Here is a 54,806-nt window from a genome sequence, read left to right as displayed (position 1 = left end):
ACAAAGTACCGATGAAGTAGCTCTCAGTTTCGAAAAGGTTGGGGATCTATGGATTAGATCAAAACAGGTCCCAGTGAAAGTCCAAGCCTACCGGGAAATCCCATTAAATACTTGAACATTGCTGTTCACAGACGCCGGTTGGACAGTTTGGCAAAGAGGAATGAATGTAGACGCCAGTCTCTAGATGTGCAAAACTGGCAGAGATATACCGCAAAAGACGTACTGCTGAAACTGCAGCAACCGATGGTTATACGTAGGATGAATTCTAGGGGGCTGATTAAAATGGCAAACAAGAAATGCATCATTTTCTGCTATACTTTGTGTTGGTGTGTCACAATATACTGATGTTTGTGGTTGGAAAGTTGGAAAGAAATATCAGAACTGAACCACCGAGCAATAGCAGAAGGTGGCTTGGGCTGACAAGGTATTGTATTTTCACAAACTCATTTTCCGCAAACCAAAATATTAGCTGCACTACCGTTAAACCAACGATAAAATTGAACCTTTTATGGAAGCTAACGATAGCAGCTAACTAACGGCTGTCAGTCACCTGTCTTCAGACAAAAGATGCTGCTCACAGAACCGCATGCTTGAGAGGATAGCTGTTTTAGTTTAGGATAAATTTAATATTTTAACTTTTATATGTCAGTGGAAGCATTTAAGAGGAATATTCTATCCCACTGTGCCCAGGTCTTCAAAAAACAAACAAACGTGTGAACAGCCAGTGTTGCCAGTTCTTGCAATAGAAACAAGCAACCAGCTCTGTGAAAACAAACGAGCCCAAAGTCGCTTATAATAAGCGGATGTAGGAACAATACCGGACTCCTGGAACACAGTGCAGAACTGAACGTTCTGGAGGTCCCTTTTTTTAAACAAACATGCAATAAATCATGACTTTTTGGGTAACTTGTTGTTGCAACATCAATAATATTGTTATAATCGCACTTACAGGTATCCAATAAAGTGGACGCTAGCCAGTCCGCAAACAATTTCTAACCTTGGCGTGAACGATAATGCGATTAACGAAAAGTTAGCACCGCAATTATCTTTTAGTGCTTTTGTGCTCACCAATGGGTGTGTGGCAGCAAGGAGAGATCTAAAAGATGCAGGGCTGGGGTAGTTCAGTACCAGGATTGGGAGCCATTATTCAGTCTGCCCTGTATTCATCCATCACTGTGCGGTTTGGCCACTGAGCTATATTATACACTGGAGTGCTAATCGCCGGCTGTTAGAACGAGTCACTGTGAAGCCACCGGCCGGCATATTGGTACTCCCTATTTTCCCCCCAGTTAGCTAGGCAATAGGTGCGCTACAAGCATCGGGGGGGGAATAACGACCGAGTTTCTCATGTTCTGGGGGGGCTTAAGAACGTTTAAATAATGGTCAAAATGACCATATACGTTTATGTGCTAATTCTAAAATCTATCAAAGTACTGAGAAAGTCATGTGCGGAAAAATATGTTAGCATGTTATCTATTTAAATATATATATAATATATTTATAGATATATATAATATATATTATATATATATATATATATATATTTAAATAGATAAAAATGCAAATATTTGTTTTATATATATATATATATATATTATATATAATATTAAAAACAATATAATATCTATTATATATATATATTTTATATATATATATATCTAATATATATACCTAAAATATATAATATTATTACTCTATATCTATAATAAACAAACATATATATATATATATTATATATAAAACATTTATAATATATAAAAATACAAGCTACAAAACATATATTTAAATATATGTATACATATATCTACATATATACATATACACATACTTATATATATTTAATATGAATAACATGTAAAATATTTTAGCACCTAATCTCCTAGTAGTTGATAGTGTTAGTACATCCACTGACTATAAAATTACCTATGAAACGTTTTCACACAGCCAGAAAACTGCTTGTTGTTGCAACCAAATCCTATGGGATTCTGTGAGAGTAGGGAGTAGCAAGATGGCGGCCAGTGACTTCAGTTTTTCATCATTCCACATGGATGGAAGGTTAGCCCAAGGCTAGCCTCCCTAATTGTTAATTGAAGTCTAGATCTGTCCTGTTTTGTGGATGGGCCAAACCCACTGAGCTATATAATACACTGGAGTGCTGATTTTGCCTAAAAACTGAAGTCACTGGCCGCCATCTTGCTACTCCCTACTCTCACAGAATCCCATAGGATTTGCTTGCAATAACAAGCAGTTTTCTGGCTGAGTAAAAACGTTTCACAGGTAATTCTACAGTCAGTGGATGTACTAACACTATCAACTACTAGGAAATTAGGTGGTGAAATATTTTACATGTTATTCATATTAAATATATATATATATATATATATATATATATATATATATATATGTATATATAAGTATGTGTATATGTATATATGTATATATATGTATACACATATGTAAATATATGTTTTTGTATATTGTTATTTATATATTTATAAATTATATATAATATAATAATAATTATATTATATATAATAATTATATTATATAATTTTAATTATATATAATTTATAATTAAACATATATATTTAAATTAATAAAATGCAAAATATTTCAGCACATGACTTTCTCATTACGTGATAGTTTTAGAACATCACATAAAAGTATATGGCATTTGATATTTTAAAAGTCTTAAGCCCCCCCTGAACATGAGAAAATCCTCGTTATTCGATGCTGTAGCGCACATATTCCCTACTGGGGGAAAATAGGGAGTACCAATATGGTGGCTGCCGGCTGGTGGCTTCACAGCGACTCGTTCAAACAGACGGTGATTAGCACTCCAGTGTATAATATACCTCAGTGGGTCCAGAGGGTATGACGTCATACGAAACATCTTCCTCAAGCCTGCACTCGACCAATACGTTTACACTACACTCAACATCGCAATATCCAGTCATCCAATCGGATTGCGCGGCAGAGCTACGTCAGGATCAGCCATGATGTGGTTTTGAATGAGGAAGAAGCGGGAGATGTTGTACTTCAACGAGTTTATTCACGTTTTATAGGCAAAGCAGCCATCTGCAAAGGAGCTAGTCTGCAACTAAATATGAAAGCAAACTTTCCGAACGCGCGAGCAGCGACCTATGACGTCTCCGTGGGAATTTAGACACGACTCAATAAATTAGCCGTTGAGCTAACGGCGCTAGCTAGACACGGCTAACTCCTAGCTAGCAGGCTAACGCTTAGTTGTTTCCTTGGGGAAAGTAAAAATGGTGTTTACGGGGAGTGTTGCCCTTTAAAACCGCCTTAGCTAAGCTACCTCAGTTGAATGAGGCTTAACGCGCCTCGTTCGGCTCGACTGTAATCCAGACTGATAGCAGCCGTAGCGTTTTTGTTTTTCCTCTTTAAACCGTCGCTGTCATTTATGACACTTTCTAGCCATGCTGAATAAAATCTACGAATGGATAGAAACGAACGTCGCCAATCTTCGCAACGGAGAGCCGGCTGTGGAGCACTCACCTGGACACCCGGCGCCGAGAGACGCTCTGATCAGAAGAAAAAGACCCATTGTTTGGTAAAAAAAACAAAACGTGATTCATTTTTAACCTTTTTTTTTTTTTTTTAAAGGAGCATATTGTTAAACTTTGTGGAAGTTTTGTTAACGTATCAGGTATTGAACGCGCTCATAACACTGCCTTTTTTTCTCTCCTCTCAAAGTTTGGAGGACGGCCACAGCATTGATCAAGAACATTTATTAATTAAGAGAACACGAATGGGTAATAGCGTTATTCACTCATAAACATCGTTGTCTAAGTATCCAACAATGACAATATTGTCGTGTCACCCTGGTTACTAATGCATTTGCACTTTTCTGATGTCTCTGCAGGAGATTTATTGGATTCAGTCAGGAGCGCCGCTGAAGGGGTTAAAAGTCACAGTAGCAATGTAGCTACATGGATGAAGAGAAATGTGAGCCCCAGCCTGAAGAATATTCTGCCTCCCTCTTCTGATTCCCCTCCTGGAGAGCCACAGCCCTCAACGTCAGCGGCAATCTGGACAAGTAGACCGGTAAGCCTGGGGCCAGACTTTACCTTCAAAGAGTCTTTCACCAGGCTTGTCAAAATTAGCTATGGATCATTTTCAGTATCTCCTAAGGTCTGTGAAAAAAAGTTCCAAATTTTAAAGAAGGTGTAGTTTAAACTGCCGGAGAAAGTCCCAGAGTCATTGAAGTTTTGACCAAACTAGTTTAGTGCTACCCATCCACCCACTTGTTGCTGCACACTGCCAGCCAGCTGACTGAAAGATGGCCTTTTCCCTTCTTACCAAAGAAAGGGCTCAAACTGGTGAATATTTTTAAAATGGAACCATGGTGTGGAAAATAAAGGGATGTTACACGTGGTATAACATGATTATACCATGGTATGATCATTCTAAATACATATTTTTCTGGGTTTCAAAGACTCAGGCAAATCTTGAGAAAAGAAACACCTGCTAAAATTATTGCTGCTTTTCAAGTAAGCATGATTACTGGGCAGAATATTGTACTTTTTTTTTTATTTGTTTGTTTTTAGTAACACGTTATGTTTGACAAGCCGTTGGCTAAATAATCGGTCAAGCTTTCTGCTGAGGCAGCCAACGTGTTGTCAGCTGCTTGACAGACATGCCAGTCGTTGGGTCAACCTGAAGTTTGTGAACAGTGTTGCCTTATTGATGGTGAGAGACAGCTTTTTAGTTTACACACTGTGGCTATCTTCACAACTAGAAATGTATCCGCAGGGCCATTTTTCTTTCTTGTGTGCAAGAGAAGTGTTCTTTCAGCCAGCTGACCGGCAGTGGGCAGCATTATGTGGGGAAATCACTCCTTGGGCTTCCACGAAACTTTTCACTACATCATTCCCGAAAGGGGAAAATGTTTTGGTAACAGCATTAAATGTTAAACATATTAGAAAATATGTTGTCAACATATTTAGGAAACGAAAGGGAGAAAAAAACAACAATGATTAATTGGATTTGGTAGACTAAAAATTAACATTTTGTTTTCATGTCATATTCCCCCAGCCCTAGGAAAGTGTGTGACGGTGAAGTTTAGGAGTTTTGAAGCTGTAATATTTGAAAACTGCCACTAAAATCTGTAGCTAAATCTGTGTCAGAGTAGTTTATGCTCGGGGTTATGCCGTGAGAACATTCTACCAGCCCATGCCTACAAGCAATACATGCATCATTTACGATTGGAATTTATTTTAAATAAACAAAGCTATTTTTAAAAAAAAATCCCTGCTCTTTGATCGGCTGGATTACACGGTGTGAAACGGCCTGTTCAGCAACCTACATGTGCATCTGTTGACACTTGCTGTGTTTTGTTAAAGCTCACTTTGATTCTTTGCCCAAAGTTTGAACAAAGCCCAAAACAAAGCTCAGGAAATTTTGGGGGACACAACTGAGAAAAATGGCAGCAGTCTCTCTCTGAAGGAAAGATTGCCAATAAATTGGATTGGACGAAAACAATAACAAGAAATGTCTGCTTTTTACCTTTTGTGACATTTACATCTGTGTTTTGTCAAAGTCTGTTCACAGGAACTCTTATGATGACACATTTGCAGCTCCCTCAACAACATTGCAGTGGAAAACACCCAAATCAGGTAAGCCTGTCTCTTAAAGCAAGAGTGTTTTATATATTTTGCAATAAACTTTGAAGCTCTTTTATATTTCTCTGCCTTAGTATCATGTCGTAATTCTTTTACAACCTTGCTTCAGCACAATATAGAAAAAAATCATGTTTTGCCTTTCCCACTATCTTAGACTGGCTGCGTAATGACAGAGCCGTTATGGGATCGAAGGAGTGCAGGCGAAAAGTTTGTATGAGTCCCGCTCACCGCGAGGTGCCAAAAACAAATGGGCATTCGGTCAGTGTGCCCCCCTCCATCAACACAAAACTGCAGCCCTCCCCGAGGCTAGGCAGGCCTTTAAGCCTCCGGCTGCACGGAGCTTCAAGGTATTTCTTGCTTCTCAGCTGTTACCTTTTGGAAATGTGAAGTTGGTTCATGATTTTTAATCATCAAAACTGTTTCTGCAGTTCGTCTGGTGGAGTGGGCACAACGAGCAACTCCTGCAACAACATGTATGAGAAGACGTTTCCCATCAAGGTGGTGCAGAGCCCAACCCACAGCACGTCGTCGAACCGCCCAACCAAAGCTGGCTCCCACTGCACGGCTCAGGAGGTGAGGCACGAGGGCAGCGAGGCGTTGGCTGAGCGGCTCTGCTTCGTTGCATCCTTTTAGTTTTCACGCCCCTCTTCTCCTGTTCTAGTCCATTCGGGAGGAGGAGAAGGAGATCTACAGGCAGCTTCTGACGATGGTTTCTGGCGGTCAGTCATCCTTTCTTCACAACGGCAGCACACACACCTCTGTGAGGTCGCATAGAGATTTGTGAGTATGCAAACCGATGGTGTATGCAGAAAGAAAATCATGCGTTTAGATCTGAAGGAAACAAGCTGGGGGTAACTTAGAATTGAAGTCAGGGCTTTGCTGTTTTAGAAGATAGCTCTTGTTGAGTTTCAACAATGTGGCTTGATTTTTATTTTTTAACCAACTTAGCCATAAATCTGATCGCTTTTCTAGCCAAATGATGCAGTATTGCATTAATAAAGGTCCAGTTATCATAGTTGTAATATATTTTTTTGACTATTAACTTTAAAACATATTCAACAATGTTCTCCTCACCTAACTGTGTCAACAAACTCGTCGGCCATGGCACAAGACCAGAGGTGACAATTAAATACCCAAAGGAGCTCAAATTAAAAACTTGGTTCAAATTGGAACCAAAGTTTGTTGGAGGAAAAAAAGAAGAAGAAGAATAGCCCATGTTTGGTGAACTAGAACTGACCTATGACCCTTGGATAGTTTCTCTCTCCATGCTCTTTAGCTGATCAGGTTCAACCAAAACTGATTCAGTTCTCCTTTTAATGCAGATATAAAATGAGTTTACTGAATTTCCTAGACAGAAATTCAGATTTCTAGTTGGATTCACAGTTTGGGCTACAAATGTGAAGCAGCCTTAAGCCTTAAGATGGAGACTGACTTTTTTTTTTTTTTAGAGATCAAAGAATCAAAATAGTGATCGTCTTGCTGGTGCACGGCTTCATTGAGTTTTGAAAACGTTTTGCAAATTGAAGTGTGATCCCGATCACGGCTTCATTTACAACCTGAACCAGATGTCAAGTATACGGCTGGTCTTAAATCTGAGCTGCAGGGTGTTTGCTTGAGCTTACACACAACTAGATGTCCATTTTTGTCTTCTTTTTTTTCTTGTTATATCACATTTTAATATTGGGCGGTGGCTTTTCTCTGTGTGCAGCTGCAGGCTCTGGTTTAGGGAATGGAAATTATTTATTTGACCAGATCCTCCACTTTCTCTGTCATAATGAGAGTTTATATTAATGGAGGTTTGCCATTTAAGCAGGGACTTTCCTCCTTTTATACCATGTGTTACTAAAACATGAAGCTGACTATACAGCTCAACAGGCAACGTCAAAAGTCCATGATGTGTGTTTTTATAACGCATAAGTTCATCTCTTTTTTTTTTTTTTTTTTTTTAAAGACTATTTAAAATGTAATTGATGTAAGGCAGGAGTGTCAAACTCATTTCTATATTGAATCACTTAGGCATCATGGGGTAATTAAAAGGGCCGGTTGTGCCTGTATAGATGATGCTTTTGATGTCATAATTTCAGTTCACATAGAAATCTAAAACATGCACAGTAACATAAAAGTAGCACCCAGATAGTTTATCTGCAAAATAATTTATATTGGGGTAAGTTATACTTTAAACTCTCATCATTCTGCATCACTTTTTCTCTTTTTGGACATTTCTTGGTTGTTTTAATGTGTTGTGGGAAAACTGGCATCTAGTGGCAGGATGCTGTTACTACACTGTTAAAAAACATTCGCTACAGAAGGCACAGTTTTATCCACTTTATACAATTTAAAACAATAAATACCTGTACTTTATGACATGATATACCTTTTTTTGGCTGTTGAGGGCCGGATAAACTGCTTTGACTGGCCAAATTCGGCTCCCGGGCTTGAATTTGACTCGTGATGTAAGGCCTTAAACTTAAATCCGTGTGGTCTGGAAACGATCCTTCGTACTCAGAGTTGCAGAACCCATCACCTTTTTGCAGTCTAATGCCATTTAGATCTACTGTGGTGTGTTTTTACTGTTTGGCCACAGGACACAGACGCCTATGGCACTGTCTGTGTGCCATCAGCCTTGAGTCTGACATCTGATACGGACTTTTGATGGTTGCCGTCCTCTCGTTATCTCCTCAGCACCAGCTTCCTCAGCAGCCACAGGCGGCTGCAAATGTCTTCTCCGGCTGGATCAGCGACCGGCGGGACGTCAGAAGGAACCAGTAGCCCCCCCAGTCCCAGAGGGATGTCAAGTCAGAGCTCCAGCAACCTCCCCAGTCCTGTGGGGGCCTCCAGTAAATCAGGGACCCAGATTTGGTCACAAGACACAGACCTCAGCTCCAGTCCGACCACCGCTCTCTTCTCAGCTCCTTCACCATCAGCTCTGCAAGATAACACCTCTCAGGGGACAGAGTCTTCAGGTTGAATTAAAAAAACAAACATATATTGACAAAATATTTGGTTTTATCTTCTAGTATTCTAATGCAACTTCTTTTACTTGCAGCTCATGATTCTGTAATTATTGTAAAGGAGCAGAAAGGCAAAAAGCGAGACAGCTCAAGGTTAGTGTTGAGTTTCTAAATAGCTTTTTAAAATCTAAACATTTTGCACCATGTGACTTAGTATCAAGTAGTTTCTCTTTAATATAGTAGTTCTAAGTACAATATTGAAACAGCTCAGATATTCCATCCCTCTAAAAAAGCAAACTTCCCTATTTTTACAGCATGCCATTATTCCAAGCTGAGCTATGGATCAAGGAATTGTAAGTTTTAAAAACATTTAGTAATGCAAAACCTACGTATCCTAATGAAATGGCCACTAATAAAAGTTTTTTCTATCCATTTTACCTCTACGTTTTCATCTAGGACTAGCATGTATGACTCCAGGGCGAGAGAAAGACGGAGACAAATAGAGGAACAGGAGGCCTTGGCCTCCCAGCTTCTGCGACAGGTTGGTCCTCGCCTCTCAGGCCTCGTCCAAGTCCCCCTGCATCCCGCTGAAAGTCGCTCCCGTTGTTGGATTAATGTCCTAAAATCTATGGTCCACAGCGCTTGTCTGAGGAGGGAAAACGAAGCCCAGATGTTGAGGTCCATGTCCGTGTCCCTTTGGAGAAGGAGGTTCCTCTGACTCCTGTCGTAGAGGAGCCGAAGTCTGAGGAGGACAAACCTGAATTTCCAGAACTTACAGAGGTTTGTTGAGATGAACGCAAACACCAAGAAGGAGAAAAATTCCCTTAGTGTTAAAAAACAAAGATTAAACCTGGCTTTTGTCTTGATTTATCAGCATTCTTGAATTTGAAGTAATCAATGTTTTTGTGTTTTTTTTTTTTTTCCAATTTAATGCTTCTGGACTGTTAAGGAAATGGAGGCTGAGGTGTTCAGAGCGCTGACGAAAGGAGGAAATCCTCATGAAGTACTAAGTGAAGGTTTCGGTCTCAGCCTCACACGGAAAGACCTGCAAACCCTCAGCAACCTCAACTGGCTCAATGATGAGGTGGGAACATCTAATGCTCAAACTTAGACCTAAACACAGGTTCAAAGCCTGATATCAGAAATATTCAACCTCGCCATTTTAGAAATGTCCAAACCTGGCACTTCAGTACAACCGTAAAAAACCCTAATTTCTCCACCTTCACCCGCCTCCAGACTCATTCTGGACAGAAAGGCCTCACTTCTAGGGCAATATATCGAGATTCCTTAAAAGAGTTATAAGATGAGACTTTATCGTACATATCGAGGTGGTCTATGTTGCGCTATAATTATACTTTTATGTATTCTAGTAGGTTATTTTTCTGCTGTTTCTCATATTAATCTACAGCTGTTTGATAAAAAATGTGCCTGAGAGACATGTGGGCTAAAGCTTTGATTCAGAGACGCCTTTTCATAATTTATGAAAAGAAAAACATGTTCAGATAAATATCGTAAATCGGCATTCAGCCTAAAAATGTCGAGATATTAATTTTGGTCCGTATCCCCCCACCCTACTCACTTCTAAAGGTTTTTTTTTTCTGTATATAAACCGTTAGGGAGATGACCGTCATTAGAAACCTTAGAGGGTTGGAGATGAGATCCCTGACACCATGTGGAAGGAGAGCCTTTCTTGAGTTAATAGCAACACACACTGTGTGTAAATAGAGGTTGTTTAAATTATTTTACCATTCTCACTTTTGTAAAAGTAGATTTACACGTGATAAGTTTTTTTTTTACACCTGTCAGTCAATGCCAGTTCTTCGAATGCAGCAGCCTGTTGCTCAGTGAGGGTTAATGCTTCCAGGCTTTAACTACCATCCTTACATGGCTCGTATCTATGCTTTAAATCTTTCGAAATCCTTTAATTTTAGGATAAATTGTTCATTTTCTGGAGCTGGTTGCATTTTGTTGTTTTTTTTTTGTACTTCAATAGGAGCAAATTCAGTTGCCCCAGATTGTCGTGTTCAGCTGATTTACTACAGAGCAAAACCCTTTATGGTTTTTCTTTTTACATGTTTAAAACAGGCGTTGGAGATAATTTGGCCTGTTTATACATTATTACAACATATTTTGGCCTAACTCGTCCTTTTATTGAGTTTTATAGTTGTGTATATTTAAAGCAGACCTGTTATCGCTCCCATCCTGGAAGCACCTCCTAGATTTGTACCGTACAGCAAAAAGATTTGAGTAGTTCTGAGACTATAGTGAAGGATGAAAGTCAACAGATTTTGTTCTACGTTTAAGATGCAATCGTACATATAAATGATGAATCAATAAACTGATATTTAATGTTCACTAAAACGTATCGAAACAAAACATTTTCTTGTTTTGGACGGGTCTAGTCGTGGAGATGGTAATTACAAGAAATATTTCTATTTTTCATGCTACATATTTAGGGTTTCCCCCACCGTATTATGAGCGCCGTTTGTTAACTTGAAATGCTCGATGTTCTTGATGTTTGACAACAACATAAACGTTCAGCAAAGTTCCCGTTTGGAAGAAAACCTCCATAAGCGAGCGCACTAGCTGTTATCGACAGCAACCCCTCCTTCTAGCTGCATCACGCCATGCTCCTCGCGCTTACACTACCAATCAGGGATGAGTATCGTTAAGGATTTATCCATATCCATACTCTTAACGATACTCCTTATCAATCCGGTACTTTATCCGTACCGTTTTTAAGCTTTTTGTTTATCAAACAAAAGGCTGAAAAAGCAGCTGTTGACAGACAAGGCTTTAAAATTTAACTTAAATAAAAAGTATGTTGTATAATTGTACATATTATTAAAGAATCTGCCCTGTCCAAAATGGAAGACGTTACCCTTTTTGGCTGTCTAGAAGCCCCATATTAAATGTGCAAATAATTTATAGCCTACACATACAATTCTTGTTTGTTTTAAAGGTCATGATTTAAACATACACATATTAATTGCAGACAGACAAAGCTTCATGAGTTTTCTTTGCGTGTGTAAATGCATACCTGCTGCATCTGATTCAGAGGCGGAGCTTGTTGTTGCACTCGGGCGTTTCCAACACTCTGCATCTTTCTGTGTATGCGGTGCTTTTTCACGAGGTGTTTTGTCAGATTACTCGTGTTCTCGCCTTTGCAAGCAAGACAAATACTAAATCCTAACTCTGACTCACGTGTTAACAGACCTGCAGACGTGTGCTTGTTTTCAACACATTGATGCTTTTCTTTGCTCCTCACGCAGAGATGCGTTCCTGCATCTCCAGACTTGGGTCGGCTGCTGCTCTTTCTCCTATATGGATGCTGATAGGAGAATCAGACGATAAAGCAAGTTCTGGATGATTACTGTCATACCTTATAGTGAACATAAGACTGTAACACGACGCCTACAAAATTCAGTTTCAGCACTGGCAGTTCTACTGGCATAAAGAGTCCCTCACAGAATAAAACTAGACGAGAAATGAAAGGCAAAGCTGTTTATTTTGTATAAATTTAGTTTTAGACACTACTTATATTTCTAACATTTCTCTTTCAGTGTTTCCCGTAGGTTGAGAATTCACTAGTGGTGGTGGGCAGTACGGAGGGTCTTTGCACAGTAAAGTGTAGCCTGGTGCTTCATGAGCAGGTTCAGAAGAAACTAGTCCAAGGATTACAAACTCAAATCAACCTCAATATCAACATAACTTAGAAATAATGTAGGTATTTAAACTAATTATTGAGCATAAACGGGATATATATATGTATTTACACAAAAATAAATAAAATAACTAAGGCCAACATGTATGGAAAGGCTTGAAGGGACAGCTCTATTGATGCAATTCTCAAGCATGCAGCTTGTTGTTCTCCTGAAGTTACGCCACATTTCTGCCCACTCATCATCTACCTACTTGAAGTTTTCTGGGAGTTCTTTGTGCCGGGTACATGATCAACATAGCTAGTTCCTGCCAAGAGAAACAGACCCTCGCCATCAGTGACCCACCGCCCTGCTTGGAAGCGAGGATGAGATTCTGCTGGACCATAAGTCCAAACAACTCCAGGTTGATTCCCTCAGAACGGACTCTGTAAACTCTGCCTTATCAGACCTTCTGATGTTCCCTACGATCCAGGTGTATAAAGTCTTCTTTGTGTGCATCTTCTAGCTGTTTTAAACTCAGCGAGATCAATTCCCTTCAAATGTTTTTGGAAATTTTGGGTGTGAGGAAATAATCTCTTATCTCAGGTGGAAGCTCCTTTGTCTTTCCAGTGGTTGCAACTCAAATAAAATAAAAGATCAATAGTTTCCCAAAGGCTGACTTGTAACTCAACTCCACTTCAGGCTTTTCTAAACACACAAAGACTACATTATGTCCTTTCTGTGTTGACTTTGTGTTTCACTCACGTCTTACTGAAGTCACCCAAAGCAGCATGCTGCTCTTGGAAAACGAAATTAGTGATGGTCTTCAAATCTCTGCAGGGTTGAATATTTCTGATAGCGAAGCTTGAACAACCGTACCGGGCTCCTGAAACACGCTTCAAGTCGATCTGCTCGTTTCTATTTCCCAGGTTATCAACTTCTACATGAACCTGTTGGTTGAGCGCAGCAAGCAGCCGACGCTCCCGTCAGCCAACACGTTCAACACGTTCTTCTACCCGAAGCTGCGCAGCAGCGGCTACTCCGCTGTCCGCCGATGGACCAAAAAGATGGACATCTTCGCCAAGGACATCCTGCTGGTTCCTGTCCACCTGGGAATGCACTGGTGCCTCTCGGTACGGCGAAGTGAAGGCCGCATCAAAAGTGGACTTGATTATCAGGAACGTCGTCGTTCACTTTAACATCGTGTCGATCTTTTTTATTTATTTATTTTCAGGTGGTTGATTTCCGCAAAAAGTCTGTCACGTACTTTGATTCTATGGGAGGAAGCAATGACGAAGCTTGCCGGATACTGTTGTACGTTTGGGTTTAATAACGGCGTTTGTGTTTTTAAGTTCAGTGTGACCTTTTAGGTTGTTTATTCTGAATTGTTGTGTGTTCACAGTGACTACCTCCAACAGGAAAGCAGAGACAAAAAAGGCAAAGAACTTGATACCTCAGGCTGGACTCAGCGCAGCAAGAAGCCCGGCGTAAGTTTAACTCCTGCAGGCCATAAAAGCATCACATTACCTGATAGAAATTTTGTTCTAATTTCTATCTACATTTTATTCCTACTTGCTTTTATTCTGTTTTAATTTGCTATATTTTAATCATATAAAGCACTTTGCATTGTCCCTGTACTGAATTGTGCTATATAAATAAATTTGCCTTGCCTTGCCTTGCCTAGACGCTGACGCTACAGCAGCATAAACGATGAAAAAAAAACAAAATTTAGTGAGATAGAAACTGCTGGCTCGACGGCACTGAAAGGATGTGAACACGTTTAAGGGTTCAGCTCCTTGTCCTCTCAGCTTTAGGGATGTCCAGATATTTGATCCAGATCTGATGACTTTACATACTGTGGATTGTTGTTTTAGGCTTGATTTATGCTGCAAGTGATGGAAACAGAAATCTAAATCCTTGTTTATACCCATGAACTTAGTTAATAAACCAAGTTAGAGCAGTTCTTCAGATAGTGAGGACTCATTTTCACTCCTCATCTCAACCAAATAACAGATGAGCATTTTTGAAACGTCCCTCTTGCTGTGCTACGACTTGCCTGTTTGTGTGTTTGTTTTTTTTATAACACGATTTTCGACGTGCGTTTTGTGTCCGGCTTACAGGAGATCCCACAGCAGATGAACGGCAGCGACTGCGGGATGTTCACCTGCAAATATGCAGATTACATTACCAAAGACAAGCCCATCACATTCACTCAGGTAACGCCGGCCGCCGTCGACAGAAGTCTGTACCTCCTGGCGGGCCGTGGCCTATAAACGTGCGTCGCTTGTTCTCTGTTCAACAGAATCACATGCCCTACTTCAGGAGGAGGATGGTTTGGGAGATTTTGAACCACAAGTTGTTGTGATGTCACGACTGCCGTTGAGACGTTTTTAAGGTGGATTCACGACGAAGGTTGAGCTCCATTCCTCAGGAGGTTCAACTGAGACTTGCACACCAGCTCCTCAGACCAGAACCCACTCCCACCCGCAGCGCCGAGCTTCTGTTGGCTGACAGGACGATGCCGGAGCACAAATCACTGCCTCCTATTCTCCTCTTTTGACTTTAGATGCAGCGGCGGAGCATCAGAATAGCAGCTAAAACTTTTTGGATCTGGTTGTATTGCCCAGTACGATATCCTTTTTTTTTTTTTTTTTCATCATTCATACTCTGTAGTGAATCATATTCAGTGGTTTCTCTGAATGTTACATAATCTGACTTCACCATAGAAACACGTACTCCCATTATTAGTTAAAAAGGGTAAAAGGGCTGCCAACTTCCATCTGATTGGTTATTCAGAATGAGCAAGGACACTTTTTTTTTTCCCTTTATAGTCATCTGACTGACAGCTGCGGGGTTGTGTGGTACGTACTTTACCGAAAATGGATGATAGAACGAAATGCACAAAGGTCAGGGCGATGCCGCCTCAGAGTATGATTTCTACTGAAAATGAAATGTCTTACTTTCAGCGATCCAGGTGTAACAGAGCATTTACAGCCTAAACAGCAGGGTAATAAATCTTTGCCATTTCCTTATTCTTGATAAGATTGTAAAGTAAAATCTATTTTGTGTATTTGAGTCATTTTTGTTAGGCGGTGACTTTTGAGTCATTCGATGTATTTTGAATTTTTGTACATAAACCATATACAGCCTACAATGTAACAATAAACATTTTTTTATGTATTTGTTATTCTGTCTCAAAGGAATCTGTTCTCAGAAATAAATTATCCAAGACGTTTTGTAAATTTTCTGACCATTCGTTGCTGTTGATTGTGATGATGTCGGAAAGCTAACGGGAAACCAACATTTACGGGTTTGGAAATTAAATTCCTATAAATGCATGAGCACATGGCAGCCGACCGACAGGATGTGCGTGTGATGTGGAGCATATCTGGCGAGGCTTCTTTCTGCATGAATCACTACATCAGTGCAGCAATCCTTAGGCTTTGCTGAGGGGTTTGCTTTGGCCCTCAGCTTACCTGCATTGTGTCTGGTGGTGTCTCATCTTCCTCTTGACAAGCCTCCATTGTTTTATCTGCGGGATTCAGGTCACAGCAGTTTACCAACCAATCTACCACAGTGGTATCGTGGTCACTGAACCAGCTTTTGGTACCTTTTGAATTAACTTTGGGTAGCTTCCAAGTCCCTTTGACAGATAAAATCAACCTCACCATGGTAGACTGCTGCTCTGACTTTGGTATTGAGACAACAGTGAACCAACCCTAGTAAAAGATGTCGTGCCCCAAATCATCACTGACTAGAAACGTCACCGAACCATAACCATGATGGATTCTCTACCTCCAAGCTCTTGGGCCTTGATTTCTGAATAAAATGTAGCAGGTATTTTAATCTGAAACGAGGTTTTTGGACCACTGGGCAATGGTCCAGTCCTTTGTCTCCCTGGCCCAGGTAAGACATCCGGTGCATGGGCTACAGCGGTAGCATTCCTTACTTTACGTCTCTCTAAAAGCAGAGATGCATGCGTGGTGGTGGCTGCAATTATCCCTGCACCTTTTTTCTGTCACACCTTTTCCTTCCACTTAACTTTCCATTAATATCCTTGCATACAGCACCCAGAGCCTTCAGCTCCTTTAGCAATTGCCTGTTGTGACGTACTGAAATAAATCTGAGTTTCACTGTTTGATCGTGATTCCCTTTTCAGAATCAGAGTCAAGTTTAATCGCCAAGTAGGTTTGCACATACAAGGAATTTGACTTGGTGATGATGGTGCAGACATAAATAAGAGTACAATAAAATAAAGTAAAATTGAATAAAATCAATATATATATATATACAGAAGTAATATACATTCAGTAGACTGTGCGTTAATGTAACGCAGAAGCTTGTAAGTCCAAATGAATATTTTAAATGATATTCTAATTTACTGAGATGCACCTGTTGGGAAAAAAAAAAATAAAACACAAACTACGGTGAAAAACAATTTATTTAAAATGTCAAACCAAAAGACAACTTCAAAGTGGGGACGCTTTCCCCTTCATCTGAGCAGAACAAAGACAAACAAAAAAAACAAAAACTGCATAAAAGAGGAGAAACCGATGCAGCAAACAAGAGTTCGTGGACAATAAACAAGGGCTACAAGTTGACCTCGTGTGAAATAATGAATGACCTTTAGCTAAAAGACAGAAATCCCAAATTAGGAGCAGCATGAATTCAGCTTCTATCCAACACTTTTTTTTTCTTTCACGTTTAAGTCTGAAACAGTAAAGCCACAACTAGGGAGGAAACAAAGGAGTTCAAACATGTCGGACTGCTTCACCAGAATAATGGTGACATCTGCACTGCATGGAAACAAATCCCGAGATCAAACCCTGCAAAACAGAGTAGCAGTTTCCCCGAATCCCTTCCAGTAAGATCTAAGGCATTTCTAAATGAGTCGTTCTGGCTTTATTTTAAAGGGAAGGACGGTTCAAAATCACTGTACAGCAAATTGGAATAAATATGTGAACAAAACCCCTGAAACAGGATGGAATGGACTCACAGCTACAGCAAATCAGCCATTCAGCTCAGAGCTTGTCAATTGTAATTGTAGCGGCCCGAATCGGTCTTTCCTGTAGGCGTGTGGGAATCGTAGCGGCCTCCTTTCAGCCAGCTGGCCAGCAGTGTACAGCGACAGGCAGGGGAGCGTCACTTCATGCTTTCTAGAGAAAACTCCCGTCGGTCGGGCCTTGCCTCTGCCAACTGAGGGGACTTTAAAGTGTAAAACAATAGCCCACGCCAAACGAACGTGCATGCTTTAGAAAAGGGAAAACATCTTTATTGAGAAAGATAAAAGCCATGAGTGTAAAGCCATGTTGTGAGGTTAACTATTGGCGTAATCTGAGGTGTCTTTTGTTTTCGGTGTTGCATTTATTCGGATAATAAATTAATTGCATAGACCATCAGACCTTGGGCGAAGCTTCAGAGGTCTGGACGGACGGGTCGAAGGACGAGGACACAGTACCAGCTGTGAGCAGCCTGTAGGGAAGTGGGTCACTGCAATTTAAACTCTAAACGCAGAAATGAGCCTCCATCGCTCCTGCAGAATGAGGTAAGTTGAGGTTTTGAGCATTCCCCCCCCCACCACCACTGATTCCAACTGCACTGGTTTCTACTCTGTAACAATCTGAAGCCGACATTATTAATGGCCTGGAGTCAGCTTTTTGTAAAGTGCCACCATGAGTGACACGGACAGAACGAAAAGGGTCTCTGAACATATTAAAGCAGTGAAACCAGAACAAGGACGGAAACCATCTGATGGGGAAAAGAGAAAAGAAAATGCGCTTTAATCTACCCCCTCGACACCCTATCAAAAATAAAAATCAAAGCCTCTTTGAAAAACAGGACAAACTTTTGAAAGTATATTAAAAAAAAGAAGTAAAACCTTTAAATAACAAATGTTACAAACAAAACAGGCAAACTTACAGCAATGGCCGGTACAGATTAAAGCTACTCTGTACTGGCCAAAATAATCACCTTAATAGTGTTTTCTTTTTTTTTCTTTTTTTTAGATATAACAGGGCAGAGCCTCAGTCTTCATGACCTAATTACAGCAATTCAATCCTGTTGATCAAAAATCCTTTTCATGGGGTTCTGGAGAAATTCAGCCTCACCTTTTCTTACATGGAGATGACAAAAGTCCAGACCAGTCGGACCGACGTGAAACAAACAACCAAAGCGTTCTTTAAATTAAGGAGGTCCAAATGACCCCCTAATGCGTCTATTATTTACAAGCGACTGTGTGTTTTGATCCCCGTTTCCCAGCTTTGGATTGCACTGTGTGGAACAGCTCAGAGTGAATATTTGTTGTAATTGGTAATACAGCGGCATGCAAAAGTTGACGTTGAAGTTTTAACCACTGCTTGCAGGCAGAGGACCAACAGCCAAAGGGCATAAAGTTAAAGACGTATAGAGGCGTGTTTATTTGTCCCTGATATGGTGGAGTAAGCAGAAGCAATGCATTATAGAACAATCGAACTTCCCTACTTGTTGTATCAAGTTTTATATAGTACTGATATATAATACTGATATAATTAAATAGCAATAATCAAAAAAAATATTTGTGTGAATTATTATTTTTAAAGATGCTGATTGTTTTTCTACTGAAAGTGAAATGAATTGGTTCAATTTTACATGGAAAATAGTGTCAGATTCTTCCAAATAATGTACCGCCTGCTTGGTCGGACTATAGGTCATCTTTAATGGGAGAAAGTTGAAGCTTGAAAGGGGACATTGCATCCAAAATTCACTTTTTTTAGCCCTAAAATACATTTTGTTGTGTATCTGGAGTCTCTAAGATTGCAGGAAATATGAATGTAGTCTGTCCAGGTGCTGCGTAGATATCTTTAGATATCTTTTTTTTTTTAGGTCATATTTTTTAAGATGTCCAATTTTCTCTATTTTCTATTGTATTCTTTGTACAATTATGTCTCCGTTTTTGCAGCGGAGCTGCTAAGCAAGGTTAATGATGTCCAATTTCACCAATCTGGCCATTATTATTTTATTTTTTTTTTCTGCAATTTTGTAGTTCGAGCTCAAGGATGCTGTAGCTACAGGTGGATAAGTGAAATTGTTCGATTGTTCATTACACGACCCCCAGAATTTAACAATACCACCGATTGGAGTGGAACGCTCTGCGACATGGAGACGGGCGGGGTTGTGAAGTGCCTCTTTTATATTTAAAGAGACAGCAACAAAACGAGTTGCTCTCAGACACACCTCAGAATAGGGGCAACCTAACCCACAAAACTTGTTGTTTTGTAGGTTAGGTTGCCTGTACTGGCACATACGCTACTTAATATTATTGGGTTGTCACACTGCTTGGCCCTACACAACGTATTATTTTAACCTAACTGAACATAACCTGATTTCCCTGCACAGTCGTCTAGATTCCAGTGATAATGAAAAAAAGACCCTTTCAGTTAAAAAAATCAATTAATTGGTGACAAATGTGTCAATGTTTCATCTATAATTGCAAACGTTCATGGGAGAGTCACAGTAAGAAACACTGCATCTTAATAACAAGGACAACAAAATCTGACTTGTGTGCTTTTAACTCAAACACCCAAACAATCCAGACATGTTTTACACCCCGGATGGAATCCCAGAACTGTGTGTGCAAAAGCTCAAATAGAATAACCATCCTCAGCAATATGCCTTAAATAAATCACAGATCCGTCATATCCCAGCCGGTATTCAAATATGAGGGCCTGTATTGGTAGGAAATGGGAGAAAAAAGGGCCCTCAGATGGGGTTGTCTGCAAGTTACATAATAGTTTGGCATACAGGTTTGCTGTCGGACAACTGCGGGTACTGGATGTGCTGTGCTGTTTGAACTGACTTTCAGCTCTGACTTGGATTTAATGCGTAACTAGTTTTGCAGATGTGAATCGTATGTAGTGTGTCTCACCACAGGCCATTTTAGTGCCAAGCCAGTCTGACTACTATCCACAATGCAAGAAAATCCAAAACATCTCACAGAAGCAAATAAAAAGACAAACAGCACTCGTTTGCATACTTCGGCTGTTGATAGAAACTACTACATAAATAACCTGCACATGCTGTCTTGAACTTTATGACTTTTGCAAATCGGGTCCTCTTGCCTACGTAGCTTCTTGCAGCAAGAAACTGAAATGAATCTTTTGCATGCCTCTGTATCTGGAATGCTTGAGACAGACGTCATTCTTTACAGGAAGTCGCCAGTGATAAATCTGTCATCCATCGCCCTCACCTCAAAGTTTTCCCTAACTTGTAATCTTCTTTTTGTGTGATTGTCTGAAGCTTTGTTGAGACTATAAATTATCGGAGTCACGCCCGCTTAAATACGGCTTCACGACTGATCAACTTGTCCCCTATCCAAGAGAATAAAAGACCTGTCAGTTTGAAGTACTTCCGTCACATACTTGCACCAATCAGAACCCTAAAAATAAACAAAAACCAAAACAGGAAGAAAAAAAAATTTTTTTTTACAAAAAGGCAGTTCGACGGCTGAAAATATCAGACAAAAAAAGGGAAGTAATCTCAGCATATTTTACAAAAGGTCAACAAAAAAACAAAAAAAAACAGGATATTCTTTTCCTGGTTTCTTTCTTGCTCACTGGAGTAACACAAGAAACCATATTTGGGATGTAAAACCTTTCAAAGTGTGTAGTGTGTTCGACTTCTTATCAAAATAGACGCTCCTTGTTCAGTTCTTCCTGTGTCCCCCGCTATTCTCCAGTTTGCTTTAAAATATGAGTTCATGGAAAAAACATCTTTTGTTTTTTTGTGTCCTTTATGTGGAACAGTCGATGTCCGCCTGACCTCCGAGTTTCTGATGCTTTTGCGCGGAGAGTCACGAAGCCGGCTTTCAGCACTCCGGCCCCCGGACAGTCACTCCAGGCTCCAGAAAAACATCTGAGACAGAAAGCGGCCGGTTAAAGAAAACAGTCTTTGCTGCGACAATTGCGCGTTTGTATGTGAAGATTTGCGCAGACACACGTAGAAGCAGAGCTCAAAACCGACCTCTTCATTTGTTATGCTGGTAGGAGTACGCTGTGTGCTCTGTTGGAGTACCAATGGGAACAGGCTGTTGGACGGCACTTTCCTTAAGAAAACCAAAATAAGTGATTTAAGTTCATCACAGGCAGGTGGCGGGCATTTTATTTGGGGAAACTCGGAGAAAACAGACGTTACCTCAACTGAGATGTTGGTGGCAGGCACTTGGGTGTATGGGGGTATGAAGGTCCCCTGCATAGATGCGTTCGCGGGCATATACTGGAGGGATAGAGAGAATATTGAGCTCATTAGAAATACTACCCAGTGGTGTGTGTTTGTTTTTACAAGCCATCAGTGTACAAATGTATGTTGACAGAAAAAATACAGCTGGGTTATTTTTTTATTTTTTTTTATTTCCTCTCCACCATTTCTAAAAGTGCAGTTTTCTAAAAGCGTGCTCAGGGGGGGATAAATGCTCATTGTGTTTTGTATATATTTGAGTTATTGACATCACAAGAGTTAGAAGAGTAAAGCTGACCATTTGGCATTAGTACACACCAGGACAGAGGAGAGACTTTTCACCCATTCTACATACAGTAGATGTAGATCGTAACGGTATAGCCTGTAGATCGCTGCAGAGTTCTTATATATGGTTCAGACTTTTTACTGGACACACAGAATAATAGCAAACGGAGGAATTGGATAAAAATGTCAAATTGGTGAGGAAAACACTGGAAAATACAACTGGATATGGCAGCTCTGCTCAGCTGCCTTTGGTGATGTCTCCATAGGCATGCACATATGAAAGCTTGATTTTGGGAGGGGAGATTTGATCTGGTTTAAATAACCATTTATAATAATAATAATTAAAAAAAAACTGTTCTGTGTTTGGAAAGTCTATACAGCCATGCAAAAGGTTAAGTTTCTTATTTATCTTGATCTTTTGTAAACATTTGCCACCTATTACATGACATTAACCCGTATGTGGGCATGCACATATATGATAGGGTATGCATATATAAACATACAGTATATACACGCATACTAGTGTCTATATAGACATACCATAGACTGAAAAAACATGTTCACAAAGAGTAGACATTTCTTTATTAGTGTGAAACAAACATTCACTTCCTTTTGACCTTGAAGCTATAAGAAACCTAAGGAATGTAATATGACTGAAATGTTCATTCGGCCCAGTTTCTACTTCAAAACAGAAATCTAAAAAGATTTGGGGCCTGAAACTTGTGTACGTCACTTTCCACGCAAGAGCTGAGATGTGTAAAAAAAAAATAAACCTTAACGGTAAAACGTGCCGCACACCTTGTCACAATTATCTGTTAACCCGTGGTGTAAGTCAAAGGGGAGAAGAATGTGATGGTAGAAATGTTCTGCAGACTTTTATTCGAGATTTAAGTTGGCTTATAAACTTTTTTTTATTTATTTGAAATGTCTACGAATACTTATATTTGTCACCAGGGCACTCATGTTTAACACAGCGGTTTTGAATGCTTATAATAAAGTCGATCTATGATTAAAGTCTGACGTGGAGTGAAATTGAACATCTGAGAGGAATCCTCATGCAGTTTGGCTGCAGTTCACTACTTTGCCAAACGCGTCGTCAATTTCCCCTGTTTCCCCTGAAATGAGTGTATCCATGGGTCCAAGTTGCCGTGCGGACTGCACACTTTCCCTTCAATAAAAAAAAGTGACGCGGAAAGTGACGTACGCAAGTTTCAGGCCCCATTTTGTGCATATGCAAGCTTCAGAAATGAGACCCCTGTTGAGTAGAGCTTTGTCACTTACTGTGCCGCTGCTGCCCATGGAAAGGTGGCTGAGCTGCTGCGTCAGAGGTCCCATCATGGAGGTTGGCTGGATGGACATGGAGGGCTCCATTCCTGACGCGAGGACGGCTCCCTGTGGGAAAAGGCGCGGCGGTCACAGCTGCTGGGGCATACTCAGACAGAGCGTGGCGAGACAAAATGCTAAAAACAGCAGAACTGCAACCACACCAGGCAGAGAAGTTTAGAGAAACTCACGGTGGGAGGCATGATGTATGACTGATGATGTAGCCAGGACGGATTGTGAACCTGCAGCAGCAAGGAAGAGATGGCAGACAGAGCGTATAGTGTCACGTGCTTTCTTTTTATATTTCATCATGTTTTGCAGCGTCTTCTCTCATATAACAAACAACAGAACAATATTTATGTGACACAGTCCTGGGAAGACTCTGCGAGGTTTTCATTCGTGAGACGAAGTCAGCGAGGTGAAAATGACTCATTTTGTGGCTCAGTGTTTTGTGCCAACATCAGTAAATACCCAGTCAAGCCTTTTTAACATCGAATAAAACTGAATACAGTATTATGGAAAAAGAACGTTTCTGGGACGGTAAATGCAGTATCCTGAGTTATATTCTCAGTCCCTGTCATTATTGTGGATGGGTTTTGGCCCGCTTCTCTTTACTCCATTGCTTCAGTTTATTGTTGAGACTTGTCTATGAGGTCCAATCAGAACACGGTGGCGCCGACCCAGTTTCTACTGACCTCCATTAGTCAGACAGACGGCCCTTCATTGAGGTCATTGAGTCGACCCTGAACTCAATGACCTAAATAAACAGTCCTATAAATGTAAAACGAGCCCAAATCATCACTTCTCCACTACCGTGCTTGACATTTGGTAAAATGTTGATACGACATTTGTTTTTTGTCAAACAGGGTCTTGTGCATTATGGTCAAAATATCTCTACTTTGGTATAAATGTTTTGAATTTTTTAAAGATGATGCAGTTCTGCAAACCTGATACTGGAAACTGTGAGTCATTCCAGCTCTTTGGTGTAAATTGCCAGCTGTTTCAACCAGACTGTTGTCTGTTTCGACTTTTTTTTTTTTTTAAAAACTGTTATGCTCCTTCCTTGGCTTCCACTCACTTAAAAAATTGATTTTGAATCTCAATGTGATTATTCCTGGTGAAAATAAAGGTTAAATTAAAAAACAAAACCCTTAGTCACAGTGCCATGTTCTTAAAGATGATAAGTTTTCTTCAGGCAAACCTTCCAAAAAACAGGCATTCACGCTCAGTTTCTAATTATACGTTTAAGTTTTACATTCTAACTGAGGTCTTATGATATTTGCAATTGTTCTGCACACGAGATAGTCTAAGTTTAGGGGGAATCTGGTGAGACGTCAACTACAGGCAAGGTTGGCAAATATCTTAAATGTTCCCACTTCTGAACGATCATTCCCACTATTCAAGGATGAACATGAAATTCTTTAGAAATTGTTTTATAATCGCTTCAGGGATTTTTACTGATGTCCTTCCACCGTGGCATTTTGTTTACGCTCTTGTCTGCTCAGGACAACGGAACTGAAAAAAATCCTGCTTTTATCAGGGTAGTCACACTTGTTGATGACCAATCAAAAGACGTGTATATGATTAGCAACACACTTCAGCTGCACTAACTTGTAATCGCTATGAAAACAGCAAGAGGGAATTTCCTTTTTTAAAAGATGATAAAGCACTGTTGTACCATGAGTTGTGCAAGTGGAGACATTTTGAGAGATTCTGCTTTTATGATCAGCAAAACCACGGTAACTCAGCACAGTCTGGCTTTGCATCTAAAATGTAACCTGTACAACACAAAGAAGAAGCTCTATTCTGTGCACAGAAACACAGTGATGGTGAACCATCATTTTTCATGATAACATGTGTGAAAGAGTCACTGATTCAGAGGCGCAAAGTGGAATTACGGAGAAACATACTGGCAACAAGATTTGTTCACCAACAGAGTTTGTGGGTTTAACTGGTCGACATCTGTCAGCTAAGTAAAACTAAAGTAATTTGTACATATAAATTCTAAATATAAATATATAAAAGTTATATATATATATATATATATATATATATATATATATATATATATATATATATATATATATATATATATATATATATATATATAAAGCTCCTTTTAACTTAAAATCTAATGAAAATCAAACATCACATGCAGATAATTAAGCAAAACTCATTTAAAAAAGATTGGGTTTTGGTTGCCTTCACAAACCTTAACAGACTCCACAATTCTCTAATTCAACAGGAGAGACTCTTGCTGAAAAGCCATTGTCAACGCGTTTTGTACAAACAGCACGCGCTTTCCATGATTTTACATCAACCTGCCATGGGTCTGCAGATGAAAATTAACCTGTATGGCTAAATCTGGTTTATTTACATGTTAAACCTTGTTGTGAGCATGTCAATGAATATGCATTGTCCCATTTTAAATAAATAAAATCTAAAAAAAAAAAAACTTTACACTTCACTATTTTAATATGTAATGTTACAGCTTTATCTGGCGTACAGCCAAAGTTTTTAGTCCCTTTTCTTCAAATAAATCCCAAGACATTTTTCTGCCATCCCACCTTTTGTACACAGTCTAAACATTTATGTAAGACATGCTTCGTGTAGATTTAATAAGGCTTAAAAGAGATGCGTACCTGAACGTCATCTGCAAAGCAGTGACAAGTGATTTTAAAAGTGCTAAAAATGCTTTGAGCTGGGAACATGTACACCAGAAATAACCAGGACCCCATAACAGAACCCTGAGGTGCCCCGTGAGAAATGGACTTGAAGATCTTTAATTTGACGCAACTGCAGAAAATGAACCATCAGATAGATAAACAAAACCACTCTAAGTCAGATCCGGATCCATTGGCCCAATACCTCAGGCTGGTAAGCCTGATCCTGCAAGATAATGTATCAATTGGTTTCACCATAGCCCATATACGCACTATAATCCTGACTAACAAGTGTCATGTAAAGGAAAAGTGATGAAACACCTGTCTCTGCTGTGGTTATTAACTGTGTTGCAGGCATAAAATTTGGTTTATTTAATGAAAATGATTTATGAATATACTGTAAACCAGTTTAGCGTACCAGCTTGCATCAGATCAAATAAGAAGGACACATTAGAGTAGATTTAACCGATATTAGTTTCCCTGACTCAGAATTTATCCTTATACCTGATAGGTGGACACAGGTGAGGGCATGTATGGGGAGAGGGAGGCTGGTCCGATCATCCGATTAGGGGCAATGCCGTACGGAGAGGAGTAGAACCTGCACAAAGAGACGCACAGCATTTAGAGACCATGTAATCCCAGTTCCTTTAGCTGTTAAAAGGGACGGATCAGAGGTGTAGCACTGACCCGTTCTGTAGGGCTGTGGTGGGATCATAAGTGAGGGTCATTCCTCCCTATACGAAAAAAAAAAGACATAATAATAATGTAACCACAGGGAGGGTTATTATCGGGGTCTTTCAGTCAGAAGATTTTGAGAAAAAATTACAATCAGACTCACAGACTCTGAATCTCTCGTCCAGGACCGACCGTTCTGGAGATATTTGCCTTGGCTCTGCCGCTTCTTCTGGCCTCCGTCAGCGAATTTACACAACAAAGGTTCTGTTGGCGCTGAACCAGGAGTTAATAGGAAATCATAACGAAAGCTGTGGGTTACTTTCGTTTTCATAGTGGGTTATATTTATCTGACCAACATGGGATTTTGCATTATTTTTATTTTTTTTAAAATGAAGAAGGAATAAAAGGCAGATCAAGGAAATATAATTTAAACTCACGTGGAACTCCAGCCGGCGTTTTGATGTATTTTCCATTGAAATGTTGGATGATAGCCTCACATTTCTCCGTCGACTCCATCCTAAGAAAAGCAAGTGAAACGTTTGCTACTTCAAATGTCCACCAGGGGGCTAACTTTGCCTTGATTATCACTTAAAAGTTTTTTTTTCAGAACTTATTTCATTCAATCATAACCACTTTCAAATGATTGCAGCCATCACATTCATTGGTTAAAAGTGTACAAAAAAAACCTTAAAATAAAAGCATATTTTATTCCAACAGCATGACATCACCCTAAAAAAATATAAAATCAACATTTTTATTCAATTTGCAATTTTAATGAGTGGAAAAAGGACTGTGTTAATAGACATTTAATAATATGGTATTCATTTATTTTTACTTTTTAAATGACTGGCATCACAATTTTGGGGTCAACTAGTCTCCATCACAGCCATTAACTGCAGTCTACATACTGTTTAGAAGGCATGCAGAAAAAAAAAGTCTGTCCAACCATAACAAATTTATTGATGTGAAGTTATCCAAACTCTACCTGGACTGTGTGAATTGGCCAGATGAGACTAAAATGGAGCTTTTCAAAAATCACTATGTAGGTTTGTAAAAAATAAATAAATAAATCCCCTTATATAGAAGCCCACTAGCTCCACCAGCCCTTCAATAAATCCACTTAGATTCTGACCAATCACAGAGTGCATGGACTTCCCCTCACTTAATTTGCACATAGTCTAGGTAAAAACTTACTTCTCTTTTTACTGTGAGCTGCTGCTCTCTAAGGCATATTGGATGGATATTAGCTGTCATCTGGTTGAAGTGTGTAAAGTGCAAAATCACTCATTTGCCAGACAACCATATCTAAGATATGTTCTTTGTACTGAAGTAGAATTTGATGGATCACGTGCTGTGGGTTCCAACTTTCTAAAATCCTGCACAATTTATTTCACAATAACATGGAGTAAATGTTTCCCACGAGATCTAACGTGAAACAAATAATATAAGTATGTGGAATAATAGTTTGTGCCCAAGTAAGGTGGAGGATCTATGATGCTGTGGGCCTGTTTCTCTTCCAAAAGCCAGAGGAATCTGTGCAGAGGAGTCTAAGAGGTTTGCCAAATAAAAGCAGATTTGATATACAAATCTGGTGTCCTCTGATAATGAACCCACTAAAGGTCTTTCAGTAATGATCTGAAACAGTTTACAACACAGAAAGGGCTAAAAATCAATCTTCCATGACCAGTATCCCCAGACTTAAAGCCTACAGAAAATCTGTGAGACTGTTGGCAAACAGCTGTTGCCTAAAGTTTCTAAATTTATCAGCAATCAATAATCATTATTGGTGATTTTATAAAATACATCTACATGTTGATATGGGATTTGTTTCCCCACTGAACAGATGTTCTCAAATTAAAGACAGAAATTTTTCTCTGGTGCTTCTTTGAAAGATGGATTAAGTATTGTTAGGCATCCTTACCAGGGCTAAACGTGACCAATGAACACAAAGCCTCTACCTTGCAAAGCCCACCCCTCGGCTGGTCCCGTTGGAGTCGCGGAGGATGCGAGTGGAAATGGCCTGACTGAAGGGCTTCAGCATGTTCTCCAGCTCCGACTCATCCATGGACAGCGGCAGGTTGGAGATGTACAAGTTGGTGGGGTCCTGCTCCTGTTGCTGATCACAGACAAAGGCACAACATGATTAACGAGAGAGAACGTGGAGGAGAGAAAACTATCAGAACTCATAAACTGATAGATAAGGTGATGTAGATGTCTTTGCAAAGTAAGAAGCTGTAATATGTCTGAGATTTGGAGGCAAGAGGAGTAGTTAACACACAAATAATAGCTTCTACTCTCATAACTCAGATTGAACAGATGATTAATGAAAACAGGAAAGAAAGTCATTGTATGAGACCAGGAAATTGAAAAGCGATTTTTATACCTTCAGCCCCGCGGCCCCGGAAATTATGATTATGAAAATAAAGTCATAATATTACAAGAACAAAGTAGTATTTTCATAAGAACTTTTACAAAAATAAAGCGCAGCCTTCCCCCTGCTTTACAATGAGGAATGTTGAGCATCTTGTAAAGTTATACTTTGGTATCAGTTTCGCAAATAAGGAAATACTACATCTTTTTAGCACATCAGCATCAAATCATCTCACGACCCCCCTCAAGAGGTGTCTTGGTCACAGTTATATTTTCACGAATGGTCTGATATGCTGATTTGTATATCAGACACTCTCTTGTAGTGAGAGCAGAATATCTGAGAAGGAAAACATGGCTTTTCCCTGCTAAAGGTAACATATCACTAATCCTGTCCTTAAATGCAAGTACATGTTTCGGAAACCAGACTGAATTATTTGGCTCTTCCAGATCAGCATTAGAAATCATTAAACATTGAGATGAAATCACCGCATAAAAAAAGGACACTGTGGTGTTTCTCGCCAGCTAATTCCTTCCGTCCTTTATGCGCCGCTCAAACAAATTTTTATCTGACCTACGGTATCTTGCGAGATGCGCGCTCTGTATCACCTCCGGCTATTATGCATATTTATCATCTGAGATGTGATTAAAAGCCAGTTAATGCGGTGCAAGTTCATTTCCATGCCATGAATAATGCATGTGTAATCTCTGCGACCTACGAGGAAGGTGATTTCTCCTTCACCTTCCTCCCTCGTGCTGTACTCCTGACGCCGCCGAGCGAGCAGAGGGAAACCTGCTCCGAACTTCAGCTGCGAGTGAGTCGGGCTGAGTCAGGGAGCGCGCTGACACAAGCGCGAGCCTTCTCGTAAACTCGAACACGAGGGGGGGGTGAGCGAAATTGAGCTATTTTGTGAGCGAGAGGCGGTATGAATGTCAGTGATCCGGCTTAACGTGAGATCAGCTTTCCCAGGGTGTTGGTGGCTGTGCGTGACCGTGAGCGCGTGTGATAATCCAGTCGAGGCAAGGCCGCTGAAGCGCACGCATCACTGTCCAGTTCTCTGTTCATGTGTGTGTGTGTGTGTGTGTGTGTGTGTGTGTGTGTGTGTGTGTGTGTGTTGACAAGCCGGGTGGCTGGGCACGATGCCCTGCTGGCTGGGGAGCTGCTCAGACACTGAGTCAGAAGCCACCGGGGAGAACAGGCAGCTCCTTTGTACAGGGAGCCCAGGGAGTGGCCCCTAGGACCCGCTCCCCCAGACACCGTCACCACTGTGAACACGCATGTATCCTTCGGTGGATTAGGACGCAGATTTAGCAACACACCCGGACAGCTCAGCGCGCAGCAAACACAAGGGCAAAAGTGACACGCAGCGAATTAAAAAAGACTCTAACGGGATATATTTACGAGCCGTGGCCTGAAATGCGACGGAAATAACATGAAAATGCAGTTAGTTAAACAGATGCGTTCAAGTAAAGTTTGTACTTTTATTTCTGATTTTTTTTAAAAATGAATTCCCCCTATCAATATTGCTTAGTGATCCTGCATTTTTATCTGCAGTTTGAAAAAAAGAACCAAATAATGCTGTTTTATCCCGTTGCTGTTGCCCTGTATACCTGGAGACTAAAACACTTAATTTTTAAAGCTAACTATGGTAACCAGGCTAAGACGTTAAAAGCCTTTTTAACAAATCTGCCCCATATTCATTTCGTCTCGGTTTGAAATTGTAATAAAACGCAGTTGGACAGCGACAGTGGGATGACGTGCCCTCTGCTCCCAACATAAACAATTATTATCCACGCTCTCAATAGGATGGCTGGAAAACATGTTTTTAATGCTTTTTTTTTTATTATATACACTATTTGATTGCAATTGTTGCAAAAAAACTGGTAGCTTTACAAGAAAGTGAAATACAATAAAATATCTGATAATGTCCTAAGAATTCTGGTGAGGTTAGTTATAATGATAAAAAGAAAGAAATACCCAAAGGCTTAGTTACACAAAGCCTATTTATTTCTAACATTTCTATCAGTACTTAACACTTGGTGTGGTTTGTCCATTTTCATATGATGTTAGGAGAAATTGAAGCATTTAGCATTAAACTAAAAAATATGCGGTAGTTTATACACTCCGAAGATTATAGGGGTCTGGATCAGAAATAGCTGATCCAGGTTTAGACATTTTCAATACAAACATAGCCTTTTTTTAAGCCATGTTTAGGTTAACTATAGCCTATGTTCTTTATTTATTTCACTTTCTGGTGTAAGTCATAAATAGATGGTGTCTGGATTGCTCCTTTATTTTTCCAAGACATGAAAAACAGACGCATAAATTTAGCTGATGTTGCTCATCAGCTCATCATTATCGCCCTTTTTATATCCTACTGAGCTAATCAGTACATTTTCATGAGATTTTTTTTTCTCCTTTGGTTATAATTCATTTGTTAGCTAAAGGGAGATTAACCCTTCCTGGGCTGGATTATGGTGGATTCTTGTGCATAATGTTTTAATAATCTCTTCAGCAGGCCCAGGGTGCCCACCAGCTGGAAAATGATGACAAACGGAAAATAAGGAAAAGGAAATCAGCAACATGTAAAAATTATTACTTTTTTGTCTTTTGATAAAACATTTTGTTTTTTGCTGACATCTTGTTAAAATGACCATTGGAGCAGAATTATAAATCAGGCTGGTACAAATAAACCCAGCGTATGACGAGAGCATATTCTGTGGTTCTCACCTTGGCCATCTGAGCCTGCACGCCGACTGCCTTCAGTGCTGTCACTGCTTTCTGAGCAGAGGCTGGACTGTCAAAGTCCACAAAGCCATAGCCTGGAGAAAACCAAAACACAAAACATAATATACAAGTTAAGACTCGAGGTATGTTGCATGAGGCAGGACTTGAACTTATAAACCTCTCAGTCAGTTCAGGATTCTTCAATGAATGGGGTCCAGGATGAGCTCTTACTCCTATTTCGTTGCTCTTTATTTTATATTCATTTCAAATATAAAGGTTTGCCAAAGTGTGTTTAAAAGACACTGTGACCAGTGTAAAATAGGTTTAGAATAGGTTTATCTGCAGTTTTAAAGCTTGTTTTAATCTAAGGTGTGGATTGGTGAATTAAATTATTTTGATTGCAAACGGGAGGATCAAATGCATTTCAGGTTTACCAAAGACAGCCAAATAGATTTTTAATTTGCCACCAAACCAAAACCAAAAAATCAGATACCAACCTCATCATCATCAGCCCTTATAGTGCCTACACTCTGAACAACATGTGAGGTTACCCCCCCCCCCCCTCATTATCAAGAGAAAACGTTGCACAACAGGCAGATACCTATTTTTTCTTCAGAGAGCTCATACACGTTCCCCTGATAAATGGCGCTCTGGGCAGAGAGCCACGTTATCCACACCATAAACTGTCCACAGTTGTAAAAAAAATGTAATCATAATAGCCGACCCGCTACAATAGATGTGAACCGGCTTTTCAACACAGTGATGAAAAGTGGCGCAGCATCACCCACAGCACACCTCTGTTGAACGGGCTGCATTGTCCCACACACACACCTACTCAAAGGTCTACAGCGAAGAGTTCACAAGCAGTGGGCTGCAGCCTTAAAGCTGTCATATTTCTACAACGCCGTAGTTCTACGTGTCATAACACTTGTCCAGCTGTTCTTACTTAGGAAATAAACAAAAAATATATCAGCTGACATTTAAAACAAAAAGGGTTTGTAAAATTACAAAAGAGCAATCAAATGAAACAGCAAATATCATTGGACTGGGGAGCATCTCTGTAACCTGACTCCGCCAGATAGATTTGCTCCGCATATCCATCTGGAAACCTTCCGTTGAAGTAATTTTAATGAGGGGCGAAAATACTGGTTAGCTGATTGGCCTATCTTGGTGATAGACGGGCCAAATGAACCAATCAGATCAACGAAGCATATGACGTACTAACAGAGCGACAACGAAAACACAACCACAAGCCAAGCTACTCTTGCTGCTGCAGGTAAAGGCTCGTTAGCTCAGCAAAGAAATACTCTGTAATTCCGATAAAACTTGCTCGATAGCCACGCTAACGCTAGTTTCATCGGGCTGAAGCCGCCATGTTCTTTAGACTGAACTGTAGAGCTTCTCGTTGTGTCACACCTCAACCCGCCTCAAAGCCAACGCTGATTGGACGTTCGTTTGGTGAACTGCTCCAAATTTTCTTTAACGGAGAGTAGCCAGACTGATCTGCGAGTGAAACCTTGAAAGCTCGCGAGATCAGGATGGTCTCACGAGGCTAGCATCTCTGTGGTAAATTGGTAAAACTTGAAGGTCCTATATTCAAATCCTCTCTTGGGGCATTTTTGCATGAATTTGCATGGTCTCCATGCGCATGTGTGCGTTCTCTCTGGGTACTCCAGGTCAGTACCACAGTCCAAAAGCATGCATGTTAGGTTGATCTGTGTTCACTCACACCTATGGCTGTTGATACTCTGTGCCTCTCTGTTGCCCTGTGATGGACTGGTGACCTGTCCACAGTCATGCCACAAGCATAGACAGTGGGTGGATGGATGTTTCTTCTGACCGAAAGTAAAATGTACGTTTTCTGAAAGAGGCCAATGTCCTGACTTGAATCTGATAGAGAATCACCCTATCAGAAGCAAATTGCTACGTTGAATGAAATTGATTTTGAGTCTAAATCTGCCAGGGGTATCAATAGTTTTGGTCTTAACTGTAATAATCCCAATAAAATACTTTTTTTTTGTCATCTCACCTTTGCATTTGTTGGTAGTCTTGTCCAAGATGGCCTTGGTGGACACAATCTTTCCATACCTGCAAAATTACGAAGCTTAATTGTCATCTGGTACAATGCATGAACAATATTTACATTTAACAACATTGCAGAGGAAAGGTGGCTTATTTCCAAGTTTAACAGTTGTTCATGAGGACTGGATTAAAATGTGCCTGATGCTTTATGAGTAGTGACAGTGAATACAGTTATACATCCTAATAATAAATGATATGCATCAGGAGATTTTACGAACAGAGGGTAAATTTAATGAACTGGGAGTAATGTTCTCTGGGCTTCTGCATGCAAGACAGCATTGAAGATTTCCCATCTTTTTCAGACCAGCTTGCGCGCAATATCGATAGTCAGAATTCAACAGGGGATTCAGCATAATGTGACATAAAAAGGCCTCTGTTGCATTCACAGGTCACCTCACAATGCGCCATCCTAATAATAATCCTGCGTTTTCAACTCGGTTTGGTGCATGGAGAAACAGCAGAGGAAGAGGAAGCATAGTGGCTGACTTAGGCAAATGCTTCTGTGTGCACTAGCGTCTATCAGTTCCCATCTCTCTAGGCATGTGCATCCAGTGTAATGTGATATGCCTCTCCTTGGCCGCCCTGTCCAACGCTGGCTTTGAGCCATGCTCCCATTCAACTAACCAGCTTCTCTGTGTGTAACTGCTGAACGCTCCGCTGGGTCTTAGTGCTCGTTATATACAATCCCATTTATACCCAGGAAAACTGGACAACTGATGGGCTTTATTTAGGCAACAGAGACACTCTTCCAGATCTTTTTTTTTTTTTTTTTTTAAATGTTGAAGGATTTTGTGAGCTGCTAAAGCAAAATGTATCCCATCAATATATCTGGTGGATTACACCAAACTAGCCTTTTCCAAACTCCAAATTGGCTTATCCTGCTTCACTTTAGACTTTGACACTTTGATTTAAATATTTTTTCTAAAGCTATATTATGGCAATACGACAGTGAATATACTGTACACCTGTAATGAACTCAGCATTTGCAATTGAAACACAAGTTGTGTAAAAAAATAAAAAATAAATAAATCACATTTGTCGCAAGCACAGACTTCGATGTATTTTATTCCAATTTTATGAAACTGACACAAAGTAGTGCACAACTGTGAAGTGGTATGATACAAGGCTGTAAAAAAGTTTTACACCACATCTAACGTGGGGGCTCAATGTAGGTATTGAGTCCCCTTTACTCTGATAACCGTGAAAATTGCCTTTCAGAAACTTTGTGTGATTTAATCTCAGTAGAAATATTAAATGGACTGAACTTATTTAGCGCTTTTCCAGTCATACTGACCACTCAAAGCACTGTACACTAGAGCCACATTCACCCAACCACACTCACTAATGCACACACCGATACGCAGCCTTGCCCAGGGGCACATCAACATGTGACAAAGGGGAAGATGTAATTGAACCCACAACCTTCCGATTGCAAGACTACTCAACTTATCAAGCCACATTACTGATCTGTGAAAGTCTCACACCCCACAAATCGGGCTTTTATGGAGAAGCGGCGAGTAAGAATAGAATTACTTTTGTTAAAGGAGCAAAAGGCGTCTGTAGACCAAAACAAGATGTGTATCAAGCCACGCCTTTCTCTACCTCTGCACCCATTTCCTCTTCTCACCCACCGGCTCCTATGAGCCCATTTGCAGACAAATACTTCTTCTAGTGAAGAAATAAGTAACCATAACTTTATCATTTTATTAGCAAGAGAATGTTTTGATGGCCGTGCTCTCCGCCATTTAGTGCCTGGCGGCAGCATTTTATGGGTAGGAAGTGGGCAAACCCTGAGTGGCAGCTGTTCATGTGCAGCGTGCACGGCTGGCCCGGGTATGTAAACAAGAGACTGGAGAACAACACGTAAAGATAGTGTGTGACATTTAACCATAGTCCATCTAAAAACATACCTTTAGTTTTTTTTAGTTCTTTCTATCTAAAATAATGAAATTTCACTTATTGCTCCTTTGAATAACAAATATCACTAGAAGTCCCATTCTCAGTTTTCCACAGGTTTTGAAAGGGACCAGCAAGCATGATGAAGAGCCTGGTCTATTCGGATGAGACCAAAATTGATCTTATGGCAGCAAACTAACACTGTACACCACCCTGATCACATTTCCGCTATGAAGACACACGGTAGTGGCAGTGTCAGGCTTTTTTCAGCAGGGACAAGGAAGCTGGTCAGATTGATGGACGCAAATACAGGACAAACTGCGGGAAGCAGCAGACGACTTGAGAGTGTGGTGAAGGTTCACCTTCCAGCAGGAAAACAACCCATCCAGTCAGAGCCACAGCGGATGGTTTAGATCGAAGTCCAGACCTAAATCTACTTGAGAATACAATTGAAATGATTCTCAATTCAATTGAATTGCTCATCGTCCAATCCAACCGAGACTGAACTATTCTGCTAATCAGAATGGGCAAAAATATTTAGATGTTTGCACCTTTAACAGTTGTACAAAGTGGTTCTGCAAAAGAAAAATGCATGTCACACGTTTGTTGACATGTATAATTCTTCTGCAGCTGCACAGATATACTCATTTGCTCGTTGATACATATAAACCTAATAAACAACATGCTAGTCACTGTAGATTCACTGGCTATAAATCAACCATACTGTTCGACTGCAGCTTTCTACAACATTTATGGTGTTTTCTGGTGCTAAGATGTAAAATGCAATCGTCTGATATGTACAGACATGCCTTGTTATTATTGCTCTGTAGCTACATGTTGATTCCACTACACATTATAGCTGCGTTTTAGCCTGGGAGCACTGCTTGTATACTTGCTGCTCACGCAGCAGAGTTAACTGAATTGTGCTCAGAGGTCTCGCTCTTCATGCTGTAAGAGTAAAAGAAGGGGCTTATAGACCTATTCAAGTGTGAATCTTCACCACATCTTACACAGTCCAGCTCAGCATCCATCTATAGCTAACAACCAGAGACAAGAAAGGGCAAGGACCAGAGCGGCAGCAAATCTCCCAGAGAGAAAACTGCAGGGGCCAGAGGAGGAGATTGAAGCCACATTCCCTCCTCTCATTACGAACTCTGTGCATCGTAAATCTCAGCATACAACAACTTTGATTGGTGGGGCCGGGTGCGTTTGGCAGGGATGTCCCACTGTGTTTGTGCCTGAACAAAGCAAAGTTAAGAAAGTCTGATTCCCTTCCTAAATGATCTGCATATATCCCTAATACAAGAACATACATTTTCTACTTCGACCGAAAACAGCGTCTTCCTTCAATCTAGTTAGGGGAAAATCACACTGTTCACAATGTGCCCTTCTGAGAGGATAATATCTTGCAACGACTTTATCTGCTCCGTTAAAGCAGAAATATGAGAACTACCCCCACGCAACACCACCTGACACCCCCCCCCCCCCCCCCCCACCCCCTCTCTGATTCTCCACATCCTCGACCCACTACCCCCACACCATTGCCCTTGTTTGTCTTTCCCTTTCCCCTGGGTTTGCCGTTTCCTGTCGGGTTGGGCAGCCTCATGTGAGCCATATCTTCCAGACAGCTGTAAAATAACGGGCCTCGCCCTCCCTTTCCACCCCACCCCCCTATTTTCAATCTCTCTCCGTTCCCCTTTTTTCCCTCCATTTCTCTCCCTGCTCTCCTGGTTCTCATCACCAGGCTCCAGAATTCAATTAGGTAAAAGCGGATCATTCATCTCAGCCCTCAGTGTTTTGATCTCCCCTCCGACCGTAGGCCTAACAAACATATCAGATGGATTGGACGATGCTGTTGTTTGATGTTTGACATTTTCAAGCTGCGCACAGATGCTGATGAGCCCCATTGTGTTATTTATAGTGCCGAATGTGACTTTTACTTTGAATAACAGTCTGATTGTTATCAGACTATCTAGCAAAAAAAATGTTAAGCACAAATGAACAATATTTAATGCATTTTTTTAGTGCGACTAAACCATCCATCTACCGAATTTTCTCATGCTGACATGCAGACCATTAAGCCTATCACCCATCACTCAGAACTACCATAATATACCCTGCTTCCCTGGTTCCCGCTCACGGAAGACAGCTGGAGAGATTTACTGGGAGTGTGAGAGCGCCATTTTTTTTTTTTTTTTGCACGACTCACGGCTGACAGAGTTTGACCAGATCCTGGTCTGTGGTCCCTGGATGCAGGCCACGGATGTAAAGGTTGGTTTTGCTGAGCTGCTCTGGCCCGCTGTTGCTGTTGCTGCTGCCATTGCTGAACGTGGTCGTGTTGCCGTTGCCGTTGGGGCTTGGAGGAGCCATCTGATGGTTGGAGGGGGACACATATGTCTGCTGCAAGAGAAAAGAAAAATAAACTACGATCAGATTCGAAACATTACAATCATACAAATAGGAAATACTCAGTTTGATGCTGTGTCACACCCAGACAAGTTATTTATTAAAGTGTTTATAGTACTTTAGTACTTTCTAAATAACCAGTGTAAAGAAAAGCCAGCTGACCAGAATGCTGCACCATAAAAGCATAAAAAAATAGGCCATAACAAATGTTATACAATTTAAAAGTTACCAAAAAGAAAATCGAAAACAACTAGAACCTATAGAGCAGGGTTAAAGAACATCTTTAAACAATATTTAACAACAGAAAGTAAAGGTGCTTGCAGCATCAGAGCGATTGACTTAAACATTCACAGAAAGCTACTGGAGAAGGCCGGCTCTGTTCTGAGGAACTTCTAGACTGCAGCCAAGACCAATCACCATCTACAACAACTTTTAGGGGAAAAAAATCCCTACATTATGAGTAACAACAACCTTTAATTTCCCTTTGGGATTAATAAAGTATTTTTGAGTTTTAATTTGATCATAAAACTGCAAAGCGTTTTAAACTTTTGGAGCCGCAGCAGCAAAAAGCTCCAACCCGTAGGAGTTTGCTTCACATCTTTGAAACAATCATAAGCATCATTGCGACATGGATATGAATGCAGTGCCTCAGCCTCAGACAGACAAAATGTGGCAAAGACTATTAAAATAATTTAAAACATGGCTTAAAGACATCAGGAAAACATGAAATTGCTTTATTCTTGTCGGAAATTGTGGTTATGACATTGATTTAATCACATTTCCTTGCTCTTCTCTTTCTTTTTTCCTATAACAATGTACCCAGTAGGGATGGGCGATATGGACCAAAAATAATATCCCAATATTTTTAGGCTGGATGCAGATATATATAATATTTATTTCAATATGTTTTTCATAACGTAACTATCAAAGTAATTAAAAAGGCATCTCGGAGTTAAAGCTTTATCCCAAATATCTCACAGGCACATTTTTTAAGGGAGCTATAAGTAAGATATTTACAGTAAAATCAACCTAAATCATTCTCATTTGTCACCTGGGATAGAAGTAACATTCCCTATAAACAATCGGTCCTCTCCATCAACAATGTCTTAGTCATATTTTTCTCCTTTGAAACCTAGAGGTACGGTACGGAACTACTTCAGTTCAGAGTGTAGCCCATGTTTAGTTCCTCAGCCAATCTTACGAGATTCCCAAAACAGAACACAGCATTTGATATTTTATCTTGGCAAAGAGCAGCAGCCTGCAAGCATGGAAGCCAGTAAGAGAATCGGACCAGAAATAGAACAGAATACAACATTGTATACCTATCCTGTGTAAGTAAAAATTCACAACAGCAACACACCGTTTAAAAACGGCATATTGGATCGTGATTGGCTAGCTGTTGTACCGATTTGAGCCACAAGGTGTCAGTATTACTTATAGTTCCTTTAAGAAACAGTAGCAGATAAATATGAGAAACAGCAAAAAAAAAAAAAACTTACAAGAATACATAAAAGTATAATTCTAACACAACATAGACCATCTTGATATAAACAATGCAGTCTCATCTTATATCTCTTTTAAATCTCAATATTTTAAAGATGTCAATACATTGCCAAGCCCAGGTACCCAACACTCTGCTTAAGCTTTTTACACCTTGGTCACTGATCTCTAATGTCAGGTGTACTGATAAAAGACAAGGTAAGATCCTCCTAGGCACCAAAGACAGATATTTACATAAAATTTGCGTCTGACTTGTCTAGTCTTCCATCAACCTTAAAGAGCACACGTCAACCCTCATTGAGCTCCACAGGTCACTGATGTAAGCCTAAAAAAGTGCTAAACGGAACGGCTGTCGGCTAGCAGTGCTTACACTATGCTAAAAAAAAAAAATCCAGACTCTTTAAATGAATTGTTCCATGATGGTGGAAAAGCCTACCAAGGACTACCATAACTGAGACGTCCCTGTCTCATCTTCAGGGTATTTTGAAGGCCCAGCTCTTCAGGGAGCATCTCATACCCTAGCTAGCACATACTCTGTACTTCCCCAACCCCCTCTACTACATCTCTTTCTGAACACCCCTCTATGCCTGCTCTCTATTTCTACACTTTTAACCCTGTCACCTCTGACAGAACTTGACTTGTGGTCTTCCTTCTAAGTAGCTTGTTGCTAGATTGAATATTAACCGTACAGTTATATCCTCATTTGGAAGTCACTTGGGATAAAAGTGTCTGCTAAGTGATTAAACATAAACAGATGTGGTAAGTTCAAAAGCAACATTAAAAAAGACAGACTGCAGTTTGCAAGTTGTTAGAGACGGTAAATGCTTATCCCTACATTTGAGGGGAAAAAAGAAAAACAGCATGCAAGCTAGAGAGCACCATAATAATTGTGAAGTACTGGGGTAGCCGCATCGTGTTATAGGGGTGTTTTGGAGCTTGAGGGACTGGTGCACTTCATTATGTCGATGGTAACATGAGGAAAGAACGTTATGTGAAAATGTCGAAGTGACGACTCAACACACCAACCAGTAAGTTAGGCCTTGGCCACAAACGGGTTTTGCAAATCGACAGTGACCCCAAGCATACCACCCAATTACAGAGAATTTGTTCCTACCATTTGCATTTCCAGCTCTACAGAACAGACGGCGGCTAATGTTTAAAGCAGTGGTCTCAAACTCCAGTCCTCCTGCAACTTTTAGATGCGTCTCTGCGTCAACAAACCTGACTCCAACATGAGCTCATTAGTAGAGCTCTGCAGATCTTGACTGCACGCTAGTGAGACAGTTTAGCCATTTGACTCAGGTGTGTAGGACAAGGGACACGTCTAAAGGTTGACCAACCTCGGAGGATTTAAGCTTGAGACCACTGGTTTGAAATCACCTGGTAAAGTGGGCAGGGTGAAGGAAAACTAGGAAGGTTTTTTACTTTCTGAAGCCGGGTTTACCCACCTCTAGCAATTAGAAGCCTGAGGATAACACAGTCAATGCTTTGGAGAAGCCATCGGTGCCAGAATGAATGTCACACGAGGAGCAGCTGCTCGCCATTTTTTAAAAGTATGGTTGCACGCTTGTGTTTCTTCTCCTCGAATTTTCGAATCAAAAAATCTGAACACTCCCTGGAATCTTTTAAATAAAAAAAAAAAGTATTTGCTAATTCTCACAGTACCTTATTTCACTGATCAATCAAAATCCAATCCAGCACATTTTTTTTCACATTGCTCTCTTTAGTCAGGCACTTAACAGCAAAGGGCTAGAAAGGTTAAATTAACATAATCTCAATAAGCCAGTGCGATAAAAGTGTTGTATCTCTCCAACCACATTTCTGATATAATTCACAGGAACACTCTTCATGATGGGTCAGATCATGAAGAGTGATCTGTAACACAGCAGCCTGGAGCAGGGAAATGCAAGCATACCCAGGTGTGTGTTGCCTCTTATCATTTGGGAAAAAAATAATAAAAAAAAACATAGAACATCGAACAAAATCCAGCTGCAAATTCTTTGAATGGGCTTATTATTATCGGTGAATAAACAATACCAAAAATAAAAAAACATAAAGACTCAAACTTGTCATAAAACAAGATGCCTGCTTTGCCACTAGTCCAAAGTTGTAAGTGAACAGGCAGGGTTATAACAAAATAGTTAGCAAATAGATAATGGTTCTTGGATGGATGGATGGATGGATGGATGGATGGATGGATGGATGGATGGATGGATGGATGGATGGATGGATGGATGGATGGATGGATGGATGGATGGATGGATGGATGGATGGATGGATGGATGGATGGATGGATGGATGGATGGATGGATGGATGGATGGATGGATGGATAGATAGATAGATAGATAGATAGATAGATAGATAGATAGATAGATAGATAGATAGATAGATAGATAGATAGATAGATAGATAGATAGATAGATAGATAGATAGATAGATAGATAGATAGATCTGTCAGTAGGTCAATCTGGATCAGAGTTTGGGTATCTAAAGAAATTTACTGCTCAATCTGCCAAAGTTATGTGGAACCCCAAGTGAGATGGGTGCGACAATAAAAACATAAACCAGAGAAACAAGATTTTTTATGACTAAAAGACAGATGGAGTCTCCTAAAATCACAAAAGGCACATTACACATTTATCGACACATTTATTGAGCTACAGTAGTGTCTTTCAAGTTTCCTGGTTTCCCCATCATGCTCTGATTTTCTAAGAAATAAAGGAATGGTAGCATCCAATATTCTTCATTCTGCACAAGAATAAAAATGGTCTGAAGTTTATGAGGCTATTTAGTCTCCCCCTCTGCCTTAAAGAGCTCTAAAATAACAAGACCTTTACCCTAATAGGGAAATAATCTTTATCACGTCAAAAGAAAATGGCCATTTAGCTAAACTGTATACAGATTACTAATGAAACAGCTTTTCTTCAAGAAACATAAATCAGTTCGTGGACAAAAAATTTAAACCGATCGACACAAATCTTTGGCTAGCCACTGTTTCTGTATCTCTGACACACTTGTAGTGATTTTTAATAAAAACAAAACCATGTGACTCTAAGTTTTATTCCATATAACTGTGTATGTATTGTTATGCATAACAGAAATTTTGATGAGCCTCTTGCTGACCTACTTTTGCAAACTCCACAATTTTAAAAGGAACAAAATGATAATTTGGGAGCTAATATATATATTTTTTAATAATTTATAGGAAATGTAAATAACACTACAGCAGCAGCACAGGTCGAATTCAGCTCAACCCTATTGTACTGGAAGAAATGTCTAAATGAATCACAGGGGAAACATCTTACATTTTTAAATGTTTTTTGTTTTGACTTTGTTTCTGACATTGTGTTTAAATCCCACACAAAAACTTAAAAACGTACAACATAATTTAATTGCTTTTTTTAAACAGAAAAAAACGACAATCCTATTGCTGCTAATACAATGTAATATTTAGATTATTCCAGTAATAAGTGTCATCTATAATAATTATAAATTGTCATTTTGATTCTGACACATGGATGTTAACAAAAATACATAAAAGCAGATTTTTGTAGAGTAACCCAGGTATAATAAGCTGATATAAGCTTGTCAAGTCAGTCATTCTGTTGGGGTTGTGTCTGCATTTGGGGTCTTAACAAATGTGCTACTCATAGCACCCCAACTGCAGGTATATAACATTGTTACCTTACTAAGACTGATCTTTTATTGGCACATTATGCCATCTGAGCAATTCATGACCAGAAATGTTACCAAACAGCCTAATTTGTCTTTCTTGTAAGCACGCATAAGGTGTAGGAGCCTAGAATGGGTTATTCAGTGATGCATCCGACCCTCTTAAGTTACATAGGTGAGTTTTTTGAATATCAAAAAAGAAATATATACAAAAAAGAAAAAATAGAAGCAATGTTTCACAGTTCACAGTTCATTGGAGATCCAACATCTGGTAGACAAATGCTATTTTAATAAACACTTTTATTAAAATTTGTCAACAGTATAGCTTATTAATAACGCAAATGTAAATATTTCTACAACAAATATATTCTGCGTCACTAATAAATATAAATCAGGTGAAAAAAAAGGAATTGGATAATATATGTTCTAAACCTTTTCTGGTCCCTCCCAATACAGATGCCTCATCTTTTCAAAACTGATCTTCAGCTTTCAAAACTTAAAGCCTCTTTTTTTTACTGAAGGTAAGAAAACCACTGCGACTCACTGAGTCCATTTATTTTCACCTGCTATTTAGATTTATTCTCACCTACTTTATTAATGCAGCAACACTGTGCAGCTTGTTTTTTTCACAATCACGATTGCTACCCTCCCTTGCCTTCTCCTCCAGGAAAAAAAAAAAAAAAAAAAAACATCAGTAGGGATTCACCTGCAACAGCTTGGAGAGATAAGACACGACGGGAGAGACCAGAGAGTCCGGTGCCGAGGCCTGGTTGGTGAGGCCTGTCTAATTGGGATCTGAACTTGTTAGGGGAAAGTGCTAATCCCTCTCATGTGCATTCAAGTCAGAAGGTAATGTCTCATTAAAACCGCTCTGCTAAACCTCATCTGAGAAAACGATGGCAGGGAGTCAGATATGCATCTAACCCCCACCAACCGCTCCGGCTCGAGGTGTTTTTTCAGCCATGTAAGGTAATTTACAATGTAATGGTGCAATCATTAACAAATATGCATGAAGAGCACAAGAGAATCTTAGAAGGGAAGGACAGAACATCAGCCTTCAAAGCCTTAGAACATCATTTTTACAGCTCTCACCTAAATCGGTGCCAAAAGTCTGACCGCCTATAGCCAGCCCATTTCCCCTGATTTTTTACAAAGTTGTTTTAGTGACGGCCCTATTACTGTATAACTACTGTGTATACAGTAATTGCTGTGTACTGCAGTTTTCAAAAGCATGGAAGTCAAAACAAAACCAAAGTGTTCCATGATTCCATTCACAGAGCTTTAATGAGATGGTAGAGGACGTCCTGGAGTAAATGGAGTTTCCTCCTGCTTAGTGGAGTTTTAGGGTAATACAGCACCGCCCTGCCAACCTGTTACTGCACACTGCCGGTCAGCTGGCTGATAAGAGGCTGCTACATCTTTCTGATACTGATAGAAAAGACCTATTTAGCTTTTAAGAGTTATTTTCGGTTGGGAATAACATGGTTGTATTGCTTCTTTACTTTCCATGCATACTGCCATACTGAAAGACGTGGGTTACGCATGTCTAAATGCGACAGAGCAATGGGAATCTGGTGGAACATCCCGTTCCGTCGCATCTTTAAATAGTTTCAGCTTTGATGTGCTTCTGTGCTGAAAAGACCATGTGTGTTGGGATCACAGTTTTCCACTACGTCAAGACCAGGTATGTTACTTTTGCTGTAATGTTCTTGCACGGTTTCACTTTAGTGTCATATTTGAGAGCCAACTGTCCATCTGGGAAGGAAACTTCAATGCTCTGTGAGTGCATTATAGAGACAACTTGGTTTCACTTTCAGTTGTATGAATGCAGCATGCAGAAAGTCAGTGAATCTTCATCAGTGCAGACAGAATAGCTTCGTGTGAGATTCAGTAATGTTATTGCTGGGTCATTGCAGTGATATCTGAGTCTCTTCAGTTCTGTAGCAATCTAGCAGCAAATGTTTAAAATATATGGAGTGTGAGAGCTGTGGTGCTCATTGTGGAGATTTTTTTTTTACATATACTTTGCTTATTTGGTGATCAAATCATGTATGCTATCAAATGCCTTGTACAGCACTGTGTCTTTTATGGCATTTAAACAAAAGCCAGATATGCACCAGATACCTGTCCATCCTATTGAGGAGGCACTGTTTTAAAACTACAGTTGGCAAATTGTTTTAAATAAAAGCTATTGGACCATGCCATAATTGTGTTTGTGCATACGTGCGTGCGTTAATACCATGATACCGTAGAAGGTGGCATTTTTACTCACATGTATCCTACTAAGAGAATCTCAAACCAAATGTCTTCACACTAAAGAAACCGAGTATTTATGCTGATAATGTTTTTCTGGTTTTGGGGCCAAAGATTTATCCACTTCTAATAAGTGTGTGTGTGTGTGTGTGTGTGTGTGTGTGGGGAGTGTGTGTGTGTGTGTGTGTGGGGGGGGGGGGGGGGGGTAAAAGAATGTATTAGTGGATGAGTCCAAAATATTTGTACAGTTTCTCAACATTCCTTGCAGCAGGACAGATCTGTGGGAAACAACTGACTATTCCTGTTCCTACATCTGCAAACATGCCACCCAAGCATTTGTTTTATTTTCAGATTTAGGAGTTACAGATGCAGATAAATAAATTACACATATATATATATATATATATATATATATATATATATATATATATATATATATATATATATATATATATATATATATATATATATATATATATATATATATATATATATATATATATATATATATATATATATATAGACAGAGAGAGAGAGAGAGCATGGTCCAGAAGCTGTGTGTGCTTCAGCCAGCAGCTGAAGACTGATGAGATGATTACAGTTGGAGGCGGCGGAGGTGATGTCTGCAGGGACTGCAAGTGACTCAAGGTCTATTTGAGCCGAACAGAACGATATGGGGCAAAGGGAGCAGGATGTGGGAACGTTCTAGTTAATAGTGAAGACTTAATGTCTAACTCTTCAAAGCCAAACCTCCCTGGCAACCCAAACTTGCTTTGGTGAATACAGCTCAGGTCAGAAATTTACATACATAAACACTACATGTACTAATATTCTCTGAGCCATTCTTCAAGATTTTAGATTTGTACTTATTGTTAAAAATTCAAATGATATTATATATTTTTTCTTCATTACAAACATGAACATCGATTATCATACATACAATGATTCACAATGCAATCTGTAATTTACTCACAAACGAAGTGGTCATTCTCCATGTTTTGACCCACTTCCATGTTCGAATGGTTTTTCCTTTTGGGTTACTTATTCGATTTACAGCAATATGCACAAAAGGGGAAAAAAGTAAAAAAACGTGAGGTACTTAAAAATTGAATTATAATGTGATCAAATCAAATAATAGCTGAATTTGGTTTTAGTAATCTTAAAAATCCCATCTCTAGGACTGCATAGATAATTTCTCTTTAGAAATAAAACCAAATTACGTTGTGGTGTAACCAGGTTATGTGTAGAGATATGACTTAAACATTAGCGCCTACCTGAATGGTTAAAGGCACAGCGGAAAAGATCATAGTATAACAGGTGCAATCTCTTTGCAGTAAATCCCAGAAATGTAAAGTAAAGCAGTGCGAACCAGATAAGCAAAGTGATGAAAACCTTCAACGTTCTGTCGCTTAAAGGTGCTCCTCTCCCCGTGCCTTAATCCATTAATTCTCTCCCTCTTAACCATTTAAAACTGCTTTTAGCAAAAATCAATGTTCGAAACAGGCGGGAGGAAGAAGAAAAAAGCTTGAAGTTAATGGGAAGCAGAGTAAAAAGGGGAGTATCTCCTAATCCTTCTCTTCTCTCCGCCCTTTTCTCAATAATAAACGACGTAGATCGGCATTTGATGCTGGATTTACAAGTCTCCCCTCTGTGTGCGACTTTAACTCTAAGGGATGGGGGGGGGGGGGTTAAACGTGCAGGTTTCACTTCAGGAAAGAAGGGTTTTAAAATTGGCAGAGCCCCTGTGGAAGCGAACGCATTGTCTGAATCCAGGATTCCAGGAATTCCAGGTCATTAATCTGAGCAATCTAAATTCCTTCCAGCTGTGAGCCAGAGATGGGAGTGACACACGCACTGCGGGAAGCGTTTGATTTCAGCTGTTTCGGATGTTTTCCGAGAACTTACTCATAAGGTTGCACTTTCATTAATGCTTATATAATTTTCAAAGAGCCATATGAATATAAATTTAAGCCAGAAGAATAGTTTACACTTTAATCAGGCATGTTAGTTTGCAAATGCATGGTTTAATATTGGTTAATTTCAAACAAAACATGGTATTTTTTTGGTAAAAAAAAAATAACTAGTTAAATATTTTGATTAGAAATTGATGATGACTGAAAATAGTGGTTCAGTAAACCACTGTTCTTATTCATCACGTGTGTTTTTCAGAAAGGCCCTTGTGTTCCACCTTGTAAAATGAATAGATATATAAACTTAGTAAGGTTAAGATCTGTTATAAGCCATATTGTGAAGAAAGTTTCTGCACTGGAGCAAAATTTCTAGTTTCAGTGTGGTCTTAGCTGGTTTAGCCTCTACGCTACTTACGCTACTTGCTAATATGCTGGCCAGTTTGACAGCTAGGAAGCTAAACTTCTTAACGTTTTCAGGTCCAAAAGACATTTTGTTACAATAGATTTTGGCAACAGTTTAGGCTTAAATAAAAAAAAACAGTTCTGAGTTTTTTTTCTTTTCAACTTGGAGGACCTGCGACAGACTGGCGACCTGTCCAGGGTGTACCCCGCCTCTCGCCCGTTGAATACTGGAGATAGGCACCAGCTCCCCTCGCGACCCCAACAGGGACAAGCGTGATGGAAAATGGATGGATAGAACTTGGAGGACATAACAGAGGATCTCATGAAATAAATTATGACAATGCTTGCTATTCATAATGACCTTCCATAGAAAAAAAAAAGGTTTCCTGAGTTGTGCTCAGACTGAGTTTTCTGATTGTTTGTATTTTCATACACAGAAATTTAGAGACCTCTAGATATCTTCAAAGCAAAAATGTACATGCAGAAAAAACTGCAAATAAACAAGCACGCATAAATAACATAAATAAGTGTTAACTAAAGACTTTAAAGTGTTATTCGCCCTGTACCACAGAGCATTACTCCGCCCACATCTGATATTTGAAAAATGTGCCTAAAGGAGGTGGTGCCCTGCAGCCCAGGGAACGTGGAAGTGGTGACGGCTGGGTGTAGTTAGAGCTACTAGAACAAGGTAAATAAAAGCTAAATAAACTGATTGAATGGTAAGGGACGGAGCTGCTTTTATACCACACAGCGGCAGAGCCAGTTTTTCCGGGTGACGTCGCAATATCTTTTGAGCCCTGATTCAAAACTCAAATGCAGTACACTTGTTAAACATGAAGATGGCGCTACATAGATGTTTTTAGGCACAAAAGCGGGATTTTGACAAATATACAGTAAATTATCAAAATAATGAATGGAAAATGTAAACAGCACTATAAGACATCCATGTATACAGTTTAACACAAAATAAATGTTTGGATATGGTGGTGAGTTACCCTTTAATCTTGACCAAAGTCTGTATTTTGTAGAAAATAAATAACTTGCTGGGCTAAATTTGTTAACAAACACTTAATAATTTAAATAATTATGTTGTAATTTAACACCCCTGGGTCTTTCTGCATGGAGTTTGCATGTTCTCCCTGTGCATGCGTGGGTTCTCTCCGGGTACTCCGGCTTCCTCCCACAGACCAAAAACATGACTGTTAGGTTAATTGGCTTCTCCAAATTGTCCTTAGGTGTGAGTGTGTGCGTGAATGGTTGTTTGTCCTGTTTGTCTCTGTGTTGCCCTGCGACAGACTGGCGACCTGTCCAGGTGAACCCCGCCTCTCGCCCAGTGAACGCTGGAGATAGGCACCAGCACCCCCCGCGACCCCATGAGGGATAAAGCGGTTCGGAAAATGGATGGATGGATGGATGTTGTAATTTAAAAGGTTTAAATCATTAGAAGGATTTAACAGCTGACTATCTTGAGGAAATTTGAAGCTGTTAAAGCGATTTATAACATATATAGTTATCCCGAACAGTAATGTATAATAATTTAACAGCTTTTTTTGAACATGAATATGTTTTGTTAAAACATGCCCAGAGGGTGCAGAATCCATAGAGCATAAAATACATCTTAGACTCATTTTGCTATAATGAAGGTGTCCTGCAGAAAATTACCCATGGAGGTCTCAAACGGCCACAATAATCACCAAATTAAAATTAAAAGAGCAAAAGAGATAAAAAAAAAATATGAATTCACAAATACTGCCAGCTATACCTCACATTTTACACACAGAATAGAAAAGTTTGCACCTGACTATTGCATTTTAGTAATAAAGTTATTTGAATAAAATCAGCTTTTTAAATAGGTCAACAATAGGTCATTTGTTTAGGCGTTTTACATCTTAAAAACTGTTCTAAAATTGCAGGAAGTAAATTGCACACCAATATATATATATATATATATATATATATATATATATATATATATATATATATATATATATATATATATATATATATATATGCACACCAATTTCACTGCTTAAACTGTAACAGTCTGAGCATTTCTGCACAGCGAGGACCCAAAGTGTTTTAAACCGCTTGCATCGCTGCAAATAATCCTATAGGCTGAATCGCTTCCTTTTCAGCTGGGTTTCTATGTAAAATATACGGTCTGCGCAGGAGAAGCGACTGAGAATAGACAATTTAACCCTCATGAATTATTCATCTCCCAGAGCAAGCCAATCAATATTACAGCTCGCACACTGTTCCAGTTTGGAGTCACTGTAGGCTACTCTTCGGCTAATCTGTACATTCAGCATGGTGATCTAAAACAGGCTGCCTGTACTTTCCTCTCCTCTCCGCGCTATGCAAACCCTCTCAGTAATTATATCTGAAGGGGTGGGGCATCATGGAGCGCGTAAAAGAAGAAGAAGAAGAAACAAAAAAAAAAAAAAAAACTTTACAAACTTGTGTTAAATTCAACAAAAACAAAACGACGCCCGGCGCGTTTATTTGGTTCAGTTCACAACAGACACCGTCCTTTGCGCTATTTTTCTCGCACTCTTTAGGCGCACCGAGTCGGGCAGATGTATGAAACTGTTCTCTGCGTAGGTTGGAAATAGGAAGAGAGCCGCCGACCGTGTCGGAACAAACGAAAGCAAACTGCTCAAGTAATCCACTGGGAACAATGTAACAGGCTCCGCTCTGCGTTACTGTCGTGTCACAAAAAAAACGCACGGCAAAAGCCAAAACGCGAGCGCCGCCACAGCCGGTAAGAGAGTTTTAACGGGATCCAATTTCAAGGACACTGCAGTTTAAAAGAGCCGAGCAGATTTTTAAGTGGAGAGCCTGAGCCCGAACAGCGCCGCATCGACGGCTGGCTTTCTCTACTTCAGCAGAGAGGCGATAGAAGTGCTTCTTTACCTTCTTGTGGCTTTTGCCGGTGTAGCCGCCGTACGGGCTGATTCCTGTCCTTGGCGGCACCGAGAGCAGCATTTTTTTTTTTTTTTTTTTTTTACGCGGCGCTGTGTCCGGAGGAGCCGAGAGTCAGCTGACGTCAGTCAGAGAAATTCAGCCAGAGAAGAGCGGCGGTGATTGGAGTCGCTCTCTGCGCGGCACGCACACCCACCGCACAGCCTCTATATGTTTATGTGTTAAAGCTGCTGGTCAGACGATTCTCCGAGAATCAGCCCGGAACATCTCTTACCTGCAGTACGCCTCCTGACCAGTTGTTTTCCTGTTTGTTTCTCTATTTCTTTTTAAATGGTTTTCATAAATATAAAATCTAATCCCCCTAAAAGCAAGCTGACATGCCCACATGCCTCTGATGACATCACGCAAGGCAATTTATCAGAGTTCTTTTGAGTTGATTTATTTGTTGTTGCTTTTTTTCTTGTGTGTGTGTCTCTTTTATTAGAATGTTTTGAATCAAACTCTTTGCTGGATAAAATGCTTAAGCTGTGTGTGAGAACACAGCAGGGATTTAGAAAAATGTAGCATGAAGTTTCACTTCCACTTAAGAAGTGTGCAGTATACAGGTCAGCGAACAGGAAGATTGGCTAATTACGGTGGCGCTTACTGCAACAATGCAAGCCAAAATAATTTATTTAAGGTTATATTATGTGATAAAACAGACAAAAAATACTTAATACTCTTAAATAAATATTTCAAAGCACTGTGTACAATTTGTTTAAATAGATAAAAAAACCCAGATGTGCTTATAAATAGTTTATATAAATAGGATAAACATGCAGTATTTTCTTTGAGGATGTTGATGGAGGTGCAAAGAGGGTCGGAGGCAGCACTGAAGGTAGCAGAGATGAAGATGCATCACATGAACAGCTCATGTTGGATATATTAGAGAGATAATGTCAGAGAGGCCAGACTGAGATGGTTTGGAGATACACTGAGCAGGGATAGTGGGTACATCATTAGAATGTTTCATTATAGTAGATCTTTATCAGATAATGCTGTATCAAACTTTTGAGTCTGTCCCCCTTTTAATTTCCTCAGTATCATAGAATTGCCCAGCAGATGGCAGCAATGTTATTTCTTCCCATTCACAAATTGATGCTTTTGTTGATGGTGTCACTTCCTCGTTGTGTTTTGCATTAGACAACGGAGCCCCCTTGAAAAAGAAGGTAATTATTCAAAGGAAGCTGGCTCCCTGGTTTAATTTAGAGCTGTGTTCTTTGAAGCACATTGTTAGGAAATTGGAGAGAAAATAGTGGCCTACACATCTGGAGGAATCCTACCTAATCTGGAAAAACGGTCTACTGTTGTATAAAAAGACCCTTCGCAGAGTTAGATCAGCATATTTTTCATTATTAGTAGAGGAGAATAAAAATAATCCTGGGTTTCTCTTCAGTACAGTGGCCAAATTTACCCAGAGTGAGAGCTCTGTTGATCCATCCAATCCCTCAGCTCTCAGCAGTAATGACTTCAAACTCTAGGGTCATTTCCGGAGTATCACAAGGTTCAGTCCTTGGACCAATTCTCTTTACTATATATATATATATATATATATATATATATATATATATATATATATATATATATATATATATATATATCTATCTATATATCTATCTATATATCTATCTATATATATATATATATATATATATATATATATATATATATATATATATATATATATATATATATATGCATATGCTTTCAATTGGGAAAAGTATCAGACAGCATGGGATTCATTTCCACTGTTATGCTGATGACACTCAGCTATATTTATACATAAATCCTGATGAATCCAAGCAATTACTTTGACTACAGGTATGACGTCAAAACCTGGATGACTTTAAATTTCCTCTTAAAAAGACAGAAGTTGTCATCTTTGGACCACAGTCCTCAAAAAATAAACCCAATCAATCAACTAATCTGAATGTCACTTAATTGGCCTCTGGTAATAAGGTAAAAAAAAAAACCTCAGTATTATTTTTGACCAGGACATGACATTTAAACCCATTTTAAACATGTTTCCAGGGTTTCCTTTTTTCACCTCTGGAATATTACCAAAATTAGAAATATTCTGTCTGGACTATTGTAATTCTTTACTACCAGGAAGTCCACAAAATGTAGTTCAAAGTCTTCAGCTGATCCAAAATGGTGCAGCAAGAGTTCTGATGAAAATCAACAAGTGGGATCATATTTCTCCAATTTTAGCTTCCCTTCATTGGCTTCCTGCTAAATCAAGAATAGAATTTAAAATTCTCCTTCTAACGTATAAAGCCCTTAATAATCAAGCTCCATCATATATCAGAGCTCTGATTACCCCGTATGTTCCTAACAGAGCACTTCGCTCTCAGACTGCAGGTCTGCTGGTGGTTCCTAGAGTCTCTAAAAGTAGAATGGGAGGCAGATCCTTTAGCTATCAGGTTCCTCTCCTGATATCAACTCCCAGTTTTGGTCTGTGAGACTAGGCTTAAAACTTTACTTTTTGACAAAGCTTATAGTTAGAGTGGCTTATGTTACCCTGAGCTATCTCTGCACTTATGCTGCTAGAGGCTTAAGCTGCTGGAGGACATCAGGGTTTATTTTTCTCACTCTAATGAGTTTTCCTACTGTTCTCCAATTTGCATTTTTTGTTGTTATTTAAACTTTTAACTTTATGTTATCTTTTTTCTCTTCATGGTAGGTACACCCGGTCTGGCGTTCTATTAACTGTGACACCATCCAGGGGAGGCAGATCATTCGCTATTACCATGTTATATTGAAAGGATTCCTTGATCAATGTGTGCTTCTGTGCTTTTTAGTGTCTCTACAACTTTCCACTGTGGCTCTACACTCTTTCAGGAGGAGTGAATGCTGCTTGTCAAGGCTCAATGCAATCTGCTGGGTTTCCTTAGATAGGAAACTTTTTGACCAATATGTCTGGATGATTTAATTGAATTTGACTTTGTAAAGTGCCTTAAGATGACATGTGTTGTGAATTGGAGCTATATAAATAAAATTTAATTGAATTGAATTGGGTCTGGAACTGCCAAGCAGGAGGCCTACAGGAAGACAAAAGAGGAGATTTATGGATGGAGTGAAAGTGGACATGAAGGTAGTTGGTGTGAGAGAAGAAAATGCAGAAGATAGGGTAAAATGGAAACAGATGACTTGCTGTGGTAACCCCTGAAAGGGAAAGGCTGAAAGAAGAAGATCATGATCACTATGTTCTGCATAAGGAAGCTATATTGAACATTAGACTTTGGCTTGTTTGGGAAGCAAAATTTTCAAAGCAGCTGAAATTCTTGTCAAATTTCCAGTCGGGAGCTTGGGAAAATCTGACTTTCCAAGTACCTTCAGAATGCACCGTGCTCCTGATCTGGTCAATGAGTTCCATTCAGATGATTTTAAAGTCCCAATTATGGTTACCGCAGAACCCCCACATCACCAGCTACTCGCACCTAGAGGAAATTATCACCAGCCAGATGGACTCATAATGAGACTGGTCCTAGAAAGTTAAAGCCATCACATTTGCACCTGCAGTGCAGCCTATACCATCACCAGCATGCCAGCCAAGATCAAAGGGAGGAAGTAAGAACAAAATCCCATCCATCAGAAAGAGGGACGTTTTATAGACAGCGCCACTGAGTGACAAATTGTTAAACTATTCAAGCAGAATATAGTATTTACTCGTTTTACAAGTAAGGACAATACATAGAAAATTATCACATGGGAAAAAAAGAAAATTGATGAATACAAACAAATTTTCACCTGCTGAAAGTTCGAAGATAATCAGCAACAGCCATCATGGCATGAAGGTCATGAGAGTGAAACCTTGGCTCAAGCAAACATGGTTAAATCCTGTGTAACTCAATTGCAGCTCAAATGCTCTAAATATGTTGAAAGCTTTTACAAAACACCCTCGTGTTATTGGCAAAGTAGGGTTCTTTCATCAGCAACCTTTTCAAATATATCCTTTGATGAAAATTAGTCAAAATCCATGCTTCATTATATATCCGAGCTGTGTTTTATTATACAAAAAATAAAAAAATAGTTATTTGTATCGAGTACCTTCACTCAATACCGCCTGCAATAGCTGGCAGATGGCACTATCCCCTTTAGGTCAATGATTCTTTGCACCCCTGGCAGCCAGGGGAGTCAGATGAAATGGTGTTGCATTTTGGCACACATACACCGATGTGCTCTGTCATCAGCCAAAAAGCTTGGATTCAGCTCACCAAAACTGGATTAAACCT

General features: G+C 39.7%; 2 protein-coding genes across 5 annotated transcripts; one reads left to right on the top strand and one right to left on the bottom strand.

Moving 5' to 3' along the window:
- The first annotated feature begins 2,911 nt into the window (after nucleotides 1-2,911).
- Nucleotides 2,912-15,473, top strand: si:dkey-21c19.3 (sentrin-specific protease 1). The gene is made up of 18 exons (XM_021318500.2): nucleotides 2,912-3,574; nucleotides 3,718-3,776; nucleotides 3,887-4,068; nucleotides 5,564-5,639; nucleotides 5,800-5,992; nucleotides 6,074-6,218; nucleotides 6,307-6,425; nucleotides 8,328-8,608; nucleotides 8,692-8,749; nucleotides 8,911-8,949; nucleotides 9,053-9,137; nucleotides 9,236-9,376; nucleotides 9,546-9,680; nucleotides 13,167-13,370; nucleotides 13,472-13,551; nucleotides 13,640-13,724; nucleotides 14,358-14,453; nucleotides 14,540-15,473. The coding sequence occupies exons 1-18, from the start codon at nucleotides 3,441-3,443 to the stop codon at nucleotides 14,600-14,602; spliced, it is 2,175 nt and encodes a 724-aa protein (XP_021174175.2). The 5' UTR covers nucleotides 2,912-3,440; the 3' UTR covers nucleotides 14,603-15,473.
- A 1,187-nt stretch (nucleotides 15,474-16,660) lies between these two features.
- On the bottom strand, nucleotides 16,661-50,796 carry rbms2b (RNA binding motif, single stranded interacting protein 2b). 4 transcript variants are annotated; one of them, XM_036137851.1, is made up of 15 exons: nucleotides 50,524-50,796; nucleotides 37,676-37,866; nucleotides 33,518-33,576; nucleotides 31,492-31,583; nucleotides 28,352-28,509; nucleotides 26,831-26,910; nucleotides 26,557-26,666; nucleotides 26,406-26,452; nucleotides 26,223-26,316; nucleotides 23,247-23,297; nucleotides 23,014-23,124; nucleotides 21,406-21,486; nucleotides 21,235-21,311; nucleotides 21,103-21,126; nucleotides 16,661-21,055 (listed from the first exon to the last, which is right to left on the bottom strand). In XM_036137851.1, the coding sequence occupies exons 1-13, from the start codon at nucleotides 50,593-50,595 to the stop codon at nucleotides 21,246-21,248; spliced, it is 1,212 nt and encodes a 403-aa protein (XP_035993744.1). In that variant the 5' UTR covers nucleotides 50,596-50,796; the 3' UTR covers nucleotides 16,661-21,055; nucleotides 21,103-21,126; nucleotides 21,235-21,245. The 4 variants fall into 4 exon arrangements, with proteins under 4 accessions (XP_035993744.1, XP_035993733.1, XP_035993741.1 ...); XM_036137840.1 differs by having other exon boundaries at nucleotides 21,235-21,316; nucleotides 50,524-50,595; XM_036137848.1 differs by having other exon boundaries at nucleotides 16,661-21,126.
- Between the last annotated feature and the right edge of the window lie 4,010 nt (nucleotides 50,797-54,806).

The sequence above is a fragment of the Fundulus heteroclitus genome, chromosome 1 (genome assembly GCF_011125445.2).
Source record: "Fundulus heteroclitus isolate FHET01 chromosome 1, MU-UCD_Fhet_4.1, whole genome shotgun sequence".
Taxonomy (NCBI): domain Eukaryota; kingdom Metazoa; phylum Chordata; class Actinopteri; order Cyprinodontiformes; family Fundulidae; genus Fundulus; species Fundulus heteroclitus.
Note: the sequence above shows the minus strand (reverse complement) of the source record. Positions and strands in the feature narration are given on the sequence as shown.

Excerpts from the sequence above, each read along its gene's own strand:
- si:dkey-21c19.3 (XM_021318500.2), top strand. The coding sequence starts at position 3,441 with ATGCTGAATAAAATCTACGAATGGATAGAAACGAACGTCGCCAATCTT. Across the intron at positions 3,575-3,717 it reads AGAAAAAGACCCATTGTTTG|TTTGGAGGACGGCCACAGCA; the intron begins GTAAAAAAAACA and ends CTCCTCTCAAAG. Across the intron at positions 8,750-8,910 it reads AAAAAGCGAGACAGCTCAAG|CATGCCATTATTCCAAGCTG; the intron begins GTTAGTGTTGAG and ends CTATTTTTACAG.
- rbms2b (XM_012866558.3), bottom strand. The coding sequence starts at position 50,595 with ATGCTGCTCTCGGTGCCGCCAAGGACAGGAATCAGCCCGTACGGCGGC. Across the intron at positions 26,667-26,830 it reads AACGCCGGCTGGAGTTCCAC|CGCCAACAGAACCTTTGTTG; the intron begins GTGAGTTTAAAT and ends CTCCTGGTTCAG. Across the intron at positions 26,317-26,405 it reads ACCACAGCCCTACAGAACGG|GTTCTACTCCTCTCCGTACG; the intron begins GTCAGTGCTACA and ends CTCTTTGTGCAG.